Source organism: Lagopus leucura, unplaced genomic scaffold (genome assembly GCF_019238085.1).
Source record: "Lagopus leucura isolate 7727_CA_CO unplaced genomic scaffold, USGS_WTPT01 Super-Scaffold_100048, whole genome shotgun sequence".
Classification (NCBI taxonomy): domain Eukaryota; kingdom Metazoa; phylum Chordata; class Aves; order Galliformes; family Phasianidae; genus Lagopus; species Lagopus leucura.
In genome coordinates, this window is record NW_024962294.1 from 481,930 (window position 1) to 549,457 (window position 67,528).

General features: G+C 57.5%; 4 protein-coding genes across 11 annotated transcripts in view; 2 read left to right on the plus strand and 2 right to left on the minus strand.

Annotated features, from left to right (window-relative positions):
• NFYC (nuclear transcription factor Y subunit gamma) overlaps positions 1 to 18,384 on the minus strand; it is a 27,365-nt gene extending 8,981 nt beyond the window's left edge. For 3 of the 7 annotated variants that reach the window (XM_042885066.1, XM_042885065.1, XM_042885060.1), the window contains exons 1-4: positions 7,128 to 7,240; positions 4,060 to 4,131; positions 2,468 to 2,581; positions 562 to 657 (exon numbers count right to left, since the gene is read on the minus strand). In XM_042885066.1, coding sequence (XP_042741000.1) covers positions 562 to 657; positions 2,468 to 2,581; positions 4,060 to 4,131; positions 7,128 to 7,232 — 387 coding nt within the window. In that variant the 5' untranslated portion in view covers positions 7,233 to 7,240. Of the gene's footprint in view, positions 1 to 561; positions 658 to 2,467; positions 2,582 to 4,059; positions 4,132 to 7,127; positions 7,241 to 8,663; positions 8,791 to 16,639; positions 16,745 to 18,324 lie in introns of those variants that run through there. The other 4 variants (XM_042885067.1, XM_042885064.1, XM_042885062.1 and 1 more) reach the window with 4 other exon arrangements.
• A 2,358-nt stretch (positions 18,385 to 20,742) lies between these two features.
• Positions 20,743 to 34,316, plus strand: RIMS3 (regulating synaptic membrane exocytosis 3). 2 transcript variants are annotated; one of them, XM_042885069.1, is made up of 8 exons: positions 20,743 to 20,975; positions 27,272 to 27,517; positions 28,323 to 28,464; positions 28,547 to 28,659; positions 29,257 to 29,358; positions 29,439 to 29,578; positions 29,671 to 29,931; positions 30,624 to 34,316. In XM_042885069.1, the coding sequence occupies exons 2-7, from the start codon at positions 27,298 to 27,300 to the stop codon at positions 29,881 to 29,883; spliced, it is 930 nt and encodes a 309-aa protein (XP_042741003.1). In that variant the 5' UTR covers positions 20,743 to 20,975; positions 27,272 to 27,297; the 3' UTR covers positions 29,884 to 29,931; positions 30,624 to 34,316. The 2 variants fall into 2 exon arrangements, with proteins under 2 accessions (XP_042741003.1, XP_042741002.1); XM_042885068.1 differs by lacking the exon at positions 30,624 to 34,316 and having other exon boundaries at positions 29,671 to 30,511.
• Positions 34,317 to 34,713: 397 nt separating this feature from the next.
• On the minus strand, positions 34,714 to 46,854 carry SMAP2 (small ArfGAP2). The gene is made up of 10 exons (XM_042885059.1): positions 46,723 to 46,854; positions 39,857 to 39,990; positions 39,206 to 39,291; positions 38,669 to 38,747; positions 38,209 to 38,295; positions 37,720 to 37,801; positions 37,497 to 37,597; positions 37,222 to 37,387; positions 36,661 to 36,983; positions 34,714 to 35,798 (listed from the first exon to the last, which is right to left on the minus strand). Exons 1-10 carry the CDS (start codon positions 46,823 to 46,825, stop codon positions 35,673 to 35,675), a joined length of 1,287 nt encoding a protein of 428 aa, XP_042740993.1. The 5' UTR covers positions 46,826 to 46,854; the 3' UTR covers positions 34,714 to 35,672.
• Positions 46,855 to 48,130: 1,276 nt separating this feature from the next.
• Positions 48,131 to 57,763, plus strand: COL9A2 (collagen type IX alpha 2 chain). Its single transcript, XM_042885057.1, has 32 exons — positions 48,131 to 48,213; positions 50,016 to 50,090; positions 50,645 to 50,680; positions 50,773 to 50,835; positions 50,993 to 51,046; positions 51,135 to 51,170; positions 51,282 to 51,305; positions 51,419 to 51,472; positions 51,737 to 51,790; positions 51,900 to 51,947; positions 52,198 to 52,254; positions 52,482 to 52,535; positions 52,829 to 52,882; positions 53,493 to 53,546; positions 53,638 to 53,691; positions 53,762 to 53,815; positions 53,931 to 53,984; positions 54,104 to 54,157; positions 54,232 to 54,285; positions 54,386 to 54,430; positions 54,542 to 54,595; positions 54,874 to 54,927; positions 54,995 to 55,048; positions 55,172 to 55,243; positions 55,461 to 55,496; positions 55,841 to 55,885; positions 56,035 to 56,067; positions 56,182 to 56,328; positions 56,752 to 56,806; positions 56,910 to 57,098; positions 57,193 to 57,270; positions 57,558 to 57,763. The coding sequence occupies exons 1-32, from the start codon at positions 48,145 to 48,147 to the stop codon at positions 57,761 to 57,763; spliced, it is 2,070 nt and encodes a 689-aa protein (XP_042740991.1). The 5' UTR covers positions 48,131 to 48,144.
• Positions 57,764 to 67,528: the final 9,765 nt, after the last annotated feature.

The following is a 67,528-nucleotide window of genomic DNA, read 5'->3' on the forward strand; positions in this document are numbered from 1 at the left end:
CTGAGCTGCAGCCCCACCGCACTGCACTTTGGGCACCGTCTGGCACACGAGGGCAACAAGAGCTCCTGGAGCAACGTCTGCTGGCTTCCACGGGGCAGCAGCACCCAGGTGACTGCAGCAGCCTGCAGCTGTAAACATCCGACTGAAAGCTCCCGCTGACACCTCACAGCTTCCAGTCAAGGATGTTTACAGCAGCAACGACTGCCCTGAAGGACGCAGGAGGTGGCACTGCTGGGCAAAGCTGCCTGGGTTGCTTCATGGCAGCCAAAGGATGCAGAGTCAGCACAGTTTTGAACATTTTTAATAGTGGTAATGTTTGTTCTCAGAGCTGTTTAGAAATGTTTCTGTTGCTTCGGTAAGTGCCCGAGTCGGGCTTCTGTCATCACCCCTCTATTTGCACCAAAAACAATTGAGAATCTGAACACTATGAAGAAGAAACATGCACAAAGGGGCACAAACGTGTCTAAATCTGAGACTCTGTACTCGTTATCAGCTCCCTAACAATTAGAGTGAAACCACCCCACGGAAAGGACAGCCAACAGGGCAGCTGCTCTGTCTCACCTGACGCTTCGGAGGCTTCAGCTCATCTCTTGGGACGATGTCAATCAGAAAGTCAAATTGGTCAAACTTTGTAATTGCCATGGCAATGTCGTTCCTCTACAACAGCAACAAGAAAAAGCACTTTTCAGCTTTAGAAGCACGTTCTGTCACGAGATAAACAAAGCAGAGCTTTTTAATCAGGGGTGTTCATTACACTTCAGCTTTTACAGAACCTCCCCTAGGTGGAACCTACGCGTTTGGTGAGAAAAAGACACAGAATTACAGGGTCTTATTTGGGGCAGGGGAATCCTGAGAGATGTAGAGAGAACAAAATGCAGCCTGTAGAAGGGCTAAGAGAAAGCAGCAAGATTAAAACACAGAGTTAGCAAAGTGGCCAGAGGTATCAGAGAGAGGATGTGCAAGAGCCAGTGAGCTTCTAAGAAACACTGGCAAGGCAAACAGCTTCTCCAAGCTGCTTTCATGCATGTAAGGATAAAAAGTTTATCTAAAGAAACTTTTCTTTCGTATCTTCACCAAAAGAAGAAATCCAAACATGAGCATTAGGTCAAAGTGCTGCCGACCTGAACAGGGGCAGCCAGCAGAAGGCACCACTGCAGGGTTTGCTTAAGATCTCCAGCAACCCCACGATTAAAAAAAGTGAAAAAAGATTGAAAGTCTTAAAAAGAAAAAAATAAAACGCTCTGTGTCAGTTTAACATCCCAGCAAACCACCTTAAAAAGCAGGGCTGACTCAAGAAGCTCTTAAAAGCCTCGTTTTCATTAACGGAAGGTAAATTTGTAAAGCATTTCTATGAACAGGAGCTGGGAGAGCACTGCCTGCGCTGCCTGACGCGTGGTGACATTACGACCATCCATCCTCACATTTCAGCCTAGCTGACATTTCCAAACCCTGCGCTGCCTTGGCATTTAAGTGCAAACAATGATCATGCAGAAGGCACAAGAGAGACATTTCTGTTCCACGGGCAGCATATATTACATATATTACATATATTACAGCAGGATCTTCACCAGGAAGAAACCTTTGACTGAACAGATGTCTCTCCCATTTTGTTCTCCGTGCTGAGGGCTGGGCTCAATCCAATTTCCTCCCATAACTCAGACCTCTCCACTCTACATTTTTTCCCAAATAGTTGATAAGCAAAGACTGCATTCCTCCAGCTGCACTGCACTGCCCATGCGGAGAGCAGCTGTTCTACGATGGCAGCTGCTGGGGAAGGCAAAGTGCTCCTAAATTGAAACCTGGGTCAATTAAAGGTCCTGTACATTAGGATCAGGATCTAAGTGCAACTCTGAAATAACAGCTTGAAAGTTGTTAGCAGGACATGCCTGAGTCGACACTTGCTGCTTATGCAGCACCTCGTCCTTGCTCTGTGCATCAAATACATCCTTCCCACGGTAACTGCATTAAAATCCAGGTTAAGGAACTGGCACTGGCCTCAATTAGTGAGGATTCAGTGGTCAGACACCCAGCCAACAGGACGCCTTTGGGCTGGAATCACACTTGTCTGCCTGCCACTACGGCAATCCCTGCATCAGAGCGCGGGAGGAACCATTTTTGTTCTCATCTCTGGACCCCAGCTAACATCTACAAGCCTGCCTTAGGAGAATTACTGCTGAAAAACAAGACAGCCAGAAGTCCGACAGATACAGATATCCTAAGGGATTAGAGCAGGTCACCATTAGCAGACAGCTGCTGCTTTTTTTCTTTCTTTATATGGCTGTTGTTTGTTTTTAAAACCAAGTTAAGCAAAAAGCACTTAGGTAGCACAACCACAGTGGGCAACGCGCTTTGTACCCAGGTTCCTGGTGATAGAAGCCTCTGTTTACAAAGCATGCCTCCTATTATGAAAACAAAAGTTGGAAACAGTTTCTGAAGCTGCTGAAGGCCAGGTAGGAGCTGCTGTTACCTGCAGAGTCCTGCGCTTGTTGTCTTCTGTGTGGATCCAGGCTCGCAACGTCAGTTCTGTTATGAATATCTGAGCTGCCTTGGCGAACAACACAGGGGCCTCAGCACTAATCATCTGTAATTAAATGCACACATTTTTTGAAGTTACTATCAAGACTCCGATGCAGCAAAGTCAAGGCGACTGCGTAACGTTACTCAAATCTGAACGGCTGTGTTGCCTACCAGTGAAGTTTGGGGAATTTCCCCATCGGATCCCCGGTCTGACAGCCCAAAGAGCCTCCAGTCAGACGCAGTGCCAAGAGCACTGACCACAGGCAGTTTGTCGTCACAGCCTGCTGCACACACCTGGCCAGGTGCTGCCTCTTCGTGTCGGGTTGTGTTGAGCCAGCAGCTCTGAATTGCTGCAGCAGGCTGTACTCAGCTGTGGGCATCACCCAGCAGCTTCTGCTGGCAGCGCTGGGCACACGCAAGTGATACTGAACGAGAAGCTGAAGAGAGCCTGGCCCTTACTTTATAGTTGTAACACTAAGATAATCTGAAATGAATGCAGAAATTGCAAAGGAGGTTTGGAGACACAGATAAAGACCATGCGCCTCACCAGATTCCTTTCCCTTAAAAAGCATCTCGCTCAAGTTTTGCTCACGTTGAGCAGTTTCGTTATTAGCTGGCTTGGCATTAGTGCTGAATCCCCAGTGCAGGCTTCTTAAATAACACCAGAAGGAATGCCAAAGACTCTTTTCCCTCTTAAATCTCACCTTCCCTTCATTATCACAAAGCTGGCACTCACTCGCTTCAGACATAAATTGGGACCTGAGGGGGTTGGGTTCCTTGTGGCTGCAGCTGACAGAATAGCTCCCTTGGACAGGGAGACAACACACGCCTTTTTCTGACTCTCATTTAACATTTAAAGGCTGTCCTAGGAGAAGGATGGTGTCACATTGAGAATAAGAGTGCAAACCATTCTTTTCTCTCTTAGGAGAGCCACGTCTGAGGGCCTCTTCCTATTCAAACAAACAGGAGGGCTGGGGCAGCGCAAGACTCAACACGCGCTCCATTCTCCCCCCTTCCTTTTATGCCTCCAACCTTTCACCAGTTGACTTTATCAGATCCAAGTCAAAGATTCAGCTCAAGTATCACTACCAAACCAATGTTACCTACCTAAGTTACTACTTCTCCCCACTTTTCCACAGAACAGCACAGCACCTTTCAGTGCTGTCACTGCCCACGTGAACCTTCTACAGCTTTGTGAAAGGAAGAGTCAAGAAAAACAAGGAGACGTGAGAAAAGAAGGATCAGCACTAGGAAGAAAAAGCCAAGCAGCCAGGAAACACCCAGAGTTATGCAGCAGATTGGTGTTTAACAAAAGAAAGCAGAACTGAAAAAGTCTTCAGCAAAGATCCCAAGTGATCTTGCTTCCCCAGTTCAGTTTAATTACAGCAGGCCAGCTAACAGTGCATTCCAGTAATTGTTCTGTAAAGTACCTTAAAAATAATGATAAACAACGACAATAACAAGTAATGAATTGCAAGGAATTACAGCTACAGCATCCACCAAAAGGGTCATAAACACTTAAGACAGAAGCCATGAGGGTACCTTCACATCTTCATCCAGTTTCATTATCTTCTTAATCCGAGCCAGGGGCAGCTCCTGAACCCTGAAGTCTTTCTGCAGAGAGATCCACATTTGAGACAGAGGTAAGAAAATTAAAACAAATTGCTGCTGTTTGAAACTGAACCTGCTAAAACTCGACAGAAACAACTCCTTTTCTTTGAGGTGGGGCAGCTCCTCCTCAGATCTGAGCATCCCCAGCCGCCCTCCTGTACTTCACACAGCACAGCGGTACCTCAGCCCTCTGTCAGACACTTGCATTTACAGTTTCACCTCGAAGTTGAAGTCCTTCTGCAGAACAGAATGTTTCTAAAGTTATAAATAGATGCAGAAATGTGTATTTGAAGCAACTAATTCAATTAGGTGCCTTAGGACGGAGAAAGCAATGGAATTTGCAAGGACTCACTAGAGGAAATGAAGGCAAATAAGAGCTATATTGCCATAGGATGAAATCTCTGCCCTACCTGCACTTCCCTGCTCCCCAGTATCAGTTTTAGTGTCAAGAGCCCTGCAAAACCTTGTCTACTCCTGTATTTAAATGGATTCCTTGCCATTTTCCAGCAAAGGGAACTGCTGACTCAGAACAGGGTAAGGATGGCTTAGGAGGCAGCGAGGAGAGGAAGCCATCACTGCAGTGAATCACCCTCCCTGCTCACTGCTGGCAGCTGCTCAGCAACAGAGATGCACTGAGACGCCAACACAAAGCCCTGAGAAGATGCAAGGGGCGAGGGAAGCTGCGAGCTTCAGTGCAGCACTGCCTGCCCTCCTCTGCAGGTGCAGAAGAACAAGAAATCCACGCTGTGCAGCCAGCAGGGGCCCCTTCAAAGAGGGAGAAAGGTGAGGTTACATCCCTTGCACCAGGATGCAGAATCCCTGCGCACACAGGGCTTCTACAAAATGTCTTCTCCACAGAAATGGCACAAAAAGTAAAAGCAGACTCTTCTCTGTGGTAGGAGAGCACTGCCAGACACGGTAGTGAAACAAAAGAGGAAAAAAAAAAATACTGAAAATGCCATTTTCTACTAAAATAAAGTACAGAAGCTGTATGTGGGACAGCCAGCGCTCTGGCAGGGGGTGTGTGATCAATTTAGGTATGAAAATGATAGATATGTATTAGAACACAGCAAAACCTTTGCGTTCTCACTGTGGGGAGAATCTTGGACGTGGTACGTGCAGCAGGAGGGCAGAGGCCTGGTGTGGAAGGGCTGGGAGAGGGCAGCAGGCAGGAGCTGTGCTGAGCACACACACATCAGGGTGGCACTTCCCACCAGCCACCATCACGTAAACAAGTCGGGAGGTTGCTAGGGCATGAAAAAACATCCCAGAGATTTCCTTGAGTTTATTTTGTTAAGCTCATTCCTTTTTAAAGTGCCCCACGAGCTTCGGGCCTCAAGGAAAGATGACGACAAAATTCCTAATTGGTGAAACTCGTAACGGTGCTAATTATTTCACTTCCAAGAACAAGAGAAGTGCAAGCAGACACTTGCAGCTACAAGTGCACTGCACAAGGTGCAATGCTATTAAAACCTTCAGAGAGCAGAGACAGTGGGAGAAACCAGAGCAATTTAAAGAGCCTTTATTCCTTTAAGGCTGACAGGCAAATGTCACATAAATCAAAATCAATACGCAAGTACCACGGTGAAGGGAAGCGTGACCACTACTGGCTACTGCCCAGCACAACGAACTGTAGAACCAATTCTTCATCTTTTCTTTTTTCCAAATTAGGTCTCAATACTTTCCCAGGCCACTTCTAGCTCTCTGCGGAGCTGCAATGCTTGTTTCAGCCTCATTCTGCCTCCTGCTTCTCTGAGAGAAACCTACAGCCCCTTGTCCTGCAGGACGGAGGGCAGCCCAGTGATCCCAGCTCTCACAGAGCAGTTCCCTTTTTCCTCCCCTGCATTCCAGCCAGTGGCAGCACGTTGCAAATGCCCCAAAGCAGAGAGCTGTGCAAAGCAGGCCTCCATCACAGCTGCTCTCAGCTGCACAGCACACACAGGTGAGCTCTGAGCTTGCTTCCATCCACACGCATGGCAGCACAAGATGCACACGGGTGCCAGGGTTTGGTTGTGCTGGGAACGGCCGCGTTCAGATGTTCTGCACTTCATCCTTTTCCCTGCTCTCTCTGCTCCAGTGTCTCCAGTTAATTTCCAGCGACTTCCTACCTTGCCATGCGATAAATAGCTTCACAGAGCAGTTAAAAATTAAGCTGCCCGTATTTGATAAGCTGTGGAATAAACCCCTTTCATGTGGAGACAAAGACAAACTACAGCTCTTGAACACAAGAATTCAACGCAGTAAAAGAAGAAAGTAATTAATTCTAGTTATGCATACAAAATTCTACATCTGTTTCTTCAACCAACTGTCTGCATGCAGGCAGAAAAAAAAGCAGCTTATCTTCCAACTACTGGATTGGGGTTTTCACTTTGAACAGCCCGTCTTCAACTGGGGCTCTTTTGTTTTCACTTGCATTACAAGCTCAGGATGTGCCTGCAGGACTGCTGCATCACAGCCATCTCTCCATCTCTCTCCAAAAGCCAATTTTTATTATATGCCCTCGTTCCCAGGCACTTCTCTTCTGGGGATGGAAAAATAGAAGCTACTTAGTCCAATTCCTATTCTCAGCCTCTATGTGTTTTTTTTTTTTAAATGAAATGTCTTTAAATTAATAAGGCACGTGATAATGATGCACTTGGCATTCAAGTGATTTTCAAGACTTCAGGCTTGTCAAAGGAGGTGGTTCTGAAAGAGCATAATTGTTCTATACAGAAAATGAAATCCAAAAATTCATTCACAAAATTGCCACCGTCTGCCAATAGCCAGATGTTTGAATTTATAAAGGGGAAGGAGGGGGATTAAGAGTGCTCTTACATGGAAGTAACTCTTGTCACTTATTTCGTATTGCTGAAGCTGAGAAGCAGCAGAACAGCACGAGTTACCATCTGAAATCCCTCAACCTCCTGTTAGCTCAAAGCACCGAAGGCAGCTACACCTGAAGGCATTCTGAAATCCACCACGGGTTCTCTAGAAGCAATGTGAGCCACTGAGGCACTCACCACTGTGAGGTTGCGGATCTCCTCCATGACGCGGGGCCAGAAGGACTGCAGGCTCTGCTGGGCATCGCTGCTGCTGCCTGTGCCAAAGCTGCCATCTGTAGACATGCTGGAAACTGGAAGAAAGCAGAGCAAGCATCAGCAATGAGAAGGATGCAGGCATCCAGAGATCCCTTCCGAGTGCCAGGACTGCGGGAAAAGCCCAGCCTGGCCAACTGACAGGAGAAGTGCTGAGGTCCGCCAGGCCGCGGCTCAGCAGCCACGTGAAGATACTCATAACCTCTAAAAGTGGGGCTTTTTTGTGCTCGTGGTTTGTTTACTTTTCCAAAGATTGCAAAAAGAATACACACACAAAAAAGAGTTGAAAATAAAAGTGCTCTCCTCATTCCCTTGTTAGAGTTCTGCCTTCTCACAGGGACTTACAGAACACAACCAGTGCTCACAGCCCACACTGCGCTGTGCACCAACGGGAAAGTCATTTACACCAGTGCTTCTTACAGCCAACAACAGTGCAGAATACAGCAGCAAATCCCCTCAAGGTGAAGAGACAATGTCAAGGTCAGCCTGGTATTATTTCTAAAAAGCTTAATTAAACAAATTCTTCTGTGCCTGTTAGAAAGGTGTCACTGTGCACAGAGCTCACTATCTGGAAGCGCGGCAGGAGCCCAGCAGCACCGCAGAGCAGGCAGCCGTGCCCAGCAGGGTGCAGGACCTGATGTTCCCAGCACAGAAATGTTTGGGTGCACACCAAAGGAGTTGGTGAGCACCTCTTGAGTGAGCACAAGCACGGGGCCCTGTGTTAGTGATGCTAAACGCTCCTGGGGACACCCCAAGCAGCCCCGAGGTCCCCACAAGATGACAAGATGTACAAAGAATACACCTCTGAGCTTCTCCTCATACGCAGCAGCTGTGAAGAGAGCAATGGTGTTACAGCTTCCATAGGGAAACACCTCCAGAGCAGTGCTGTCATTACCGTAGCAGGGCAGAAGACAGCAGCCCACGTTCAGCTGGGACACGAATGGCGCAGCTCGTGTTGCTGCCAACCCTCAGGTCAAAGGCAGCACAGCCCCAATGCAGCACAGCAGCACCGAGTCCAGCACCTACAAGGCCAAAGCGAGGCCACGCCATGAAATCCTATGAGCAGATCAGGGAGAGGGGCACCTCCTGCAGGCTGCGCTCTTCAGGATCCTTTCCCTTTAACCACCCTGGGAAGGAGGAGCTGGGGGGAATTTTGACAGAGCACGGCAAGGAGGAGGGCACAAGACCACAGAGAAACAGGTGCTGAGACAGGAAGAACTGCAGGCAGGGCACCTATGGAAATCAGGGACTGACAAGCTGCTTGATGGCTCTTCAGCAATTGTTTGCATTATAATGCCATCCTCCTACAGACGAAGATATTTCAAGTATTTGTAAGAAAATACAGAGAGAAATATTCTAACGAAAATTTAACATTGGCCCTTGATTCCCCCCCATGATCTGCATTGTCAGATGCAGACAAAAAATAGCATAGATGCACAAACAGAAGCTAATCCTTTCTACCTGGCAATACTTCAACACTGGCACTGATGGGGTCTTTGCTGCAACTGGAGATGCCATTCATCCTGGTGCAGAATCATTTCTCAGGGCTGACTCAAAACCACAGATGTCTTGCTTTCAGCCTGCTTAAACACTGCACTGCAATGCAACAGAACCCTAAGAAGCAACAGGTTAAAAATGGAGCAAAGGGGAAGAAAGCTCTGGTAACAACACAGCGTTACATCAAGGGCAAATTAAGCATTAGGTATAGGCCTCTGTCACACTCATCCAAACTTGGAAGGAGGAGCTGGAAACGGTTTGCTTCAATCACCCAGAATGTAAAGGGTCCTCCTGAGGAAGGCAGAGAATTCCCACCTGCAGAGCACACACAGGACTGGTTTCAGAGCAGCAGTGAGGGACACCTGCTATGGAGAGTGACTGTGGAGGAGAAGTGAGAGGAGGCCTGTGAGCGGGGAGAAGAACTGCCCACAGCCTGGTTTCTTCAGAAAACTTGCAGAAGGAAATAATGGCAGAGTCTGAAATAAAAGCCTAAGCAGGTGAAAGCTAAGACATTATTCCAGTTCTTGGTTCCCACTAGGAGAGATACGTGAGGGACCTTGAATATGCCTGCAAGCATCACAGAGAAAACAGAAAAACCCAAACTTCCATGCAAACCCTCGGCGTTGGCTCCATGACACCAACTTTAACAACAGAACCATTCCTGCACCATTAGGTAAGCTCCTTCACCCGGGGGAACTGCATTCCTGTGATTTAAGAATGCCTGCTATCAGGAATAGCACCAGCAGAAAAAACACCGCGGGGCTGGAGATAAACCCCCCTGAGCCAGTGGGAAGGCAGCTCTGTGTGATCAGCATCTCACCCCGTTCATCTGCTTTGATATGCAGGGAGCTTCCACAGCTCCCTTCCACTTTGCTTCTCCCACCCCAGGACTTCCTCCTGTGGATCCCCACAAGCTCCAGGCTCTCCCACCTCATCCTGCTGCTGAATGAGGCTCAAACCCATCTCACATAACTCCATTAGGCACAAGCAAACAAATCCCAAAGCCTCCGAAGCACACACCAGGTAAGAAATGGGCACGTAGGAGTGGGCTGCATCCACCCTGACACCACGCATCCCCTCTGAACAGCCCCAGGGTGCCCCATGAAGGATAACATTCTGTTTCCAGACACAGGGAAAAGGAGGCCAAAATGCTGAGGCCTGGGCATAAAACGCCTGGAGGTGATTACAAAGCAGATTAGGCAGCACATCTCAAGAACTAAGGCAGCAACACTCTGCAATTAGAGCTTTTCTGCTCACCAGAGCAGAACACCTTTTGCAGACATTCAACTTAAAAAACCCTGTGGCAGCTGACAAGTGCTTAAGGACCTCAGTTCGTAGGACACAAAGCAGCCATGAAGACACTGCTGCTGTCTGTGGTTGCTTTGTTTTTAAATAGAGCCCCAGCAAGGATCTTTCTTTAATGCCTGGGAAGGGGAAGCAGCCAAATGAAGCCATCTCCCCCTGAATGCCTTGATGCACATTCAAGCAAGAAGTTGCTACTGGCAACACAAGCTGCAGAACAGCTGCAAACTAAACTCAGAGCTCTGATCTTGCAGTTCCACCTGGAGCTCCTCAGCTGGAAGAAGCAGCGATGCAGGGCAGGAGCTGGGGCACTGCCACAGGGCCAGGCACAAGGACAGCCTCCACCTCCCACCTGCAGCCCCAAGCAGGCCGTGCCCAGCAGCAGCTGAACAAACCAGGTGGGTGGAGAGCAGGTCTAAATGCAATTTATCCAAATATCTGAGGGGATATGCAAAGTAAGAGTGCCGGAGGGACGCACTGAGAAGCTGTGAGGCTCTCAGGGAAGGAGGAACCAGCTCCCACCGCCAGGCACCTGCTGCTGGGCAGAGCTGGCAGGTGCTTTGCATGGCACAGCGCTGCTCCCAGCCTGGCCCGACGACACAGAGCCCATTCTGCACAGCGCTCCATGGCAGCAGGGTTCCTTCCCAGCGCCTCCAGGATGCGGCTCAACCTGCAGTGAGATGGAGGCTGTAAAGAAACAAGGCAGAAGCACAGACAAGTGCTGTGCCTCAGCACCTCAGCACCCCCAGCTGCAGGTACAGACATATTTGTTTTAACTGAAAACTGCCATTGCACGTCCTCCCCCCGTCAGAGTCTATGGCCATTCCTCTGTGGAATTACCACCTCCACAGACAGGGCTTTGAAGAACCACCACCCAAAAAGCCACACGACTCTGTTGGTTTTACGCTTCCTATCACACAAACTCCTGAGAAGCCTAATTATTGGGAAGTGGTGCTACAGGAAAAAAAGCAGCACTGCGTTTCCTTTCATGTCACTACTTTTTGATACAGCAGAGAATAAAAACCAATGCCTCTGCACACAGCAAAACCCTGAAGTACGAAGAACGGATCCACAGAGCTGAAAAGCGAGCATCTGGAACAAACTCTGCTCTGACATTCAGCACTGCTCCCAGCGTGATGCTCTCACTGCAGTGCTGTTTTGGGAGCCTGTCCCTTGATTAAAAAGTAAGATGTGCACAGCCCACTTGCATATCTAAAGAATGAGCTCTGCGTAGCAAGAAGTGCCAGACACCTGATCCTGCCCAAATCAGGAGGAACAATCTAGCGACGCTGAACTAGTTTCACAAGAGGCACATACAGGTTTACACGAATCCAGTAACACATCTCTGTAAATGGTGGCACAGGAGGAGTCTTCAGTGTATGACAGCCACGTGCCAGCACCCCTGGGAGATCCTGCTCTCATTACGGCCATGAGGGCATCCAAGGGAGCAGCAGAACCCCAAACAGAGCATCAGTCCAGTCTGGAATGGGCTACACCAACCCTGAGACCGGGCAGCTCTGTGACGGCCGATGCTGAGCTGGCAGCACGCCTGCATGCTGCGAGGAGCTGCGCTGCTCTGCGTGCCATCGCACCCCGTGCGGCCTCACTTCAAAACAAACCTTTGGAAGTCGTGCCACTGAGATGCCTCAGCTCACCGCCCAGCTCCTCTGCTTTGAGAACCATTCAGGATAGCAGGTAATCTTTTAATTCCCATCCAAACCTTTCCTGAAATAAGGTGGTGTTTATTGCAATTCTAAGGAGACATTGTGTTTGTATGCAACTGTTTTGGAAGCAAGATCAGCCTTGAACAAAACCAACCAAACAAAAACCAAGCAGGAAGCACAGATAACAAGCAGGACGTTCCAGCCAGGAGCACAGCCAGGCTCCACGTGCTGCTCTGCACAAAGCATCCAGACACACGTGTACGTAAGTGCGAGTGATCAAAACACAGCAGCACAACTTCACTCCTTGCAGCACACTCTGGGTCTGCTCAGAGCTCCAACTGCACCAGAAAATAAACTTCAGGTGAGCTGAATGATCTGGTTGATACTCAGAAAGAGGCAAAGACAGCAGGGTCAGCACAGCAACGTTCAGCACGTGGCAGCACCAGCGACGCTGCTGTTAGCAAAGCGTAAGAACAACCTTTAACTGTGGGTAGCAATCACACATCAAGTCACAGCTAAAATGCAGGCCAAAATCATTTACCCAAGCGATGCAGGAACTCTTCTCCATTTCTGTAGAACAGCCCTGCAAAGCCTTGCAGGCAGTGGGAAAAGGCCATGCTCACAAACCTACAAAGATTCTCAAGTTCTGCTCTCGATGAAAACAAACTTTCAACCTCTTACGAGCAAATTCCAGAGGTTTCTGCATAACCACCATAATTCAAAACAAGCACTTCCTTCCAGTGTGCCATTATAAGAAGCTTCTGCAACCCTGTGGTTTATTTTTAACCTTTCCTTCTTGCAGCATTGCACACACAGCTGGTCCCGTCACCCCGTGATGTCGGCATGGAGGATCATCCAGGGCTGGATAAGGTGTACATTTGTAGATTTCTCATTTGGTTAAATGAAAATTGACCACAACAGACAGGGGTAGTGGAGCTGGACTGTTACCTGTGGAGGATACAGAGCACATCTTGCTGCAGGTTGGTAAGAAAAGGCTGCACAAACAAGTCAGAAAGGGCTGAGCTCGAGTTGCTCTTGTCTTGGGGCAGAAAAACAAACAAGATGACCTCTTCAGGTGCCTTCCAGCCCTTTCTTCTTGAACTATTTAGCAGTATATATTTTATCTTCAAAGCACTGTTTGAACATTAACTCCCTCGTACCTCTAATGCGTTACTTGTTTTCATTCCTGCCAGGCACAGCGTTTGATTTCAGCCCAAATCAGCCGCAACGCCCAGGAGAGGCTCCGGATCTGCATTTCTACCAGCACCCAACTCCTCAAACGCAGCTCCACTGGGACCCTGGCTGGGCCCTGCCACCAGGCACGCTGCCCACGTGCCCCATCTGCCCTGCACCAATCCCACTGTACTCCCAGCACAGCCCCTGCCACCTGCTTTGGGCAGGCTGGGGCTGGAGGAGCACGGCTGGACTCGAGGCCGTGCTGCAGCTCCTGCAGAGAGGAGGCAGAACATAGCATCCCGCTGGCTCCATTCACACAGGGCACAAACCGACCAGAGAGCTTCTCCTGATATGGAATTACAGCCCAGGTCTCACAGAAAAGCTTCGACGAGCTCCAGGCTGTCACTGGATCAAGAGCTGGCACATCCCACGCAGGCTGCGCAGGACAAGAGCCGCAGTGCCGTGCTGCCCTGGGCGCTCAGGATGGGAGCACTGCTGTGCCACGGCGCCTTGCTGACTTCTGTACAGAACACGGCGTGACCCAAAGGCAGCGGCCGTTGCAGGAGGTGGGACGGGGCAGCGTCAGGCTGCTGTCAGCTGGCTTCACTCCTTCAGGACATGAAGATAACAGCAATCACGCTCACACTTTGACTGCGGTCACCGCAGCGCACGAGCTCCCTGACAGCACTGCTAAAAGCCCAGCAGGGCCCACAGCCGCGCACGCAGATCCGCCAGGCCGGTATCACAGCCCCAGCACGGCACAGAACTGAGCTTCGGCTTGAGAGCTGCCTGCACCGAGTCCAAAACTGGGCTGCAAACCTTCAACCACCACGTGGAAAATAACGCCGGCGTAGTTCTCTTTTGGAAGGTAAAGCAAACAAAATAATCTGAATTGCTGTTTGCATTGGTTATTTTACTCCCCGTTCTTCTTTGAATGAAAGAGCACAAGGGTCACACTCGATATTTGGTATTTCAACAGTTAAACATCATTAAATCGTTGCTCATCTAGGGCAGTTATGCTCCAGTTTTAATGCAGCCTTAAGCGTTGCGTGTTTCTTTGCTCATCTGCTGCACTTTTAGGCTCAGTCACCACCGTCCTGCTGGAGAGGGAGGAGGGCAAGGCAGAAGGAAGGATTAAAAGCACACCTCAACCGCAGCAGACGCGTGAATGGCAAACAGGAGGTGCTCACAAACCCTTGTGACAGCTGTAAGCAGAGGGAAAGGCCGCCAGCTCTAAGCATTGCTTCTGAGCACTTTGCTGCTCCTGGTAGAGAAATGAAATGAACGCAGGGCTCTTAGGAGCTGCAGGGCTCTTTGTCCTACAGGGATTATCAGAACACTCCATGCTCTTATTTCCTTCTTCACTCCATTTCATTAATTAAATGAACAAATGGCATCCCACAGAAGTTAAAAGTAATCATTTTTATAACACGGGCTCACGCTTTTTGCCTCCCAAGGTCAGAAAACCTCACTTAAAGCACAACCTACAGTGCTCAATAGGCAGCAGAACGCTGTCATGAGGCCTTTTTTTTTTTTTAATGGTCTCCTGCTATAAACACCCAAATCTGCACCCTTGTGGGTCACCTTCAATGAATAAGGAAGACAGCTGAGGGTGACCCACTTTGACTCATCAAGCAGTGACCAAACAGGACAGCAAGCCATAGACAACAGGAGAAAATCCCCACAGCGAGATCTCAGCACGCAGGAATTCTTGGGTTCTGAGCAATACACAACAGGAGCTTCCTCAGCAGAACCCAACATGTGGTCACACAACAATGCCCCCACAGCGGTTCTTTGGCCACTCTGAAGCACAACAGCAAAACAAGGGAAGAGCTGAAGTTAACCGTACCGATCTGATTCACTTCCAGTGCAGGCAGCCCTACTAAGCTGCTTCCTGTACCCACACCACTGGAATACAGATGCCACGCTGCATTACATAAATACCAGATCCCAGGCCAATCCAAGGAACCCAACAATACAAACACCAGCACCAGCTCTGAAGGTGACCTCCTGCAGGCCCCCACCAGGCTCAACCCATAGGCAACAGCTTCCCACAACAACCCTGCGTCCTCTAAGCCTCCCCTGCTGGAGCTGCCAGCTGCGTTAGTACAAGAAACAGCCGTGGAAAAGTCCTCAGAGGAAACCTAGGGCCTGGTTTGTGGGCCTGCTCAAAGCAGGGGCCTTTGAGGCATGGAGAACACACCCCAAGCCCACAGAGCAGCACAGCTGGGACACGGGAACCTTCCCTCCATTCCACGGGTACCAGAAGGTCAGAGCGGGCAGAATGCGTACGCAAATCCCTTTTCTGTGCTGGAAGCTTCATGGCTTCTTTTTGCTGTTCTTCTGCCAGGAAGATCAAGCAGCACCTACTGCTATACATCCACGGCCCCCTGCAAGCTCAAGATCTGAAATACGACGAATGCTGGATGTAATGAAGGCTCTGGCTACCTCTCAAAATCATGGAGGAGTTGAATGCATCCAAAATACATGGAAAAAATCAGCTTAAAATGGCTCATGTCTACACGTAGAGGCCAGCAGTGACCTTGCTGGCAGCAACACCCAGATGCCCCACAGCCGCGTCAGGTGCTGCTGCTGCTCCACCAACGATCTGGGGCAGCCACTGGTACCAATAGGGGATGGTTTCCCTCTGCTCCTGTCTGACTTGAAACCACATGAAGCCACAGAAAGCTTGAGGAAAGGCTTCCCACCAGCTGTAATGGAATTAAAATACCCAGTGACACTCAGAGGCTGCAGCAACTCAAAAAGCACTCAGGTTGCAGCCAGAGCCCAGTGTGGTCTCTCAGTTACAGGTGGCATCAGCCAAGCTCAGGGAACGTACCCAGCTCTGACATCAGGTGCACAACATAATTACCTCCAGTTCTGAGAACAGCAATTCTGAAGCCAACAATTAGCAGCTGAAAAGCCCTGAAGTGGGCAAGGACGTGCCGGCAGCACCCAACATCCCGCTGCAGTGCAGGGTGAGGAATGCCTGCGATGTGCACTTCATGCTGAGCTGCACACCATTCCCCATGCCCTCGCTGCCCTGGGCGAGGGGAGCAGCTTCATTTTTCAACTCGCATTCTTTTTTTTTTCCCAGCCAAAGTGCCGTCAACAAACTTTGTCCTTCATTCCGGAGGCCGGGAGCCGCGGCATCTCAAGGTCACTACTGCTGATGTGGGGAGGCCTCACTCGGGCACTGGGCTGCAGCTCAGCACCGGCTCCAGGCCCAGGCTTGGTTCCCCCGGGGCTGCCTGCTCACCCGTGTCACTCTCAGCTCGCTGGCCGTGCCGTGTGCCCAGCGGCGCTCGGCCTCTCAGTGACCTTCAGTGTTGGGTGGCAAATGGGAGAGAAAACAAAAGGGCTGCGGGCAGAAGCCCGGGGGCAGCTGGGGGCCCAATGCCCACGGTGCCGTCGGGCCGCAGAGGCCAGGCGTCAGCGCCGGCTCCCGCATCCCCCTTCATCTCCCTCCCCCTTCCCCAGCCCTGCAGCTTGGCGGGCACCGGGGGAGGCGCTGCCATTTTGTGCCCCCCCTCGATCCACACTCCCGGTTGGCGGCGCGGCCCCGCGCACAGCTCAGCCCGGGATGACCCCTCCGTTCGCCCGCCCGCCGGACCCCCCGCCTCCCCGACGCCGGGGGCTCAGCCCAGGGCGTCGAGCCGCGCCCGCACCCGCAGCCCCGTCCGTCGTTGCAGAGGGGAGGCCCCGCACGGTGCCGGGCGGTGCCATCTCCGCGCTGTCACCGGGCCGCGGCCGCCCCCCGCCTAACCCGCGCGGCCCCCGCCAGCACCACCAACTCACCGGGCCGCGGAGGCTGGCCGCCGGGCGAGACGGGATGATGCCGCAGGACCGCGGCCCCCAGGCGTCCCGGGCCGGCCCGCCATTCCTTTGTCTTTGAGCTGACCCCTGCCTGCCGGGACTCCGCGTCCCCGCCGGACCGGGGCCCCGGCCCCTTTAACAGACGCCGCTCAGCCTACCCTGCTGCGCCCGCCCCGCCGCGCCCATTGGCTGAGCGCCGCCGGGGGGAGCCGCGGCCCCGCGCACTCATTGGCTGTCGCCGGCAGCTCGCCCCGGCCGTCCGCTTCCTGCTTTAAAGTTACCTTGAGAGGCAGCGCAGGGGTCAGAGCGGCGCCCGCCCGCGCCCCCCTCGGCGGCGCGGCCTTGCGCCCTCCTCTCCCGTTCGGCGACGCCTATTGGCCAGCTGACACGCGGAGGGGCCGCGCGGCGCCGCTGATTGGCCAGCGCGGCTATCGCTTCCAGCAACGCCCGCCTCCTCCTCCGGCGGCGAGTCACGGGGCGGCGCGGGAGGGCGGAGCGCAGAGCCGTTCCCTGGGCAGCGCGGGGCCGGGTTGGCGGGCAGCGCTGCGGGGCCGCCAGTCAGGGCACCCACCCGCCGCTCGGAAGCGGTGCAACATGTTTCAACATATGCAACATGTTGAAATCGCAACAAATAGAATGAAAGCGGAGGCTCTGCCCGACCTCTGCATCCCGCGGTCAGCGGTATCCGCTGCACCAAACCCAGCGGTCACACAGGGCCGTGCAATGCCAGCAGCATCACGACAGGCTGTGCCCGTTCGTCACCAATGCACAAGGGACAGCGTGCTGCGCACGGTTTTAGGCCAGCAATGGAATGAGGCTCAATGTAATAACAGCAGCTCTGACCAAAAACATAACCTCGTTTAAAGAAGGCGTGGATACACCTATCAAAAGACACGCGATGTTGCCACGGGCAACGGCAGTGCCTGCTGTCTGATGAGCCAGGTGTGTGTGCTGCGTCTAAGACCATGTTTGCAGTCTGCTCTGCAGAACCAGCTGGACCCCCATATCGGCTGCCTGCAGACAAAGCACCACGAGGAGGCAGACTGCAGACCAAGGGGCCACCGTCGCCGTTCATTCCCTGTGAGCGCTCTGAGCCTGCCGCTGCTCCACAGCCAGTAGATAGGGAACACTACGGCCTGAATGGAACCGAGCCGACCGCAACAGCTGTTGGCCCTGGGCCGCGCTTCTGTCCTTCTCTCAGGAACCGCTCAGGACTCAGCACAGAGCCGCGCACACAGCACAGTTCTGGCCGGCCCAGCCCCTCCTAAGGCGTGCGGAGCAAAAAAAAATAATAAAATAAACCAAAACAAGCGGGAATCGGTAACAACTGGTAACGGGACGCGGAACCGAGCTGTCCGCAGCAGGGCCCACACACAGGCACAGACTCGCCTAGGCCTCGCCGCCCCCACCCCGCGCTGCGCGGGGAAACGGTTGGGCTCCCCGTCCTCTCCCCGGTCCGCCTCTCAGCAGCCAATTAGCGCGCGGCTTCTTTCGCCCGCCTCCCTCCGCATGGGCCAATCAGCGCGCGCGGTGAGTCTGCGCCAATCGGAGTGGCGCCGCCGAAGAGGGGGGAGGGGGAGAATCCCTCGCACCGCCCCCGCCCCACGGCTCTCACTAGGCCGCCGCCTCCCCCCCGCCGTCGTCTAACCCGCCCTCCGCTCACTCACCGTACCGGTCGGCGCCGCGACCTCCGCCTCCTCCGCCCGGCGGCCGCGCTGCCTCCGGCCCGGCTGGCGGGAGGCGGGAGGGAGGGGGAGGGGTGCGTCCGGAGCAGAGCGCGCGCCCGGCGGCCGAGAAACAAGATGGCGGCGGACCCGTGAGGCGGCGGGGCGGAGGCCACGCCCCTTCCCCTTGGGCCGGTTCACCGCGCAGGCGCATGACCCGGGGCTGATCTCGCGAGATTTCGTCGGGGCGGGAGGCGGTGGGGCCGGGGCGGGAGCCAACGGGCGGGGCGTGGGGCGGGACCGAGAGCGGGGACGGCGGGTAGCGGCGGGGAGCAGCGGGGCCGGGCCGCAGGGAGCGGAGCGAGGGAGCTGTCCGGGCCTTGAGGGAGCAGCCAAGGCTTTGGCCTGGGCATGCGCTGGGCTCCTGCAGGCCCGAGGCCTCCAGGTGCGGCCTTGTCTACAGCCAGGCCCGGGGAGCTGTGTGCCCTGCGTGGGAGGAGGAGGAGTGCTGCAGCCTGACAGACAGACACACAGACAGACAGACGGGTGCATTTGTAGGAAACAGGACAGATCTCCTCTGCCACGTTCGTTGGGGTTTCAGAGCTAAGTTGCCCTTAAGACTGCTTGTTGGCACCAAAATGCAGCAAATCCCTGCAGTTTTATTGCAAGTCTTGCAGCTTTGCTGTTTGGGGACAATCGCGAGGCAGAGCAGCCAAAAGAAATAAGCGATGTGCCACAGCTTTTCCTTAAAAGTATACCCTCCCTCCCCCCAGCTCTCACTATTCCTAAGCTAATCTCCTTTTGCAGTGACTGGGAGCGATGATCTGCAAAGCAGCCCCTTGCTGAAATGACTCATTTCTAAATCAATTAGCCAGAACTGCTGCTGACTGCTGCCGGGCCCAGCTGCCCAACCAGCCAGCTGTTTCCCTGCTGAAGGAGGGCGTTCTGCACAGCATCCACCCCTTCTCCTGCTGAATCCCTTTGTGTGCCGTCGCCCTGTGCCCGTGATGCTCCGTTTCCTTCCCACCTGCTCTCAGCAGCAATGCATGCATTGTCTGGGGTGCTTCGGCTTCCCCAAGGATCGCAGCCATCTGCAGACACAGAGATCTCTTGTGTCAGCCTGCCCGAAACGCGGAGGAGCCAAGAAAAACAAACACAAACAAAAAAGCAAAACAAAAACCCAACAACAACCACAACAGCTTTTTTTCCGCTCTCTGGTTTATTGGTGCCTGTGTAATTTTCTTGTGGTGGTTTGTTGATTTCGCACTTACTGACATCTGCTACCTGCTCAACCAGGGCCTCCTGCGCCAGCAATGAGACCCAGAGGAGCTGTTCTGCACTGACTGCAGCCTCCAGCCGGCTTTCAGGAGGGCTGGGTTTGTTTGACGCTTATGGAAATTGGATGCTACAGCAGAGGTTGCACTCCTGGCCTTCCTCCCATCAGTCAGCCCTCTCCCATCCCACCTGGCTCCCGTTACAGCAGTCCTCTGCACTAATCCCAAACCAGCTGTTGCTTTGGGGCAAGCATCCCCAAGCAAAGAAACGCGTAGAAGAGAAAAATCTGGATGTGAATAATTGAGATCCGCCTGGACGCAGAGGCGTCGCCTCGTAGAGCTGGGAGGGAAGAAAGAAGCCATTTTGGGTCAGATGTGGGGCTCTGAGGTCCGGCAGGCTGCCTCCATTGGGTGCAGGAAGCCGCTGCAGCGAGCAGCTGAGCTCCCTGCGGGTGCAGGACCTGAGCCTGCTGCCCACAGCCCCTGCAACACCATAAAGCTGAGCCCCATTAATCTTCTTAAGTCGCCCTGACGGCAGTAATCACATTAAACAACTCCTTCCTCCGACACAGCACCAAAAAGCAAAGGAGAAGGTGGTGGGAAGCCGGCAAAGCTGAGCTCCTTAGTGAATTAAGGAGCTGCTTTCCACCATCGAGGCGTGCGTTTTGAGCACCTCTTCCCCACAAACAACGTGTTCCCAGAACTACGCTGACACCACAAAGCTGCAGACCCGCTTTGATGAAATTGCCTTTCCCCAAGAGACATTTCCAGCCGGTTTTTCTAAATATTACTCATAAAGGCCCCCTCCAGACAACCTCTCTCCCTCCCCGACTTTGTTTATATGCTTTGAATTCTGTTAGGAAACCGGCTCCCTACTTCAGCTCTGTTTTATCCAAGTTTCCATATTTAGTTCTTTCAGCTATTCCTGCTCCTTCCCCAGCCTTCCTGTGCCCGGCGCTGGGACCTGCCGTGTCCCTGCCGTGTCCCTGCTGTGTCCCTGCCGTGTCCCTGCTGTGTCCCTGCCGTCCCCTTCCCTTGCAGCACCCTGAGGGGATTTTCTCCCCACCCTCTCTGCCCCCCCAAATTGCACTTTGCTACCTGCAATCCCCAGCTCACTGCCTGGACCCCGTTGAGGCTTTGCCCGCCACCGGGACCCCCACGCCGTGCAGCGGGGAGCACAGGGCAATCTGAGCCTGCTGTTATTTGAGGGAGAGACAGAGTTAAAGTTGGTGAAGGAGGGTTTCCTCGTGGCACGTGGCTGCCATGTCAAAGGGTGCGCAGCCCGCGGAGGGAACGCAGGGAGAGCACTGCAGGAATTCACCATGAGCGAAAAGAGAAGCGGCTCCGGGGGACGTTAGTGTTTGTCTTTGGGGAGCCAAGGTGAGTCCAAGGGCAGCGTGGGACATCGCAGCCCCTCTGCTCCGACCTTCTCCCTCCTTCAGAAGGAACTGAGGCACAAAATGCACCCTGTTCCCTGGCAGGGCTGCGCTCAGGCACCAGGCAAAGCCCCCAAATTGGTCCCTGCTCAAGGGATGGCAGCTGATGATTTGGGGTCACCGCATCCCAGAGGGTTGTGTGTTCCCTCTGCCCCCACAGCATCCGCCACAGCCACCCGTAGGCTGACGGCTGCAGGCATGGCCGGAGGCTCTGGGGCTGCTTGGTGGGTGTGGAGCCTGCTGGGGGGCTCTGGGTGATGGGGAGCGAGGTGCAGCTGGGGGCTCTCGGTCTCGGTGCTGGTTCCTGGGGTTTGGATGGTGGAAGAAGGGCCAGCGGGACTCAGGGGTCCAACCAACAGACACAGGGTCTCCTGGCGGCTCTCAGGGTCTGTTTGCCAGGTACAGCGTCCTGCTGGCACCTCTTGGGGACTCCGATTGTTGGGTATGGGGTCGGGCTGGTGGCTTTTGGGGTGCGGGTGAGGTTCAGCTGGGAGCTCTTAAGGTCCGGATGGTGGAAGGAGGGTCAGCGTGGCAGCTCTTGGGCTCTGAGCGGTGGGCACAGGCTCGGTCCGGCCGATGAGCACGAGCCCCACACCGGCGCGGGCACGGCGGGCTCCCCCGGCCGCCCTCGGGCTGCCCCCAGCGGCTCCGCTCCCCGCGGCTCCTCCAGCCCCTCTCCGCCGCCGCCCGCTCCGTCGGGGCTCCCCCGCCCGCCGCTCCCAGCACCCGCCGGGGCCGAGGGGAGGAGCGGGCACGGGCGGCGGCGGCGGCGGCGGCAGCGGTGGGTGAGTGCCCGCGGGGCGCGGCGCTCCGGGACCCGGCGGGACCGCACCTGCCCCGAGCGTCGCGGGCGGCAGCGGGGCCGGGGGGGGGGCGGCGCGACTGGGGGATGCTCGGGGAAGGGAGGGAGCCCCGAAGCGCGGGGGCTGCCCGGATCGGGGGCTCCGGGTCGGGCGCTGCTGGAATCGAGCACCGGAGCTCTGAACCGGCGGGGCAGCGCTTCCCAGAGCGGCTCGGGACCGGGAGCGCTGTCCCTCTGCCATCCGTCATCCCCGCTGAAAGCCCGTTGACGTCAACCCCGTCCCGTGCCAGCCTGGCCCCGCCGCGGGGGGACACGGGGGCAGCGAGCGGCCGAGGGGGGGGGGGGGGGGCCCCTGCCTGGAGAGGGGGAGGGGGTTCACATCGCAGCCCCCAACCCGCAGAATGCCGGCGCTCACCTCACCTCTCGCTGGTGTTGTGTCCATCGGTCCTGCTCTGCTCCGTCCGTCGGTCCTGCTGTGCCATGCCCATCAGTTGCACTGTGTTGTGTCCATCGGTCCTGCTGTGCCGTGTCTGTCAGTCCTGCTGTGCCCTCTGTGCGCACACAGCCAGGTGCTGAGGGTGGTCCTGCAGGGAAACCCCTCACAGGTTTGCTAAGGAGGAGTGAAACGGTGCTGCAGGGTGGGCAGGGGCCCCACTGGGGCTCTGTGTTAGGAGGAAGCCATGGGCGTCACTCCGGCCCTGCAGCACGGACCGGAGCCGGGCGGTGCTGCTCAGGAGCAGTGGCTGCTCTCACATCTCAGTGCAGTCCCCAGGGGTGGTGGTGTGGGGTTGTGGGGTGGGCGCCCACATTGTTCCTCACCCCACACACACACAGCGTTCCCCAGGACCCGGCGCTATGGGGTGGGCCAACGTCCGTCCCCACGGTGCTGCGGCGCATGGGGTTTGGTGACGGCTGCAGGGAAGCACAAATTGCGAGCAGGGCCCTCAGCCCCGAGCCAAAGGGCACGGCAGGATGCAGGCCGCAGCCCCGGGGCTGTGCTGGGTGTTTCCTTCCTGCATTGTGGTGACCGTGGGGTCCTGCGGCTCCCCACGTGCTGAGGACACGGCTGAGGTTTGGAGTGCAGAGCACACAGCCTCAGGCTGGGCTGCTGCCCCGAGCTTCTCCCCTCCATCCCCAGCACTGTGCCCGTTTCCTCCTGCACCAGAGCCTCTCTCAAACCAGCTCTTCTGCTGCACTCCCCCATCTCCCCATGCTCTGTGCCCTCTCTGCCATCCATTTGCTGCCCCAGCTCACGCCCTGACTCACAGCTCTCTCTCCGGCCCCGTTTCAGGCCCATCCCCGAAGCACCGCCTGCATTGTGCAATGCCTCCATCCTTCCTCATGCGTCCCAAATCAGGGACAACCACCCCCCTGCTCCATCCCTGTGCTGTCGCTTCTGATCCCACTTGAGCTGAGCTCAGTCCTGCTGTGCCACAGCCGTGTGGGAGCATCTTGGTGATGCACAGCGCAATTTCAGCTTATGAAAGCACCAAACCCTCCTGCTTGTTAGGAGCTGAGCCGCACGCCACCATCTCCTTGCATCCATTTCAATGCTCTCCAAGATGTTGTGTCACAGCATCTCTAATAGCAGGGAAACAGGCTCACGTTGGCACCATTGTAGTGATTTAGAGCAGGATTGACAGCGTGGCTGATGTGCTGCACGGCTGCCTTCCCCACTTGGGGGTCCCACACGGGTCGCTGTGCCATGGGGCTGTGTGGGGGCAGGGGGTGCCCCAGAGCCCCTCACCTTTTGCAGGGGGACCCCTGGAGCTGGGGGCACCGCTTGCTGTTTGCACACGTGTTGGCTGTGGGGTGATGGAGCGAGGAGGGGACATGGGTGCATGGCAGTGTCCCCAACGAGGCTCCCACGTCGGGGTGGGTGGGGGCTGAGGCAGTGCTGGGTGCTGCTGTGGGCAGCTCTGTGCTCCCGCGCTCTCCTGGCATCGCTCCGGCTCACAGAAGTCTTCCCAAAGCAAGTTTTTCTGCTGATCCCTTCAGAAGCGGTGCTGTAATTGTGCAGCCTTAGCATCTAAAGAAAAAAACACCAACAACTTTTCTGCAAACGCTGCACCTGACCTGCTGGGCTGTGGGCAGCGCGGGCGCAGCCAGGAGGGACCCCGTGCTGCCATGTGGGGCTGTGCTCAGCGCTCAGGGCTGCACACGGAGCTGGGGGGGGTCCAAGTGCCCGTCCCGGAGCTGCCCCTGTCATCCCAGCACGTTGCACTCGAGCATCGCAGGGCAGAAATCAGCGGGGGCTTTGATTCCCACCTGAGGGGTCTTCGCAGCTCGCATAGGGTGCAGCCTCGAAAGGCGCAGCGCTGGCGGCTCATTTGGAAAAGGAAGGGGAAGGGGGGGCTGCTGGGGGCTGGCTGCCAGGGGAAGGAAATGGGATGATCTCCGCCAGGGCAGGAGCGCTGCTGGGAGCGGCAGAAGCAGAGCGAGCGCAGCCCTTCCCCTGGAGGAAGCGGCTCCATGAAATATTGATGGGATTCGCGCAGCGCTGAGCGCTGTGAGCTGCATTGCGGAGCTCCGGGCCGGGCGGCGCGAAGGCGGAAAGCGGAGGGGATGGGAAACGCCGTCAGCAAGCGGCCCTTCCGTGCGCATCGGTACCGGCCCCACTGCCGACCCCGCGGGGAGAATCTCTGTGGGGGGAGCTCCGTAAGCGGGGCAGCCCCATAAGCAACGGCCATGTGGGGATCACGGCCCCAAGAGGGGCTCGAGACCGAGCACGGAGCGGTGGGGCTGCCCGATGCGGTCCGTAGAGCGTCGCTGCCCCCCACCGCAGCCCCGCCGGGCGGCTTTGGGTCCTCTGATTCCTCCACGTTGCCGTGGAAACGATGGGATTCAGCGCAGATCTGACTTAACCGCGTGGCAGACGTCAAACAGGGACAGGGGGAGAGGGACGGCGGCTGGGGGGGGGGGGGGGGGGGGGGGCGAGCGTGGGGGGCAGAGGTGGGTGCTGCCACCCATCGACAGACCGGCTGTGGGGAGGTGCTGCTCACAGCTCCCCATCCCAGAGCCGCTGCCGGCCCCTGCTGGGAGCACCGTGGCACCGGGGGGCTGCGGGTGAGCTGTGCGTCGGGGCTGGGGAAGAAAACCCCGCAGCCAAAGCGTGATGTGTGCACGGCAGGACTAAAGGATGCTCCCATATGGGACCGCCACCTCCAGGTCCCTGCTGTCCTCACCTGGGCTGCATTGCGCTGGTTTCCGGCTCAGGTGCACCGAGTGACGCCCCTTGCTGGGCAGCTGAGCTGAGCTGAGCAATCACCTATCAAACCCGAAGCATTTAATTACAATTAAGTACTTTTAGGGGAAATCGAGCCTTGCTTTCTCTCAGTGCAAGAAGGAGAGCATGCTGGTGAGCTGTGACCTCGCAGCAGCACCCCCAGCAGGTGGGCTTTTCCCTAAAAGCATGGGCTGAGTGCCCCCACCTGCTGTTGTGGCTCCCCCCCCCCTGCAGCCCCAGAGCGCGGGGAGCCCCCCTGCATGGGGACAACCAGGGCCACCCTCTGTGCCCTCCGTCCAGGGGAAGGGCTGCCATGGGGCACTCATTTATCACCTCCTCTCCCCCCGTCCTGCTCTCCCCGCCCATCATCAGGGGCTGCTCCCCACTTGTGTGGGGCACCACTCAGCTCCTCCCTCCCCCCGGAGCCCTTGGCAAAGCATCATCCCAATTTTCCTGTTGTTGTTGTTACAATTATCGCTGTTGTGGTGGTGGGATGTTTGGGGTCGGGCTCTCTCACAGCCCCGGGTAGCACCATGCAGGGTCACCGGGATGCTGGGGCTCCGTTGTCACCCTGGTCCTTCAAATGCCTGTGACCCTCTGAGCTTCCTCATCCCCCTTTTCCCAGCTCAGTTTCCCCAGTGGGTCCGGGGTGCCCACTGCATTCCATCGCATCCCACGTCATCCCATCCATCCCGTATCCCATTGCATCTTTCTGTATCGTGTCCCACCACGTCCCACCCCGTCCCCCCGCATCCCACCCCAGCCCTTTGCACCTCCTGCTGCACGTCGCACCCCGCCGCACATCACCCGCATCCCATCGTAACCTCCTGCAGCCCCCCGGATCCCAGCTCATCTCATTACATCCCACCGCATCCCCTCGAATCCCACCTCACCCCACCGCATCTCCCGCTGCCCCCTTTCCTTGGCACCGCCCCACATTCCCCCACTCCCCCCCGGACCACCGCTGCGTGCCCCCGCTCGCTCAGGGCTGGGAGGAGAACTGGGTCAGCCATGTCACCATGGAGATGCTGAAGCAGCGCCGGCACAACGCCGCTCTCCAGAAACCCGTGCAGCGTGCCCGGGCTGCCACCCTCCTCCCATAGAGGGGCCGGGGGCTGCGTGCCGGGCGGGGGGGCCGCGGGGCGCTGCTCTCAGGTAAGGGAGCTCTTGCTATTTGGGGGGGTGCGTGCAGGGTGGGCGCGGAACGCGGCGCGGAGCTCGTGTCGGGGCCGTCGCACAGCAGTGCAGGGACGCCACGGCCGCGGCGTCGCTCCGGGCCCATCGGGGCTGTGGGTCGGAGCCGTGGGGCACGGAGCGGAGGGGCTGCGGCTGTCAGAATCGCAGTGCTTTGCCACGGGGAGGAGATGAGATGCAGAGGGTGGGCAAAGGGGTGCGGCGTGCGGGCCGGGCTGCGGGAGTGCAGCAAATCCCTCCTCCCTCCGGGGTGGGATCCCTAGTGAAACCATGCTATTGCCACGGCGCTGTCATCATGTCGTCTGCTCCCAGCAAAGCTCCGTGCCGAGTGGGGAGCACAGCGCTGGGAGCCCTTTGTGCACCGTTTTGGGGCGCGTTGGGTCCTGCAGGGTCACTGTGCTCAGGGACGGCTGGGGGGAAACTGAGGCGGGGAGCAGCGTGCACAGAGTTGGGTGAGCATTTGGGCTCCCTTCCTCACGGCCAGAGGCTGCCGTGCCCCAAAGCTTGGCTAAAACTGAGTGCTGTGCCGGGGTGCTGCTGGGCGACATCGGCGCCGTGGGGATCCGTGTCCCCTCTGCATCTCCTTCGTGATGCTCCATGCCCTGCGCTGCCCCACTGGCAGCTGCCACTTCTCCTCTGCGTTTGTGGCTGCGTCTCTTGAAAGAGAAATATTTTTCCGGGCGCTGCCTCCATCCATTATCCTAAAGTGGCTTCACTTGGCCCGCAGTTCATCATTCACCTCTGCCTGGAAGATGGATGCCTCCCATCCCGCCGCGCTTTAAATATTCATGGGGAAGGGAAGCAGTGAGGGCTGGAAACCCAGCGTGGTGCTGAGTGTGGGGCACGGCCAGCAGGCGGGGATCGGGGTGGGCACAGCCACAGCCGTGGTGGGGTTTGGGCTGTCGGGCTGGCGGTGATGCAGCCACAAGGCACGCAGCCACCTCGGGGTGCCCCGAATATCCAGCTGAGCACCTGTGGGCAGCGCAGTGCCCCCCAACCTGCCCCGCTGTCCCTGCAGCTGATCCCACCCCGCGACGCCTCACCATGTTCAACGGGGACGCCGGCCCATCGGCGGGCAGGAATGTGGTGCGCAGCTCCAGCATCAGCGGGGAGATGTACGGCGTGGAGAAGAGCGCGCGGGGCAGCGCCGACTCCGTCAGCATCACGGCCAGCAAGAAGCGGCGCTCCAGCCTGGGAGCCAAGATGGTGGCCATCGTGGGGCTGTCGCAGTGGAGCAGGAGCACGCTGCAGCTCAACCAGAGCGGTGAGCACGGCCGGGTCCCTGTTGCTTTGCAATGGGCACCTGCACCACTCTGGTTAAAACACCCCGAAAAATTGATGTGTGGAAAGGGCCAGTCGAGTGATCTCTGGCTGTGGGAAATATTGAAGTGCTTCAAGAAGCTTTGCAGAAGGCGAAGGAGGGAGAAAGGCTCAGTTTAGTGCTTTGGTTATGGCTCAGTTTAGTGGCCTTGCTGGCGTTCCATCAGTCAGAACGCTCTCCATAATGAGAGGTGCCCACCTGGAGCCCTGCAGCCCCACACATCCCAGACGTTCCAGAAGGGACGTCGTTATCACAGAACTGAGGGGTGCCAGGGCCAGGCAGGAGTGCTCCCAGCGATGGGGCTGCACCTCCTCAGCCCATCCCCGATCCTCTGTGGCTGCAGCAGAGCAATGCGTGGTTCCCTCTCAGGGCTCCTGCAGCACTGCCACGGCCTTCCCTGCTCACCTTAACAGACCCCGGCGAGCTGGCAGGTTCCTACAAGCAATGCCAGTGGTGATTGTGGCATCCTGCCCGCTCTGGCAGAGGCAGCGCAGTGCAGGGATCGGCCTGGTGGCACCGGGCAGCGGTGGGGGTTGGGGGCATCTCCTCCCCTGGGCGCCCACCTCCCTGCGCCATCTGCCACCGCTGGGGACACACAGCAGCAGTGGGGCGCCAGCACAGCGGCTCCCGGGGATGGCAACAGGGACGGCTCAGCCATAGACAGAGCGGGGTCAGTGGGACCTGGAGGTGTTGATACAGGGTTGGGATGGTGGCTCCACCACCTCACACCCCACACCTTGGCTTCCAGAGGGCGGCCCCAAAAAGCTGCGCAGCAACATCCGCCGGAGCACTGAGACCGGCATCGCGGTGGAGCTGAGGACCAGGGTGACCCGGCAGGGCAGCCGTGAGTCCACCGACGGCAGCACCAACAGCAACAGCTCCGACGGCACGTAAGGACCGCTGGCACACGCGCGCTGTGGAGGCTGGGGGCACCCGGGGCCCCGTCGGCATCTCTTGCTCCATCCCACACAGGTTCATCTTCCCCACCGCACGGCTGGGAGCCGAAAGTCAGTTCAGTGACTTCCTGGACGGGTTGGGCCCAGGGCAGCTGGTGGGACGGCAGACTTTGGCCACCCCCCCGATGGGTGAGTGCTGGGGGTCTGCGCTGCGCCGTGCAGCGGGGCTGTGTGGGACGGCAGGAGCTGGGGCTGTGTGTGGCTCAGCTGAGGGAAGGGGACGTCCCTGATCAGGGCACAGGGCTGGAGCATCTCCGGGGGGGGGGGGGACGCAGCAGCTCTGGCTTCCCCTGAGATCCTTCCTGCTCCCCACAATGTAGGGCAGCCCCAAATCTCTGGCTTTTGCAGTAGATGTGTGTTGAGAATGCGCAGGTTCATTCCTTGCTGTAAAGCCCCACTGGGATGCCAGCATATCTTTTCCCTGTCCCCTGGCTCTGCCAGGGCCACCAGGAAGTGAGCAACAGGGCCACAGGTTGTGCATAGGGGCGCTTCTGGCAGCATGCTGAGTGCAGCAGCAGGGGGCACGGTTCAGTGGGCATGGCAGGGTGGGTCGATGGTTTGACTTGGTGATCTTAGCTGTCTATTCCAACCTTAACGACTCTCTGACTGGGGCTGCCAACCCTGGAGGTGGCTTTTCCCAACGGCTGGGGACCAGCCCAGCTCACAGCCGGCAGGAGGCGGGTGCTGGGAGGATGCTGAGTGCAGTGCATCCCTTCCCCTGCCCAGGTGATGTCCACATGGGCATGGCGGACCGCAGCGGGCAGCTGGAGGTGGAGGTGATCCAGGCACGGGGCCTCATCCCAAAGATGGGCTCCAAATGCATCCCAGGTAGGTGGGCTGCGGAGGGACGGCGCTGCGCCGGGACGCCGCCAGGAGCTGCTCTGAGTCAGCGCTTCTCCCCACTGCAGCCACCTACGTGAAGGTTTACCTGCTGGAAAACGGCGTCTGCCTGGCCAAGAAAAAGACCAAAGCGGTGAAGAAGACCTGCGACCCCTCGTACCAGCAGGCGCTGCTCTTCGAGGAGAGCCCCCAGGGCAAAGTCCTGCAGGTGAACCCCCCGACAGCCCCTGGGGTTGGGATGGAGCAGGGGCCCGGCGTCCCCTGAGGGCATCCCCCCCTGATGCCACCTCTGCCCCACAGGTGATCGTGTGGGGCGACTACGGGCGCATGGACAGCAAGTGCTTCATGGGCATGGCTCAGATCGTCCTGGAGGAGCTCGACCTCTCCAGCACCGTGGCGGGCTGGTACAAACTCTTCCCCACCTCCTCTCTGGCCGACTCCAGCATCGGGCCGCTGGCACGCCGCCTCTCCCAGTCCTCTCTGGAGAGCTCCACCAGTCCCTCCTGCCCATAGCCGGGCAGGGAGAGCCATCCCGACCCCCAGGACTGTCTGTGGATGGCTGTAAATATCCCATCCTTTTTTTCTTTTTTTTTTTTTTTTTAATTTTAAAGATCTCCTTCCCAACATCCCCTGCTCCCGGCGCGCTCCTCCCATGCTGGGAGCACGGAGACGCCGTTCCCTTCTTTCCATCTCGCTCCTTGCCCTGAGAGGAACGGGGAGTAACGAGAGACTCGGCAGAAGAATCCAACTCAGCACTACTTTTCGTTCCAAGGAATGTAGCATCTTCTCTTATGTAGCTCGCCACGTGCTAACGACACAATCACTGCAATACCCGAGAGGCTCCGGAGCAGAGCGGGCGCAGCCCGTTGGTTTCCCCACGCCGACCCCGCGGCACCGGTGCACTTTTTCCTTTCTTTCGGTAGCGTTTTGCCTGTGACATTGCCAAAGCGACAGCGCACCGCGGCGCCCCCCATCCCCTCCATGCGGGGGGGAACATCTCAACAGCAGCTCCTGCTGCGCTGGAAGTGGGGTGACGGAGAGGAGCCGAGCGAAGGACGCAGCGCTCGGTGGTGACGACGAGCGTTTGGGTGTTTGTTCGTTTTCTGTTCGTGTGTTCAGGTCGTTTGTTCTTCAAGCAGCATTCCGGTGCTCCCCTCCCCCCCGGGCGGCCCCCCCCCCCCGGGGATCGGTTCTTGTAGCAACACCGAGAATGGCGGAAGCTTCTTTTGTTTTGTTTTGTTTTGTTTTTGAAGGTGCCTAAATGAAATTTGCTGACAATACTCAGGGGAGACACCACTAGCGACTCTGCTTTCTTCGCGGAATACACTGAGCACGAGGACTGTCCCGAAGGATCGGTGTCCAACAGGGAGGAAAAAAAGAGAAAAAGATTAAAAAAAAAAAAGAGAGAGAAACCAAACCACGACACCAAGAGAGGAGGAACGGGGGATCCCCGCCGCCCCCACGGCTCTGCCTTCCGGGTCGTGGCACGCAGGCAGAGCGGAGGGCGCAGAACAGACCCTCAGTTTGATGTGATTCGCTTTACCAACTCGACTCCAGTGGGAAAAAGGAGGAGGAGGAGCTCTGTCAGCACTGCTCAGCACTGCGCTCTGCCATGGGCGCACAGCACCGTGCAGCCCCTGCGTTCTGCTCCACCTGAGAGCCCAGCACCAGGAACCCGGCAGCCCCGGCTCACTTCTTATTGCTCCTAACGGCATCGCGGTGCAGGCAGGAGGAGAGCAAACGGCTCCCAGCAGCACCGCCTGCCTTGCTGCAAACGCTGCGGGCGTGGGAGCGATTCCTGCAGCCGAGGCTGTGCTCACATCCCCGCGTCCACCCCGTTCATCTCCAACCGTGGGAGCCCTGTGCCAGCCCTGCACCCGGCCCCACGCAGCACCCAGCACCCAGCACTGCCTGCAGTGCAGCACAGCGACGGCCCTGCACTCTGAGCTGCAGCTGCGTGCTGGGGAATGCTCATTGCACAGGGCATTCCTTGCACGCTGCAAGGAGCAGAGGATGGCTGATCGGACCCTGGGAGGTCACTGCATCTCCCCTCCTCCAGGAAAGCAGATCCAGGCCCGTCTCCTTCCCAAATATGTTCCTCTAGAAAAGAAATGAGCATCAGACAGAAGGGGCTCGGTGCTCTGGACCCTGCCTGGCGCTCCCAGCATCCACGTGTGACGCAGAGGATCTCACTGCAGCACAGCTCACAGAGGGGCAGGAGCCAGGGCTCCTCGCTGAGCAGTGAGGATGGATGTTACCCCAACCAGCCTTGGAGTCCTGGGGCAGCACGAGCAGTGAGCAGCTCAGCACATCAGCTCCTGTGCAGAAGCAGTGCTGGCCCTGCGCTCCTGGAGCACCTTCCCTTCCTTACCAGTTGACTCAGATGCTTCTCCCTGCACTGAGGGGAACAGAGGGTTCCCTAAGGGGGTGCATCTGCTGGAAAACAGCTTGAAGGCCAAGGAGCAGTGGCCAGGCAGCAGTGGCCAGGTGCCGTTCTTCATGGCTACACCCAAAGTCTCACTGTGCTTCGCATCAGAGATGGGTACAGCTCCGAGCAGCTCGCCCTGCTGGCCTCCAGGCTGCCGTGCCTCAAGACAGAGCTCTAAGAGCCAGGTTTGCATCCCACGCTGCAGCGACGGCCTTTGACGCAGCTGTTTCAGTGGGAAGTCGTCCTCCTCTACCACATGGATGCACACAGGCGGTGGAAAGGCCCTGCTTACACCTCGGGTCTGGATAGGAAGGTTGGAATCCCGCAGATGTGATGGCCTGCAGGAGAGCAGCAGCAGGCGGGCAGCGCAGCAGGGCATGGAGCAGTGGGTCAGAGGGGCGGCAGCGCTGCTCCCCAGCCCTGGCTCCCCTGTGCTGATCCTCACGCTGTGAAGATTTCGGTTTCGAATGCAGACTTGAGAAAAACATACAGCAAAGGGCACGAGGTTGTCCTGCTGTCCGAGGAACCGCCGCACTGTTACAGCCAACCCTGAGCCAGGACTGAGCACAGCAGCACCCGGAGCCACCGGGGCAGCAGCTGCCCAGGAGTGGGGTCAGGACGCAGCTCTGCTGATTGGGATACCTCATTCTTTTGTTTTGGTTTGTTTTTTTTTTCCCTCCCTTCTCTCCCTTTCCTGTTTTCCCCTCTCTTTTAAGACCCAGACCTTTGTGCACTTTGCCACATTCAGGTTCTTTTTTTGTTGTAATTGTGCAATGAAGAGCAATTCTTGGGGGCGGGTGCTGGTGCGTGTGTGTGCTTCCCCTGCTCTGTGCCACTCTGATGGCCAAGGAGCAAAACGAAGGGATGGCACACGGGGCTGCAGAGTCTGTTCTGCTCCTGCACCCCAAAGCTGCCCCATAACCCAACCTGGGGGCGATGCAGCCCTCAGAAGGGCAGGCAAGGAAGCTGTAGGAAGCTGGGGACGATGCACAGTGCACTGTCCCCACTCGCTGAGGCTTCACCTGCACAGGGATGGCTGCGGAGCACAGAACCCCACGGTTCCCTCCTGCCTTCTGGGCCCCTTGAATGTATGTTCGCACTTTGAAGTTGGTGGCCTTGTTTTCTGAAAAGGGCTCAATCTTTCCATGCAGTCAAATCGAACTCACCTTCCCCATCGCACCGTTCTTCACCCCACCTCCAAACCCAATCGACGAGCAGCTCGGCTGGACAAAGCACTGCCAGGGCTGCGGGATCTGTCATTAATCTCAGCAGTTTGTACCTTTGGAACGACACCAGACCCGTCTGGCTGGGAAACAGCCATAAGGGGAGCAGCAGCTCAGACTGAGGTTTGTCCTGAAACACAGCAACAGGAGAACAGCAGCACTTTGAGCACAGACAAAGCAGCGCCTGAAGCGCTCACCTGCCACAAAGCTCTGAATTCAGACTCCCAAACCTCAAGATAGGAAGAATTTTACCTTCAACCTCTTCACACGCAATCAATGCCTTTTGAACTTCATTGCCAACCCCCGGAGGAGCAGAGCAATGGCAGCGTGTGCTGCAGACACCCGGCCAGGAGGAGCCCCCAGCCTCTGCTCCCAGCAGCACAGCGCAGCTCCAGCACTGGAACACGGCCTGCAAACCGTGCTGCATCCCCAGCAAACTGCATGGAGGAAGAATTTGGAAGCCGTCAGAATTCGTGAGCCACAAATTGCTGCTGGCTTTGCTTTCTGTCCCCATTTCCCCCAGGAGCGAAGCTCACGTCTGCTGTGTGCATCCCACGCCTGATGGAGCTCCTCTGCCAGCACAGCACGGAGCAAAACCTGCCTGCCTTCACCCATGCGCTCACAGACTTTGCTTTGATGACAGATCCCCAAGTTCAACAACGCCACCTGCAAACAGCGGCACAGAGGGGGGGCAGGGGGCTGCGCTGCGCCCCGGCTCCGCATTCAAGACAAGGGGAGGATGGGCTTCGATGGATCCTTGAGGTGATAAGATTTAAGAGGGAAAAAACAAAAAAAAAAACACACAAAAAAAAGCAAATGGCAATTTTTTTACTTGTGTTCTGTAATGTTTTATATGTGCGTGGTCTTTCTTAATGTAAAACTCTTGTATTTTTGTGGTTTATATGCAGCAGGACTGATGGCTGTGAGGGTGCACGCTATTTTGTAAGATACTCCTAAGCCAGTTTTCCCCAGGAGGAACAAACTGACTCAGTACTCACATTTTCATTGGCTTGTACCTGCATGTACAGTACGGGGCAGCAAGTGAAGATGATTAAAGCCAGCTTGAAAACCCCTCTGTGCCTGAGTCGAGCGTCACAAAGCGCCCAGCCACCAAGCAGGGGCGCAGCCTAACAGCGTCCCCCTATAGGGCAGATTGATGGGGAGGAGGAAGAAATGCTCTCTTCTGAGGGACGCCCTGAAAAAGAACAGTTTTTTAGTGAAGGACAGAAAGAAGCAGAGCAGCGCATTAAGCATCACAGCAGCATCAGCTCCAGGCCAGGCAGTTCGCTGCAGCCTTCCTGCGCTTTGTTCTCTGCAGGCCCCCCAGCCCAACCTGCTCTCACCACCACCTGGGAGCTCCAAGCCTCCCAGCAGACTGCAGTAGGAAGGCTTGATTTGGAAGGGACCCTGCAGGATCACCAAGTTCCAACCCCCTGCCATCAGCCGCCAGCTGCTGCAGCTCTCCCCGCAGCAGGAATGCAGCATCGCAGCCCACGGCTGCAGGTTTCTGTTGTGTACAGAGCTGTCAACTGACCTGAACTCACCCTGCTCAGCTCAGCGCTGCCCCCCCCCCCGGCTCCCAGCACTCCTCCGTGCCCAGCCCTGCTCACAGCCCTGCTCACAGCCCTGCTCACAGGGCACAGAGGCTGCCTGCATCCACCGCAGCGCTGCTGTAGGAACAGACAGGGCAGCGAGGTTTCACCGCAGTGTTTTATTGGGGGATTTACATACAGACAGGGAGGCGCAGCCCGCACAGCTCGGGCTCCTTGCTGACGAGTTGAAGCTGTGGTGTTCTACCGAAGATGAGAAAAGAAATCTGATCCACCCACTCTTGTGCCTGGATTAAAATGGCTGAAGCTAGCAGGGATGGGTACCGGGAATACAGGGGAACAAAACAAAATATGAAACAAGTATAAATTAGGATGTCGTTTAAAAGTGTAAGAAAACTTGCGGCGGGCTCTCAGCCCTCGATAAGTTAACTCTCCGTTAGTTAAAAGTTAAATACATCAATACCACAGATCAGACAGAAAAGCCACTCCGAAGTGCAAGTTTCACATTCTGACAGCTTGCCCCCACACTGCGCGAGAATCCTGCTTGCTCACGGGGGGAGGGAGGGGGTCTCTGAACGCCTTTGGTTCCAACGAGGGTTGGCGAGCCAAGCACAGCTCCAAACTCCGCTCGAGGGAAGAGGTAGCAAGGCTTGCTTGCCCCTGGGCTTGGGCTAAAATCCAGCGCCTCAGCACCAAACACGGATCCCACCCTCTGCCAACTGAAACCCCAACTAATACTGGAGCTTTGAGTGGTTCTTAAGAGGCCTGAAGTCGCGGGCAGTAAGGAGGACAGGTCGCCCCGTTCCTCGGTCACACCTCTGCTAAGATCCCAGGACGTTTCGTGCTACCCAGAAGCGTTAGTGGAGGTTTGTGCAAGGAGGGGGTCCACCCCAAAGTGTGCATTGACTGTGCTAAATAGAGGGGAGCTCATGTTCTGGTCACCCAGGTCGCACCGTGTCTGACAGTGACGAGGCAGAGGTGGGTCTCAGTTATGGAAAGAGGCTGGGGCCGGGCAGCCAGCCTGAAAGAAAAACCCTGAATGTCTCATGGAGCAGTTTTGAAAAACGGAACAGAAGGCAAAAATGGTCACAACGCGCGGGATCATTTCCACAGCTGAGTGCTGAGGGACTGATTGCTGCCCTGGGCACCTCCTCCACCCATGGACTGTCCGTATCCCATCACACCGTTGGCTCCATAGAAGTTCATCCCAGCCATCTGCTGGGTCATCTGCAAAAGGGAGGACAGAGAAGTCACCAGGCCGAAGGTGCCAGCCTGCATGCATGCCTCCCAGCACATCAGCCTTCAGCAAGACTTCGTAAAGAGTTACAGCAAACAGAGGCTTAAATGAGACAGTACAGCTTCATTGAAAGCTACCCCGAAGGCTGGGCTCCACTATCACCAGCCCAGCAGTTAGACTTACAGAAGCAGACTCTCCTCATTCTCAAGCACGCGACTTTTTCATCTTATTACAGAAGCTGTGCCATTGCAGAATCACGGCGTGCTATTATCTGACCTTTCAGCAGCAGCACACAGCATGAATCAGCAGCCAGCAGAGCTAGCTGCGCTCCCCTCTGTCTCTCAGCAGCACCTCCTGCCTATTTTCATTCCTCAAACCAGCCCATGAGCCCCCAGCCTTCAGCTCAGTGCAGACTGACGCTGCTGGACGGACACACAGCGCCCAGGTAATGTGAAGTTCTGGCTTGGACACAGGACACTGCAGCTCTCTGCCTACAGCTCGCCATTCCGAGCAGCCAGGTGCTTCCACCTCTCCTTGGACCTCTCCACAAAGCCCTGAGCTGCTGCTTTCCCACCTGGATGCACGAGGATATCACCTTGGAGCTGATATCTCCTCAGGCGCCTGCCCACCTATGGAGCTGAGAAATTTCAATGCCAGCTGATGCGACGCTGACTTTTTGTTCTCCACCCCGAGAGCCCTGAATGTGTTACTGCTTTGTGACCCCTGCATGGCAGCAGTGCCACTGTGCCTCACTGCCCCAGAACACAGGCTACGAGAGCACAGAAGTCACAGGTTGGATTCAACCACGCTCCTCCTCCGTCCACCCTCAGGTCAGCAGGAGCCACCCCTCACCTGAGCGATGTTCCACTGGAGCTGCTGTGCTGGCTGCACGCCGTAGACAGGCTGGGGGACCGCTGCCATGCCAGCTACGTAACCGGCCTGCTGTGCAGCCATCATCCCATTGGGGACACCGATGACAGCGGCCTGCACGTTGCCCACGTATCCAGCAGGGATGGCCATGGGGGTCACCATCCCCGCAGCCCCAGGCTGGGCCATCACACCCACCGACGGGGCCATCATGCCTCCCATCACGCTGCTGGAGGGGGGGACTCCCGGGAAGCCCGTGTACGCCGCTGCAGGATACGCCATCTGAGCCGGGGCCATGAACATCGCTCCTGAAAACAGGCAGGGAAGCGACGAAGGGAAGGAGGGCTGTGTTGGCTGTCAGGGTGGGAATGCCGACCTTCAAATCCGACTGCAACGCTCGCTCGGCTGCGAGTCCAGGCTGAGCAGCTCATCGTGCTCCTCAGCAGCACTCGAGCACCAGCCACCCTCCCACAGCTCTGCCTGACAGCCATCAGGGCGGCCCACCCACTCAGCATCAGTGTGCTGCTCTATTCTGAGACCTGTTACCTTGCGCAGGCAGCTGAGGTGTCTGAGAGCCGTACAGGGAGAGGATGGAGTCCTTAGAGAGCTGCTTCTTGCCCGCTTCCTCCCCTTTGCCTCCTGGCTCGGGGAAGAGATTCAGGTTTTCAGGAACAGAACCGGCACTTCCAGATGTAGGCATAGAGCCGGAGACCTGAGAGGGACGCAGCACAGGTGCAGCAGCATCCAGCACAAGGGACAACAGATGGCATCCCCTCCGCTCCTGCACCCCTCTTTGGGGAGCACTGACGCTCCCTGCTTACCTTCCTGGAGTCAGAGTTCAATCCCACTGATGCAAAGAGATCCAGGTCCTTCTCCAGGCTGCAGGGCCGGCCGTTGGTGAGGGCGCTCGGCACAGGAGCATCTGGGAGAGACAAGGAGGTGACAGACAGGGAAGGGAACCACTAGAAGTTGATGGAGTTCAGGAGACCAAGCACTGCACCGAGGGTCACTGCAGAGAGCACAGCCAGGCTGGGGGCCTCTTACCAAGTCCTAGCAAGTCTATGATGGGCTCAGTGGATTTGGGAGGACTTTTCCTAGATTGCTGTGTTTCTTCTTTCTTCTGAGGCTGGGGAAAGAACAGCAGAAGTCTGGCTCAAGTCATCTTTTAGCTCTGATACACAGGAGGCTTTAATGAGATCAAACCCTTGAACATCCCTACCCCCCACTAGACAGAGCAAGCATTACAAAGTTTTTTGTCCCATTGCATCAATACGAATATGCACGCTTTAAACCAGAGAGAAATAACAGCCTGAGCCTGAAAGCCAAGCAGGGAATAGCTGGATTCCAATCTGCCCTGTGCTGCAAAGCAGAGCACATCTGTTCAGTATCTGCCTGAGTGGTGGAAAACAAGCTACTGCCATTAGTGTGACTCAAAGCATCCACTGCTATGACTGAGGCCTGAAAAAATGCTTCCATATGAAGCTGCATTGCCTCTGAGAGCAGCCTACAAGCGACCCGTGGCCATAGGCTTACCATCTTCACCTTCTCAAAGATGATAGGTTCCAGCTTTCTTTCTGATACTGGCTCGTTACTCTTCTTCCATTTGTCATCCTTTTCTTTCTGTAGAGGAAAACTCTGATGTGAGGGTCAAAGCTCACACCATCACACGGTGAAAATATGGACCAGGCTTTATTTGCTGCTGTTAACCTAAAGGGCCCCCATCTTTCGCCCACTATTCAGACTCCTGATGAGCCACCAAGGCAGCAGCACAGACCAACACCTGAAGTCAGTTCTGCTCTAAGCACAGAGTTGCACAAACGACCTTCAGAGGTTCCTTCAGTGCTCCTCTGCACACCGACTGAACCCGGCTGGCCTCGCAGAGGACATCAGTCACTGACACAGGAAACATTCAGACCTATTTTCATGCACTCACCTCTTACTCATGAGACAAACCCACACTTAGCTTCATGCCCACAGGTGCTGAGGGACTCACCCTGAACACGTTGATGTCGATGCTCCGGTCCATGTATTTCTTCTTCTCGTACTTATCACGAATGAAGCCTTCCACAGCTCTGCAAGCAGCTTGTTAAAGGCAAACAGCTCAGGAATGGAAGATGTGCATCGCACTGTGTGACACGTGGATACAAGGTACAAGCTGTAACTAAACTAATGACTGCCTAACGAGCATTTCCAGCAGCAACTTAAAATAATATAGTCATAGTTCCAACTACTTTAGCTACTCAATTTTGCACCTCTGGGCTATTCCAAGCACGACAGTGCTGTAACAGGTACATCCAATAAGGAAAAGGACACTTCCTATTTCTCCTTTGATACATATTTACTTTGACCATTGCTCAAGAGCACACGTGCCATCAGTGCAAGAGACAGCGGTCACAGACGGATCCTCTCCGTGCAATCCAGGAGCTCCTGCCCACAGCTGATGCCCAGACATGAGAAGCAGAGCCTCCCAGGCAGGGAGGGCAGCAATGGGACGAGCTGGACAGCCCCCCCAGCAGCAAAGAAAGGATGCTGATCCGTCTGAGGTCGCCTGAAGTTCTCGGGCAGGAAGGCTTCGTAAAGACGATTTGCTTTTCCGTTCCCCATCTCCTGCATGCACTGCAATTCAAAAGAATCCTGACATAGTTTTGCAGACATGGAAGCTCGTACATCAGCACTGCTGGCTGCCAAGTGAGAATCCACCCGTGGCAGCCAGAAGACGCAAGCAGGCTTCTCAAGTCTGCTCTGCACACAGCAGCCCCTCTTCAGGCTTTTGCTGCAGCCTCCAGGCTGGGAACCCCCCTGCACAGCACTCTGACCCCTGCAGAGCCGGCCAGCCCTGAGTGCTGCATCGCACTCTCAATGCTAAGGCAAAATAAACAGCACCTTAGCAACCGAGCTCACATCCAAAGTTCAGGATTTGTCCTCTAGAAACCTCGAGGAAAGGAGGTGGGCAGCAGCTAACGACAGCAGCTGCCTTTGGCAGATGGACAGGAGCTGGCAGTGCTTGTCTGTGCTCTCTGGTGTTTGCTGAGGATGCCGTTAGGACATTTCCTCTTCCAACCGAACCAGGCCTGATAACTCGATCCCCTTCCCATCTCCTTGGTCTCTCTGAAGACCCTATTGCTCCTTCCCAGCTCACAGCACCACCAACACGGCGACCCACCTGCCTCCCCTGCCTCACCTGGATTTGTTCCTGCGTCCACTGGTCGAGGTTGACAGACTTCACCCTGGATATGTGGACGCCCAGGTTCCTGTGGATGCCAGCACAACGAATGCAGATGAAGATGCCGATGTTCCAGGATGCCCATCGTGGCCCTGTGAAGAGATGTGTGCGTTCACAGCACACAGCCAAGTGGCTGAGAAACTGCACCCAACCAACCAGGACTGAAGAACCCAGGGCAGAGCTTCGAACAGGACAAGTTCAGAGTGCTGAGAGATCACCTCCCTGTTCTTATTGATAGAAGCAGTATTTTATTGACTCCCTCTTGCACTGTAACAGCTCTGCACAAGAGAAGTTCAAAGAGGAAGAGGTAATAAAGCAGGCATCCCATCACCCTGAGCCTACAAATCCCAACCTCCTTCTGCTTAACCCACCGTGGCACAGTGGGCTTCTGCTCCAGCAACAGAAACCTTCCCACCACTCTGTGGTTACCTGAGGATGGGCTCCAGAATACTCACAGCTGCTCTAAAAAAGCAGCACATAGTGTTCAACACACGGGATGGTGCAGCTGAGGAAGGAGAACAGCACCCAGCCCCATAGCTGTAACCAGAGCAGATGTGACGGGAGGCAAAGAGCCCCCCAACCTCCCCCACCTGCTCAGGAACCAGCCAGCACTGCTCCACGTGTCTCCTTGCTGCTGCACTGACCAGCACAAACCATCCACACCCCTCTATAGGAGCTACAGGCATTGCTGCAAAGGGGGGACTCTGCCTCAAAGCAAGCGATGCTGCGGTGCAAGGAGGGAAGAGGAGGAGGAAGTGGCTTTTCAAAACCCTCAAAAAGCAGCACTGCATTTCACAGCCATCCAGCTCTGGGTGGGCACGGGTTGGATGGGGCTGAGCAAAGTCACTGCCCTGCCCAGAAAAGCTCCCAGCTCATCTTCACTGCTCCTGAGCACCACGATGTGAGGGCCTGGCATTAGGATTAAGCACGAGATTCAAGGTTAGATTTAACTGCAGATATATTTAGCTTTCATAGGGCTAAAAGGATTAATAGTCAGCTAGATACCCCATCAGGGCTGCAGTAATCAGCTCAGCTCCGTCACATGGGCCACCTCCCACCCGGTGTGCTCTGTGCCTGCTGGTTGCAGTGCAGGACCTGGAGCAGCCAGGGCTGAGTGCTGGGCTGCAGCTGCAGCAGTTTGGGGTGGTGGGGCCACCCTGAGGGCCAGCAGGACGGTGGGCAGCTCTGAGAGCTGGGGCTGTGCTCACCATCACCCAGTGATGCTGTGGCCATGCAGGGATCAGACACGAGTGCCGTGCCTGGGAATGGGGCTGGTTGTGTCTTCAGCCTGGTTATGCAGCCCTATAAACCTCCTCAGCCCACCTACCCAGCCTTGACGCTGTGGCAAACCCCCAGAGGAGCAGGATGCACGGCTGCCCTGCCATCCCAGGCTTCACGCCGTTCTCAGCACCCCAGGGCTGGGTGCAGGCTGTGCAGATGTCAACAGGCCTCCCGTTTCCCCTTTCAAGGCCACAACGAAGGAACCCACTCTGGAAATCCCACAGGGGGGGCAGCCGTGTGAGGGCAGAGCCCAGTTCAGCCACCCCCCAGTTTCACATCCTATTTTCAACATCGCTGATGCACACAAGGCCCCAGTTGAAAGCATTTAGAGAGGCAACTTCAGTCGCGTGCTGCAGCATCAAACCTGCACAAAATGCAGCTGAGGACCGCAGTGGAGTTGGGGCTCCTGGCACTGCTGCCTCCTCCTGCAGCCTCGGGGCCCCACGGCGCTCACTGAGAGCAGAGAGCAGCAGAGCTCAGTGCACACACTTGGCTTCAGCCACCAGAGAGAAAGCAGCCCTGCATGAACACACTGACTGCTGTAAGGGCAGTTCCCTTTGGGCAGGCACCCTTGCAGCTCTCAGATGGCTTTAGAGCTTCAGTCCCAAATGAAACTCGCTTTCTGTATGCAAAGCTAAGTCCTCTGCACTGCCAGCCAGCAGCAGGTAGGCCAGCTTGATGCTGCAGCCCTTCTGTTTCAGTATCACATCTAATTTTAGCATCCATGGAAGCAAAGCAAGTCCCATGGCACCAAGCAGCGCTGGGCATCGCTTGTTCAGCTCTGAGCAATCAGCTCATGCCTCCAACACCACAAATCCTTCCTGGAGCAGGAAAACCATCTGCAGGTGAACGAAGGATTAAAGAAAAAAAAAAAAGGGCAATTTTGAGTTAAACAGGCTACAAATCAGCCCAGAGCTCAGCCACCTCCAGCACAGCAGCCGTGTGAGATGGGAACCCCTCTGGGTACAGCCCTGCCCTGCTGGGCTGCAGCTCTGTTGCAGAGGGCTGAACGCAGCTCTGTGTGCGGAGCTCTGCTATGCAGGCAGTGCCCCCAGCAGCCAACTGCACGGCCTGCTTTATATCCAGCACGTCCAAACAAAGGCTGCACAGCGAGCTGCCCACACCAGCAATGCCTGCAGGACCAACCCCTCGACCAGCCCTGCTGCCAAGGCTCCCAGGTCCCCTTAAACCCAAGCTCAGCCTGGCCATTCTGCTTCACACAGCCCCTTGCTGGAAGTTCATAGCCTCAAGTGACTTGAACCCAGGAATCTGCAGCGGATTCGCAGCTCGCCCTTTACTCAGGCATTCCATTTTGGCTCCAGCTGCTCCTGCAAGTTTTCTCCACTAATAACCCTGCAGAAGGCATTTAAAAATAAAACAGAAATTGGCTGCAAAGCCACCGCTCTGCTGAGAAGGGGGGGGGGGGGGGGGGTCGAGGAAAAATAGATGCTTTGACAGGCAGGAAGGAGAGCACAGGGCTACCCAGAGCCTGGTGAAATCTTCCCAGTGCAATGCAAAGCAATGTCTGACCTGCAGGTCCCTGCCTGGGGCAGTGCAGAAGCGCAGAGGAGCCCAGCTGGAGCTGGAAAGGCGCTGCTGCAGCCCCCGAGCCCAGCAACCAGTGCAGTGTGCTGGATGCAGGGATGGGGAAATGCTCCTCAAAGAAGGGAGACCCAGCACTGAGACGTCCTTCCCCGTGAGCCTTCTGCAGCACTTGGGTGTCACTCCAACTTGGAACCAAAGGGGGGAACAGCCAAGCACCCGGCAGCTTCCTTCCACCCGTGCCTTCCTCATTCTGGAAGGAGATTGCTTGACAACTTACTGAAATTCATTCCGTTCATAGAAAAGCGATGACAAAGAGCTGCATTGCAAAACAGCTTCCTCTGCTCTCGAGTGCAGATGTCTGTTCTGCAGCTCAGCACTTATTTAGGGGGAAAACAAGGCGAGTTCTGCTTGCAAGAGGACAGCACAGTTAACCTCAGTGTCAGGATCCCTCGGTCATGGCAGGCAGCCACTGACACTGCTGGGCGTTCGTCTGGCTCTGCTGGACAGACAGCTGCAGTGCTTACAGGTCTGTGAGCTGCTTTGGGGCAGCAACGTTTGTCCCTTCAGGACGTGCTTTGAAAGCAACAGCTTCACCAATCCATGCAAGACAACTTTAACCAGCACCGATGGCAACCGAGCCTGAGGATGGAGCTGAGGTTCTGGTTGTATCTGGAGCTACAAGAAGCTGCTCCTTGCTCTCAGTCCCCAGAAAGGATGAAATATTCCTAACAAGGGGGCAGAACAGAGCCAGGATGGGACTGCGTGCTGACAACAGAGCTGTGATGGCCCAAAGGCAGCAAGGGTGAAGGCAGCTCTGCAGGTGGAGTTCCAGGGCAGCTGCTCACAAAGCTCCATCTCCTCTGCCCCACATTTCTTGGGACGCACGCAGCAATCGCTGCTCTGGGCCAACCTGAAGGAGACCAAAGCTATTCTCGACTTGAGCTGGTTTTGATAACCTACTTGTATACTGAAAGGCAAATCACCTCAAAGCTGCAGAGGCGCGAGCTCCTGAAGGCCTTACATAACTCAGCTGGCAGTTACTATAGGAACAAACTTCCAAAGTTGCAGCTATGATGGGGAAAAAAATCACATGGCATTTTTGGACCTCCGATTTACACCCGTTGCTACACAGCCACTCACCACAGACCCAGCTGGTAGAGAACAGCAGCATGAAAATAGACACGGCTTGCTAAGATGCCCTCCGCTCAGAGGATTATCTTTGTGACTCAGCTCTGCGTGCCTCCTAACAGAGAACTTCCAGGAGCTCTTTCCTAATCACAAACCAATCACTGCCTGGCTTTCTGAAGCCCGTTGCAGGTGAACAGAACTCATCACCACCCGCAGCTCTGCTCTCCCATCACAGTTGGTTTCAAGGTGCTCCTCTGCTAAAGCCATCTGAAGAGAACATCTGTGATTCAATAGCCTGCTGATGGAGGACCTGAGTCACAGCAGGACTTGCTGGGTATCTGCAACGTGTTTTATGTTCACACTCACTGACCCAGCTGCCCTTTGCTGGAGGTCCCAGCTCCCTGATGGTCCCATCACAGCTCCTCATCCTGCTCTTCCCGTTTTCCCCCACAGCTTCCATTCCCATCCCATATTTGACCACCTCCTTGTGGGCCTCGAAGTCCCATCCCTCCTCTAGGTACAACCACTCAAACCATCAGATCAGGGCTCAGGCTGTGTTTGGCCACAAATCCATCAAATCACTGCAGTTATGAGGAGAGGGAGATCTGGGCACGGCACCACAGCTCCCCTAAGAGAAAGGGAGGCTGAAGGGGCGACAGACAGAGCTGGCATGGCAGGGCAGCCTGCATGGCCGGGTGAGCATCCCTCACTGGGGCTGCCTGTGCAGGAACCGACCGTCCCAGGTGTGAGAGGGAGAGGAGAGCAGAGAGGAACGGTTTGGGAGAAGGAGAGAATCAAACAGCATTAGCTCAGTGTTGTACAGGACCAGCACATAGATTCAGAGTCAGAAACACAGAGAAGAACCCAGCTCACCCAAGTGTTACTCAACACAAGGCAGTTCCTGGTTACTGCAAGGCACTCAGGTCACGTCCCATCTCTGGATTGCACCACATCCCTCCTGCAGCCACATCACTGCCCGGCCCCAGGCTCACCCTCACGTTCATCTCACACACGTGGCACAAAGCCCTCAGGAGGCTCCGTATCAACGTGCCGACAGAAGGGATGCCACCCTCCAAAGGCTTGCGCCTCTCGTAAGGCATTACGCTCAAGCATCACAGGGCAGCAAAGGCCTTCAAGTTATGGGGATGATGGTAACTCAGCCCCTCCAGCTTTAAGGCAGACACTCAGCCAGGCTGTGCCAAGGCTCCACGCTTCTGATCAGGGCTACAGGGATCCTGAGAGTGCTCAGAGCAGCACATGAAAACACACCTGCCTGATTCTGCTCAGATCATCCTCTGTTCCCACAGTCAGCGCCAACAGGAGCTTTGCAATGCAAAGAGGAAGCAGCATCTGTCCCCACTTCCTCCAAACCAAGGGCCTCTAACCACACCACGCTGTTTGTTGCTGCAGAAGCAGAACCTCCCTGTGCTCATTTCCCATTTTCCTTGCCTTCATTTCACCTCCAACAACTCACACACGGGCAGCTTGGAGGAGCCCATAGGGATGCTCCTGGGAGCCAAACTCAAACAACAACACAAGGAGGGTCTGTGGGGGTACATGCAGTTATGGCACCGTGGGTATTGAAACCTCTACATATATAGCTCTCTGTATAGAGGTAGGAAAAAAATACAGTAATGAAACCCAGCAAGAAGTTAGGTCATTGGGAACACGCATAATGGAAGTGTGGGTGGCATCTGAGCAGGCTCTGCTGTGTGTCATGCGAGCTCTGAAACGCTCAGATCAGGCAGCAAATCACTACGAGATGCAGGAAGCTCAGCACAGCAGCACAGCCAGGGCTCACAGTAAGCGCTTCCCCAGGCACTGAGCGAGCTGCAGGGCTCCTATCCTGCCTTCCCTGCAGTGAGGCTCAAGCAGAATCCCAGTGACAAAGCGAGGAGCAGCAGCAGAGCACAGAGTGCACAGAGCACCAGGGCATTGGGGAACAACCTTGCTGGGAAGGCCCCAGTGCAACAGCAGCCCATTTCCCCAGGCAGGTCCCAGGTGCTTTCCCAGCCACGAGCAGCTCCCAGCTTTGGTGGTAATGTTTAGTGAGTGATACCCTGCACACCAGGAGAGGCTGCATCACCATACCAAAGCCGGACAGGAGTTGATAAGAGGATCTGTTCCCACACTGTGTGCGTTGCCTCATGCCTCGCAAGCCGTGATAAGAGCTGTGTGTGCCCTTGGGCCAGCATGAGAGCCAAGAGATAAGGGACACACAGCAAGGGGCAGGCTGCTCGCTGCCAGCACTCCCACCTCCAACCGATACGGAGCAGCACAGCCAGGTGTGGGGCTGCCGAAGCCCAGCAGAGCCCAGTGCTGCGGGGACACCGACTTTTGGGGTTCTCTCCAGGCAGCACACAGAGCCTGATGGGAAGCAGAAGGGCCGCCGGCTCACCTTCCAGCAGGGCTCTGCAGCTGTTAGAGGACACTGCAGCAAGCAGACACACACCTCCAGCTCCTTACAGCCCGTAAGGAGCCCGCAAAGCCCCAAACCCTTCGAGCCGCTCAGTGAGTGGGATTTCCAGTCGGCATCGCTTTGACCCTTTCGGGAAGCAAAGCGCTGCACAGCAGGAGCAGAGCAGCTCCCACCGCCCAGCCCTGCCCACCCGCCCCTGCTTTAGGGATTTTTTTGGTGTGTGTTGGGGGGGGGGAGAGAAAAGGATTTTTCCTTTTTTCTTCTTCCCTCCTTTTTTTCCTCCTCCTCTTTTTCTCTTCTGTTCCTGAGGCGCTGCTCTCTTCATAAATCATCCCTCCTTTTCTCTTCTGCTTTTCCCCTCCCCGCTCCCTTCACCCCCTCACGACGCCCCGATCCCCGCCACCCGGCAGCACCGCACGGCCCGGTGCGGCGCGGCCGTCGATGCCGTTACCTTTGGCCTGGCAGTCGGCGCAGTATTTGTTCTCCTCCTCGCTCAGCAGGCCGCCCAGCACCGCCTGGTACCGCTCCACATCGCGCACCGATTTCCCCGTCATGGCGCGGCCGCCGCTGCCCGCCCGCGGGTCACGGCGCCGCCGTCCCGGGCACCCGCCGCTTCCTGCTTCCGGTCGGCGTTGTGGGCGGGGCGACGAGGAGAGAAGCCAATAGGAGGCGGCGGAGGAGCCTTAAGACCGCCCCTCGTTACGTCACTCTCGTTGATTCGCTGAAGTGCGTCAGAGCCAATGGCGGGGCGGTGGCGGGGGAGGCATGAATGGGCAGTCACGTGGTGCGCTGGGAGCATCGCGCGGCGGAGTTGTGGGGGTGCAGCGATGGGGGGGCGGTTGGGATTTTGGGGGCTGCTGGGGGTGGAGGAGGTGTGGGGAGTGCGTGGGGGGCTGTGATGGGTCGGGGGGGTTGGTTGGGGGTTGCATAGGGGGTTCTTGTTGGGGGGGCTGGGTGGTTGGGGAGGGTGCTGGGGGTGCAGGAGGTCTGGGGGTCTGGAGGGGTGCAGAGGAGCTCGGGAGCGGTCGGCTGGGGGTGCGTGGGGTGCAAAGTGTCTGGGGTCTGTATGGAGGGGGGTCTGTATGGAGGGGTGAACACCGTGTGTCAGTGTGGAGTCATCCGGAGTTGCACAGTGCTTCCGAAGTGCCCCTCGTGTCCCACAGAGGCAATTTCAACCCGTCCCTCCTGCCCTCAATGTGCCGCGGTCGCGAGCGGAGATGTCCCCTCGGCTTTGTGAATGGGGGGGGGGGGGGGGTCCCAGTGCGGGTGCCTCGGAACCAGGGTTCGGGTTCGGAAACGCCAGAGTTTGGGGCACAAACGGAGACGGATCCAGCGCCCGTTTCCTCCAAGCCCCGCTGCTCCGGGGGCTGCTGCCGGCCCCGACCCCCCCCCCCCCCCGGGGAATCGTCCCCCGCGGGGCCCGCTGCGGGGGGGCCCCGGGAGGAGGAGGAGATGCGGCGGCGATGAATCATCCGCGCACCTCCGGGAGGCAGCGAGGCCGGGGGGGCGGCCGTGGGGTGGGACCCGGCGGGGTCCTCAACTCCCCCCTCCCAGAGCCTCCTAACCTCCCCGGGTTCCATGCTGGGACCTGCTGGGGGCTGAGCCCAGCGCAGGACCTCGCAGTGCAGTAGCGGTCCGACAGCCTCCACCTGCATCCCCACCGTTCCCATCTCGCAGCCCCTCGCTCCCATCAAAGCCCCTTTGTGCCACCCGGCCCCAAAATAGCAGCACGCTCACCTGCGGGGGGGGTGGCAGCCAGCGCCTGCCCTCGTCCCCTGCTGCTCCATATTAATCAGCCCCTTCCTCCTCCCCCTCCTCCTCCTCCTCCTGCCGATCCCTCCGCACTCCGTCGTTCGCAGCCCCGCTCCCGGCCATGGCTCACCGCGGCCCCGCGCTCTGCCTGCTGCTCCTGCACGCTGCCTGCCTCTGCCTGGCCCAGCTCGTGAGTGCTGCGGGTGGGGGTCCCGATGCCCCCCGGTGCTGATTTACCTCTGGGAGCTCCAGCCTGCCAGCTGGCTGCTCCCTGCGACCCCCCCCCTCCCTGTCCCCCTCGGGCCCCCAGCGCCGCTCCCACCTCTGCACCCAAAACTCCTCCGGTCCGTGGGATGGGGATTGGGATGGGGCTGGCAGTGGGGCTCAGACTTTGGGGTCCCAGCTCTGATTTTGAGGCTCCACCATTGGGATTGCAGCTCTGAATTCACACCTCCCACTTTGGGAGCTACACAGTTTTGACTCTGGGGCTCCAACTGTGGGATTACAGCTCTGATTTTGGAAGCATGTCTCCAATTCTGGGGCTCCAACTTTGGCACTCACATTTTGAGATTGCAGCTCCAACTTCGGGGCTCCAAACTTTGGGATCGTAGCTGTGATTTTGGAGCTCCGACTCTGGGAGCACAGCTCCAACTTCGGGGCTCAGATTTTGGAAGCACATCTCTGACTTTGGGGCTCCAGCTTTGGGATTGCATCTCTGGCTTTGGGACTTGTTAGCCAACCTTTCCATCTTCCCATTGGGGCAGAAGGGGGGGATTTCTCCACGCTCCCCCTTCCCTGCAGCCTCAGGACCTTTGCTTCCCATCGCCGGGGTAAAAGAGGATTTGCTTTGCTTTGCTGGGATGCTCTGCAGAGCCGGGCTGTGGGGGCTCAGCCCTTCCATGGGGGCTGCTCGGGGGGGCTGGGGGGCAAACTTACCCAAAGCATGAATTCGAGAGAAATGCAGGGATTGTTTCCCTTGGCTGCACTGCGCTGAGCAGAGAAAGGCTCTCACTGCCCCACGGTGACCCACATCAGATTTGTGGCACAGAAGAAAACCTCTGAGAAGTGTCCCCATGGGCTGAGGGGGGGGGGGGGGGGGGGCCGGGCCGCCCAAAAACCCCCCCCGGGGCCCCGGGGGGCGGCGCGGGGGGCGGGGGGAGGGGGGAGCCCTTGGAATAAGGGGCCATTTGGAACCAGATGGAACTTACTGATAACGTTTTGAGGGGCTGCGCTCTGCTGCCATGTGTGGGGCATGGGGGGGCACACGCTCACTCCCAGCCCAGACTGTGGGGTGAACTGAGGTGTTCAGTGAACCGACCTCCAAAACCTCCCATCCTCAGACATCACATTCAAAAATGAAGAAGCCTTGCAGGCGGCTGGGCTGCGGCTGCCAACCCCCCACTGCCAGGAACAGCGCAGCTCCGGGGGCAGCAGCTCCTGTTCCCCGCGACGCCCCGTTCCGATAACAGAGATTTCTTTGCAAAGTGGCTCCTGTAAAAACCTCAGAGCTGGAGGAAGGCAGGCAGAGTGGGGGCTCCCCCAGCAGCTCCTGAATGGTGCTTTTGTGTGGAGCAGCAGCAAGACACCGCAGTCCTGCATGTGGCCCGGCAGCGTGCCAGCACGGCCCACCTAGAAATGGGGCACTGCAGCCCAGCCGTGCTTCTGGAAATGCCACTGCACCCCAAATGGCCGGGGGGGGGGGGGAACCCTACAAGTGCTGCCCTCGCCCTGCTGAGCTCCCGCTTCAAATAGGGGCCGGATTCCCCAGCAATGGGTGGGGGTGGTTGTGCCACGGGTGGGGGGCAGTGCCCCAAATTGCCATGTTTCTCCATTCATACCTTCGCTGAGGGCACTCAGGGAGGCTCTCTTGGGGTGCCCGCTCTGTCCCAGTGCTCCAGAGCTACGTTCCCCGCAATGTACCCTGAACCCTGAGCATCTCCTGGGGTCTGGCTGCATCCTCCTGACCCCCATCCCCTCCCTCTCTCCCCATAGCGGGGGCCACCAGGAGAGCCCGGCCCACGAGGGCCCCCAGGTCCGCCAGGAGTGCCGGGAGCGGATGGCATTGATGTGAGTGCGTGGCGGCGGGGAAGCAGCCGGGAGGGGATGCCGCAGCACAAAGGGGACATTGTGTGGGGCGGAGGTGCGATGCCGCGTGGTTCCTGCCCTGCGCTGCTCCGGAGAGAGGAGCGCGGCCCCTGCAGGGCGTCCCAGGCTTTGCGTGTGGCAGCGGTGGGCGCGGGGTCGGGGACCCTCGGAACAGCTGGGGATGAGGGGCCTGGAGGACTTGGTGGGGACAGAGCGGCAGCGCGTGGTGCTCAGGTGGTGCGGGATGCTCGGTGCTGCAGGCGTGGATCCTGGGGGGCAGCAGGACCCCCGCTGGGTGCCTGCGGAGCACTGGTGTGGCCAAGGGCTGTGCTGAGTGGGGACAGAGCCTGAACGGAGGGATGTGCAATCTAGCTGAGTGCCTGCCTGCCTGCCGTGCCCCAGGCTCCTCTCCAGCCCCAAGCGTTTCTTTGGTGCTATTTACACCCCGTCCTACAGCTGCAGCAGGGTTCGCTCTCCTCATCCTGAGCACTGGCAGGGTGACGGTCCCCATTTGTAACCTTCCTCCCTCCCCACAGGGTGACAAAGGCTCTCCCGGAGCCCCCGGCTCCCCGGTGAGTACGTGTCCTTCTGCACTCCCCGATGTTTCCCCTCTTTGGGAGGAGCTCCTTTTAATTCTCCCCCACCCAACTCTTCTCTTTTAAAGGGTGCCAAAGGGGAGCCCGGAGCCCCGGGTCCGGATGGGCCCCCAGGGAAGCCAGGCTTAGACGTGAGTACCAGCCTTTGTGGTGAGCCATAGGCACAAAGAGGAGCCCCCCCTCGGCCCCTCGTGGTGGAAGCAGTGATAATTCAGTGGCCGAAGAAGCACTTGGGGCTGGAGGAGGTGGGCACAGCACACACCGATCTCCTGCTCTCTCCTTTTGCAGGGTCTTACAGGTGCCAAAGGGGAGCCAGGGCCCACGGGGGGGGCAGGAGTGAAGGTGAGTGTGGGGACGGCCCCCCCCCCCCCCCCCCCCCCCCCACCTCTCCTGCTGTGTTTCACCTCTGACTGTCCTTTCTGTCCCTCAGGGTCAACCCGGACTGCCAGGGCCACCGGGGCTCCCAGTGAGTATCTGCCTCGGTGGTGGCACGGCATCGCCCTGCTCGCAGCAGTGATGCTGGCAGGTTTGGGGGGCTGCAGCCTGGGGGCTCACTGTGTCTCTCTCCTTGCTGCAGGGCCCCTCGCTGCCAGGACCACCTGTAAGTGCCTGTGGGGATGGGGCACGCCACCTCAGCTCGGATCTGTGCACCCCCAAATGGGGGGCTCGGGGCTCAGCCCCTCTCCCTCACTCAATGTCTCACCTCTCTGTAAGGGGCTGCCAGGCCAGGTCGGACTGCCCGGGGAGATCGGAGTGCCAGGACCCAAGGTGAGGGGGCAGGAGGGGGTGCTCCCAGCCCTGGCATCTGCCTCTCACAGGCTCCTGGATCAACAGGGGAAACTCCATCGTGTGTGTGGGCATCCCTACAGCAGGGGGGGCTGTGCTACTGCAGCAGAGTCCCTTCATGCTGCCCCCCCATCCCATGGCTGGGGGATGCCTCCATTCCCAGGGTGACCCTGTGCCTCGTTGCCCCTCTTTGTGCCAGCTTTGGCAGCTCCTAAATCCCCCCTCTTTGGGGTTGTTTTCTCCTAGGGCGATCCTGGACCCGATGGCCCACGGGGCCCCCCAGGTCCCCCAGGAAAACCCGTGAGTATCTGCCCAGAGGGAGCCCCAACCTCTCTGCTGGTGCAGGAGCCACAGTTACACCCTGTGTGTGTATCAGCACCGTGGATGCTGATGGGCTCCTTCCCTACAGGGCCCCCCAGGACACATCCAAGGAGTGGAGGGAAGCGCAGATTTCTTGGTGAGAGCAGCCATTCCCTTGCCCCTCTGTCAGGCTTTATGGGCAGCTGGGAGAGCCAGCTCAAATGCAGTGACCTCTGTAATTTGGTAAATGGGGTTGGGGGAGCAGGATCCCAAAGCACAATGGTAGGTTCCCATTTAGCCCAGCCTGGATGCTACTGACATCAGCTTGTCCTTCACACAGTGGGCATGGCTTTTCTGCATGCCTGCATCCTTCCCCAACTCATTCCACACTTGTTCTTCCCCACCAGTGCCCGACCAACTGCCCACCAGGTCCCAAGGGCCCCCAGGGACTGCAGGGACTGAAGGTGAGGATGCTCTCCTGCCCCCTGACATTCTGTGCTTCTGTCCCTCGCATCGCTGTGGGAGATGGGAGAAGGGATCTTCTCCGGTTGGAAACAGCTCCAGATTGCTGCCCAGTGTTGGGGGGATGCGTGCATGTGGGGCTGGCTGTGGGGTGCTGCCAGCTGGCACTGAGGGATGTGGCACAGCGATGCTGTGCTGTGTGTTCTCACCCCTTCCTTCTTGCTCTTAGGGACACAGAGGTCGGCCCGGCGCCTTGGGGGAGCCTGGCCAGCAGGGCAAACAGGTGAGTGGGGTCAGCCCTGCTGGGACAGTGGGGTGGCTTGGGGAGCTGGGGCTGAGGGTGGGGGCACTGGGGAGAAAAAGGGGGAAGGCAGGAAAGAGGTCAGTTGGAGGGAAAGAATATCAGGGCTGGGAGGAGAAGAGCGGGCGGTGGTTTTCCTGTGGAGGATGAAGCTCTGTGCTCCCCCAGGAACGTGGCCCCATCCCTATTGCTATTCCTTTCACCATCCCTGTTCCCATCCCCATCTCCATCCCATCCCCAATCCCACGCCTGCTGCTCACCTCTCTGTTCCCCAGGGCCCCAAGGGTGACGTCGGTGTCTCCGGAGAGCAAGGTGTCCCAGGCCCTCCAGTAACGTATTTATGTCTCTTTGCTGCTCTTATCCCCGAATGCTGGGGTTGTGCATGGCCACAAATATGGGGGGCACGATGCTGACCTGCCCTCCCTGCTCACTGCGACCGGGGCAAAACCATCATCCGCTCCGTGTCTTTCTCCATGCCACCGTGGGGGGGTCACAAAGCGCAGCCTGGGGGGACCTCGGCGGTGGCACCGCGTGGTTGAAGGCTGACTCTCCGAGCCGGATAAACCCCCGGCCCCCGCTGAGCCCCCGGTGTCACGGATGGGGCCGTGGAGCCCGGCTCCCTGCTGGGCTGTGGGGATTAAGCTGTGTGAGATCACCGAACGCTTTGAAGATGCAGAGCAATTACCGGGCTGAGCCCGACGGGGGCGGGAAGGGGCAGAAGCCCTCGGTGGGGGAAGCAGTGCCCGTCTGGGGCTGTTGCTGTTATCGAACCGACAGCTGGAAAGGGGCCTGCTGGGATCAGGAGCTGGACGCTTAGCGGTGGCAGAAGTGGCTGATTTGCAGTGTCAGCTTTTGCTTTAATTGTGGGCACCCCCCTCCCCTCCCCCCGGGTGCTGCCAGGTCGGTCCCCAAGCTCAGTGGCTCTGCTTCCTTCCTCAGGGGCCGCAGGGCCAGCGGGGGTATCCAGGGATGGCAGGACCCAAAGGCGAGACGGTAAGTGCTGGTGGGACACGGGGGGCACCCCCAGATGGGGTCCCTCTGATGGGGCTGGGATAGGAGGAATCACCCCCCGTTCTCTTTGCAGGGTCCTACTGGCTACAAGGGGATGGTGGGGACCATTGGCGCGGCCGGGAGGCCGGTGAGTGTCCCCAGCTGTCCCTGGCAGGTGTCTCCATGTGCCGCTGCTCAGCCATGTTTCTCTCCTGCAGGGCAGGGAAGGCCCTAAGGGACCTCCAGGGGAGCCAGGAGAGAAGGGAGAGCTGGTAGGAGACCCACAGCCCTTTACCCTGGCAGCCACCTGGGTGCTGCTGCCCTCTCCGTGCTCCATGCCATGCGCTGGGAGCACTGAATAAAGCCCTCTTGTCCCTCCTGCTGCAGGGCGGCCGCGGCATCAGGGGCCCCCAGGGAGACATCGGCCCCAAAGGGGAGAATGTGAGTACATCCTGCCCGAGCCCAGCATGGGGAGCAGCCTCTGCCCTCCCTCAGAGCATCATGCACAGCTCCTGGCTGCCCTTGGAGGTGTCAGCCCTGACTGCTTTCCCCTTCTGCAGGGTCTGCCTGGCATTGATGGCAAGGATGGCACACCGGGCATCCCAGGTGTGAAGGTGAGGAACTGACATGCAGTGTTCTCCTTCCTGTGCCTTTCTCAGTTCTTCTGACCTGTACTTTTTCCATGCAGGGCTCTGCAGGACAGCCTGGCCGCCCGGGGCCCCCGGGACATCGTGGACAAGCTGTGAGTATGAGGGCAAAGAGCCCCACTGCAGACGTGACCCCAGGGCAGGGGGCTGCCTCCTGCACCATGCGTGGGGTCTGACCCAGCTCTGTTCCTGCAGGGTTTGCCGGGCCAGCCAGGAAGTAAAGGTGGCCCAGGGGACAAGGTGGGTGTGGGGCTGAGCCCTCAGCCTTGGCCCCTCCAACCCCCCCCATCCATACCACATCCCTGTGGGGCACAAGGACCTGTCCCTGAGTGCCTGCATCTCCATTCACAGGGTGAGGTGGGACCTCGGGGGCAGCAAGGCATCACCGGAGCCCCGGGGCTGATGGTGAGTGCAGCACCTTCCCCCCCTTGCTCCCCAAATTTTGCTGCCACAAACTCCTCCATCACCCACGGGATGCAGCTCTGTTTGCAGCATCACTGCTGCAAAGCTCGAACCTCCCCGTGCTCTGCAGCCAGCATCCACCCCTTCCTGCGTGCCACCCCGGCCACGTGCCCCTCTGCAGCATCCCCAGGAAGGATGAAGGGTTGTGGGGGCACATGGCCATCTGGAGGCAGCTCCTTCCCCAGCACCATTAACACTGCTTGGGATGTTTTCCCCCCTAGGGTGAACCCGGCCCCCGGGGTGAGCAGGGACCGCAGGGCGTCCCTGGGCTGAAGGTGAGTAGGGGGCACAGGGGGGGCTGCAGCCATGCTGGGCACTGCCCTGACTGCGCTTCCTCCCCAGGGTGACCGGGGGGAACGTGGCCCCGTTGGAGCCCCCGGTGAGCAGGGCAGAGCGGTGAGTGTGCAGGGAGACCCTCTGTGCCCCAGGAAGGGGCAGGAGCTGCCCTGACTCGGAGATTTGGGGACCTTTTTGAGGGTGTTCCTATGGGCTCTTCCCATTCACTACTTTGATTTCCAGGGGCCCAAAGGTGAACAGGGCCCCCCAGGGATCCCAGGACCCCAAGGCTTGCCAGGAGTCAAAGGAGACAAGGTGAGAACTGCTGCGGGAGGCAGAGGAGCAGCCATCTCCTTGGGGTTCTGGCATATCCCTGCAGACGTGGGCAACGCAGCAGCTGCTGTAGGGGGGTGGCCTTGGATGGCAGTGCAGAGGGGGTCAGGGTGGGGGTCTATGGGGAGTTGTGAGCTGAGGTTTTGATGCACATCAGACGTGCCTGTGGCTGGCTGACCCCTTCCTCCCCTTTCTCCAGGGCTCCCCAGGGAAGACTGGCCCCAAAGGCAGCATTGTGAGTATCCCTGCATGCTGGGGATGGGGAGCTGCATGCTGGGCAAGGACTGACCCCTGTATTCAGCACCCACCCTGGGGGGCTGACACCCACTGCCCCCTTACTCCCTCAACAAAACCCTGCAGCGCCCAGGCTGGGGTTGGAGCTGCAGGATGACTTTGTCCCCATGTATTCCCTCTCCTGCTGCAAGGACCTGATGGGGGACCAAGGGGCAACAGATGCAACTTGCCAGCCCCATGGGCACCCCCTGCCTGGGCACCCCGAGTTGTTGCATAGAGGAGCAGCAGCTGGAACGCAGCAGGGTGCAGGCAGCAATCTCACTGCTCCTGTCCTCTTTTCTCTAGGGAGACCCCGGTGTCCACGGCCTCGCAGGGGTGAAGGGTGAGAAGGTAGGGCCCTGCAGTAGGGCTGTGCTCCTGGGGCTGAGCACCGCTGCACTGCACCCCACCATCTGGGAAGGGGCACAGCTGCCTCCCCCCGCAGCACAGCCTCATTTCTTCTGCCTCCCCATCACCTTTCTCGTGTCCTCCATCCCCAGGGTGAATCGGGTGAGCCAGGACCAAAGGGACAGGTGAGAGACGAGGGGCTGGCAGCGTGTCCCCAAACCCCACTGCTGCTCTGCAGGACCCTCCCTTGGACCCCCTACATGAGCTCACCCCCTGACACCTCTCTCCTTTCCCTACAGCAAGGCATTCAGGGTGAGCTCGGCTTCCCTGGGCCCTCTGGGGACGCAGGCTCACCCGGTGTGAGGGGCTACCCAGGTCCCCCCGGCCCACGGGGGCTGCTGGGGGAGCGTGGTGTGCCAGGAATGCCGGGGCAGCGCGGCCTTGCAGTGAGTACCAACAATCCCAACACAGCATCCATTCGTGATGATCCACATGCATTGCACCTTGCTCCTTAGCTGACCGGCTGGGGGGGGGGTTGAGCTGGACGTGGGACCCCACCGATGTGGAAGGCAGCAGCTCTTTTCCTTGCTGAGTAAAGCAGCAGGTTGAGCTCAAAAGTGCTTCCCTGTGTCCTGCTGGGGACTGGGATTTTTCCATGTGAGCCTGATGTTAGGGTTGCAAAACGGGGCTGCAGAAAACTGAGCAGGTCACAAACTGACCTGAGCTCCTGCGCCTGGAATAAAGAGAAAAGAAGGGTGGGGAATGGCACAGGTTGCAGGGATGTGCTCTGGGCTGGGACTGAGCCAGGAGGAGCCCTGCTGGTGCAGAGCAGGGGAGGAAGGTGCAATCCCTCCTCTTGTTGCCCTCAGGGACGGGATGCCGGTGACCAGCACATCATTGACGTGGTGCTGAAGATGATGCAAGGTGAGGGGGTGACCAGCACCCACTGCACGAGCACCCAGTGTGTGGGACCCCACTGGCCGTGCTGCCCCATCCCGTCCCACACCGGCCCCTCTCTGCCCTACAGAGCAGCTGGCGGAGGTGGCCGTCAGCGCCAAGAGAGCCGCCCTGGGGGGAGTCGGTGCCATGGGCCCCCCTGGACCCCCAGGGCCTCCGGGGCCACCTGGGGAGCAAGGCCCCCACGGACCCATGGGAGCTCGAGGTGTTCCTGGCCTCCTGGGTGCCGCCGGGCAGATCGGCAACATCGGACCCAAAGGTGGGCAGCGTGGGCATCTGTCCTTCGGGGCAAAAAGCAAAGGCTCCTCTGGAGGCTCTCGTGAACCCTTCTCTCTCTGTTTTGTTCCCTGCAGGGAAGCGTGGGGAGAAGGGTGAGCGGGGAGACACCGGCCGTGGGCACCCGGGGATGCCGGGTCCTCCAGGGATCCCAGGTAAACCCCCAGTGTGTGCTGACCATCGCCCCCCTTCCCCATTCACTGCACTTCTCTCCCATCCATTGCTCTGCCCTTGATGGCCATCATGCCCCGTCCCCACGCAATGGACGGCACTTCTGCTCTATCCTGGCCAACCAGACCATGTTCACCCTGCACCTCTCTTCCCACCCCGTGGTGCCACTCGTGCGCAGCTGGAAATTCCCCCTCTCCCCCCCAATACCTCCGGCATTCAGAGCAGAGCATCCCCAGGGCCAACTGCTCACAGCTTCCCGCATCCCTTCCAGGTCTCCCTGGCATCCCTGGCCACGCGCTGGATGGCAAGGATGGGGAGCGGGGCCCACCTGGCGTCCCAGGAGATGCTGGGCGCCCTGGGTCCCCCGGCCCTGCAGGGCTGCCGGGTTTCTGTGATCCAGCTGCCTGCCTGGGGGCTTCTGCCTACGCCTCGGCACGGCTGACGGAGCCAGGCGCCGTCAAAGGACCGCTGTACTGACCACACAGCCAGCAAACACTGCAAACCCATGGGAAGGCACCTCCACGACACGCAGGAGGGACCCGGGGCACAGCGGCGTGGGGTAGGACAGAGGGACCTCCATCCCCTCCCCGTCCCACAGAAATAAAGCGGCTCTGATCCAACCCCTCTGGCGGCGCTCCGTCCTTTGGGGGCCGGAGGGGCTGTCGCTGATTTCCCTCTCCTGTTTTATTTTCATTTTCTTTTTGAAATGACAACAAAACGGTGGTTGGACTATTTAAGATGTGCCGGTGCTTTGGTGGCTGCTGGGCGCTCGCACAGATGTAAATCTTTGTAAAATAGGATTTGTTTTTATGAACCACACCGCGGAAATCGCCAGCTCTTTACAAACGAAACCAATGCAGACAATAAAGCTGAGACGGATCGTTACCCAACGGAACCCACTTCAGTTCTTTGAGGTTCCTCCTCTCTCCCACCAATCCCAGTGGTGGCTCAGGCACCCCAGACCCAGCAGCAGGATGGATCTGTGACCCGTTAATGAGGGTCAGACTCCTGTTGCTGCAGATGAGTGCCCCGTTGCTGCAGGGTGGAGGTGCTGCAGCTGGGAGATGCTGCTTGTAGGGCTGCATGCTGTGCTCAGAGCATCCGCAGACGTTGCTTTGCTGCAGGTTCTGTGCTGCCATGCAGCTGGGTGTGCACAGAAGCAATGGGACAGGGATGGGGAACGTCAGCCCCATCAGCTCTGACCCACGGCTGCGCTCCCCAGGCAGCTGCTCCCAGCTCTGCGGCCTCATGAGCTGGCAAGGCCAGCCCTGGGAGATTAAGATGAGGTTTTAATTACAGCACCGAGGAAGCAGCTGCCTGATCTCTTGCTCTTTTTTCCCCCACCTGCTCCTGCCCGAGCTTCACAGCCCCGATCCCCTGCGTGCCTTTCCCCGTTGCCTCCAAAGGCAGGCAGATCCATTCCTGGGGTGCTTCAGGAGCCCCCTGGCTGCCCGTGTTTGCTTTTTATTCTTGGATCATAGTTTGATTTCCCCCCCCCCCCCTCCTCTTGAGGTTGTCTTGGAGGTGCGTGCTGCACACAGACACAGGGCTGGGTGGACCAGGCAAGCAGTGCCCAGAGCAAACAGATGGGCCTTGTCCAAGAAAACGGCCCAAATTTGGATATCAGCTGTGCAGGAACAGCACCCTTCCAAGACACAACTCAGGGAATGACCTTTGTTAAGAACCCATTCATTTACATGCAAGTGGGGACCCTGGTTGCGATAGCAAAGCTGGGAAACTCGTTGGAGACCAAACTACAGCTTTGTAGGCGAACACAGGAATAGGAGGGGCTGAAATGGGAGTAGGGCAGCGGGGGGCGGGTGGGGAGGTGGGGATGCAGCCCAGGCTGAGCCCCGTTGGTAAGAAGGGCAGCTCTGGGCTGAGGGTCTGCATGTCGGGTGCTCAGGGCTCCCCTGGCCTTGCCATGCATCCATCCGTGGGGATGAGGCTGAGCCACTGCCCTCAGCCCTCACTGGCGTTTGGACCCCAGCCCCATGTCCCACCCCTCCAGGCTCTGCTGGCTGTGTGGTCACTGAGCACAGAGCCCTCCTCCGCGGGGGTCCCACAGCATCACATGGCGGAGGGGAAGGAACGTGCTGACAAAAGGCTGATTTAATTACTAGAATTGTTCTGATTACAGCCTGCAAACACTGTTATCTTGTAATTATTGCCAAGAACATGCCATTAGTACATGATTAAACACAACGTCTTGTGGGCTGCTGGCTGATTGTCTGATGCCTTATGAACTTAATTACTTCACGCTGGCAGGGAGAGAGGGGAAAGATGGAGCACAAGGACGGAGCCTGGGGACCCACAGCCCTTCCAGGGCCTCTCCCTGCTCTGCTGGGTGCCCTCTGCACTGAGCTCACCCTCAGCAGCACACAAGCATAGGGCTCCAGCTCCATCCCACAGCCTCCGGTCAGCAAAGATCAAAAGCTGAGCTGCACTCACCGCACAGGACAGGTTGGGAAGGTGGCACAGGAGCTCTTCTTCCTTACAGGAAAAATCCAGAAGCTTTCAGCCTTGGGGTCCCTTCGAGCACTTCTCACACACTGTCACCCTGCCCACTCGACAAGGGCACACAAACTGATCCTGACGTCTCATTAGCAGGATTAATTCTCGACCTCATTCTCCTCTCAACTGAGACATTGGTGCTGCTCCATGCCACTGCACTGAGCCCTGCTCCCTCCACTGGGGCTGAGCAAGCAGCAGAGGCTGGGCAGCACACTTCCCTCCTCCCCATCAAACCCCGTCCCCCATAGAACCCCTCTCCCTTGCAGAGAGCACATGGCTGTTAAGCAGGAATGGGCAGAAGAGTGTCAGCTGTGTGCATGATAGCAGAGCAGCCCTAGCTGTGTGCTGATGAGAGCTGCCCTACAGGTGCTGCTGGGGAACTGTGGGCCCCACTGGTTGCTTTCAGGCTGGGATGCTCCATGCTTGCTCCCTAAAAGCAGCTCTGCTGGGATCTGTCACGCTTGGGCACTGTCAGACCCAGGCCTGAAACGAACAGAGCAACTCTTTGCAGGAGTTCATGACAGCCCTGCATTTCTCACCGCTCTCCAGAACTGGCACTGTGTCACACGCTGCCAGGTGAGGGGCTGTGTTGGCTGGGCTGGAGGAATCCCAGTGGAAAAAAGCATTGGGATCATCTCAGCTGTGCCCAATAAACCCCCATCCCCCCCCCGTGCCCACTGAGAGGTGATGCATTGGCACACATTGCCCAGGGAGTGGTGGGGTCAGCATCCCTGGTGCTGCTGGGGGCTGTGAGGGGTGGCTCTGGAGGAGGGATGGTGGGCACTGAGCGCCTGCCTGCTGCCCTGGGATCCTCACACAGCAGCTCTGGCTGTGGGCAGCCCCCCCAAGTCACCCCATGCTCCCAATGGCACTGACCCCACGTGCATTGGGCACTGCTGTGCTTGGGGGCTGTTTGGGGCCTGGAATCTGCGCTCAGCTCTTTCCCTGTTCCTCATTAATCCCATCTTTCCATTCCTGTGGAGATGGGTTTAATGAAGGTAATTACGATGTTCCTGCAGCTCAGGCTGCAAACAGTGCCAGCGATTCCCTGTTCCTTCTTGCAACAGCAGCTCTGAGAGCACCAAGAAATGCAGCCACATTCCCACTGCAACAACAGACACCCATCCGACCTCAGTGCTTCTATGATCCTGTGATCCCTGCAGTTCATATCCTGGAGGAATCCATCACCCCCCATTTGTTCTCCTGCAGCTCCGGCAACTTTTCCACACAGCACCACGCACAGCCCACATCCACAACCACATCCCTGCTGATGGAAATCCCATCTCCTTGCTCTTGGGGCCGGGTGGGAATGCTGTGTGCCCTTCTGGGAAGGGGAGGAGGATGTTTTTAGGACGCTTGCAGCTTGCTGGCGCCTTCTGTTTGCTCTCTTTTCCCTCCCTACCCCACAGCTCTCAAAGTTTCCAACAAGGACGTGACCAACACAGCACTTTCATTTGAGATGCTGCAGCTGGAGGGCTATGAGGGGCCATGGGGGGTCATGAGGGGTTATAAGAGGCTATGAGGAGCTATGAGGGGCCATGGGGGGTTATAAGGGGCCTTGGGGGGCCATGAGGGTCCGCGTGGTGCCGTTCCCGGCCGCAGTCTCCGCTCCGCCGCCAGATGGCGCCAAAGCCCCGCGATCCCGGCCTCAGAGCTCCGTAGGCGCAGCGTTGCGTCGCCCGGCGCTGAGCTCCGCGGACCCCCGGAGGGGTTCAAACCCCGTTCCGATGCGGATGAATCCCGAAATCCATGCAGACACCCGAAATGAGCGTGTTTGGAACCCTGGGCACCGGGCACAGAGGGTCTTTCGTACATCCCCACGTGCACCGTGTGTGTCTGCTACCTCCATAGATACGGGAACTCAGCCGCTGCAGGCTGCGCTTCCCTCTGTGGCACAGATGAACTCGGCGTCCCGGGTCCGTTTGGTCCCACGAGGAAAACACGGCTGTTCCCACAGATAGCACAAGCCAATGCACGTGGGCTCAGCCCCCAAACGGATGCGAGCAGATCGGTGCTGTGAGCACCACGAAGGGAGCACAGCCCCCCGTGGAGAAAGATGAGCTTCCGAAAGAAAAACAACAAAACACCAAACACTGTTTAAAAAACAAAATAGAAAGAAAAAGAAAAATTAAGCAAAGAAACACTGAAGAATTGAGGTTCTCTAATGACTGGGAGGGACATCGGCTGCTGCTTCTGAAGGGCTCTGAGCTGCCGGAGGAACCCGAGCACCTCCAGCATGGAAGCCGGGATGCTGGGCTCCTCCCGCCCCGCTCCATCCCTGCTGCAGGTTGGCCCAGGGTTAGAAACAGCGGGAGAAAACCTCGGCCAGCGTCCGATGGGAGAAGGGAAAAGCAGCCCGGAAGGACGCGGAGCTGCGGCTCCCCCAAATCGCTGCCAACAGCACCGGATGGGGGGTTTAATGCTCTTTTAAAGGTAGCTTTACGAAGGGAACAGCCATTCCCTGTTTATGCATCGTGCTGATGTCTTCTAATGCCTGCTGTTAATCAGCCCCAGAGCCGGGGCTCAGCAGGTGCTGGAAGGGCTGATCCTGGGGGGTGCAGCGTGGCTGGGTTTTCACCACCAATCGCAGACCCAGAGGGTCGTTAAGGGTGGAAAAGACCTCCAACATCTCCAACCCCGACCCGTCCCTGGCCAACCAGACCGATCCCAGCCTGCACACGGCTGCACCCCGCTGCTGCTCCTGCTCACAGCCAGCGTTGCCCAGCGCCACCTCCCTGCGTCTGCGTGGCGGCGATGGTGTCCCCATGGCACTGATGCAGCCTTGGGGCTGCGTCCCCTCCCCATCCTGGCTTCACCTCTTCTTTCAGTGCTGTGAGGAGTTTAAAAGCTTCTTTCTCTGACCTGCATGTGGCTGCCGGGCTCTTTTAGGTGCACACGTTTTCAGGAGTTGCTTTCAATTGGTGACAAATTTGCTGGCTGGACGACGAGGTTGCATTTAGGGAAGCTGTCTGCTGAGCTCCTGCAATTACAAGGCTGCTGCAAAGTGACTGCTGTTTGCTACAGAAATGTTTTCGAGGCGCTCAAATGGTGGCAGAAGCAGGAAAAAAATCAATAGCTGCAATCCCATTGGCTTGGTGTTACCAATGAGCCATGCTTTGAGCAGCAAAAGCTTCCCTAACAGAAGATCACTTTGTAAAGCAAAGGCTTTCAGGCAACCAGGAACAGTTCTGGTGTGCTCAGGGTTGGGTCAGAGCACAAAGCTCTGCACAGTTCTGAGCCTTTGGAAAGCAAACCTGGAGCTCCATGCAGCTTCCATGTGTGGGAGGCCCCGTCCTGCAGTGCTGGTGGGCAGAAATCCAATGGTGTTTGGTGCAAAGGGCCCCTGTGCATCCCCTCCCCATTGCTCAGGAGCTGCTGGCTGGGGGGCACAGCGCCCATAAGACCTCAGTTTGTCTCTTTTTCCTGGTGCAGAAGAGCAGGAACTGAAGGAATGATAACAGCTGCCATCCGTTGCTGGGTGCAATTCTCTCCTCCAGCACTGCTGCTGCTGGGGAAAGGGATGCTGGGGCCGTGCATGCAGCCAACCTCTGCTTTGGGGACTCTGCAAGGGTCAGGGTGCTTCCTGCTGCATTTTACGGGCTGGCACTTGGCACACACAGGGATGTTGGTATTGATCCCAGTCTGCTTTCATCTCACTGGCCTTCCCTTCCTACGTCAGCAAGAAGGCATCAGACCTTCATGCTATTGAAATAAGTGCTCCAACTCCATGCAAACATTGGCCTCACGCAGGCTGCAGGGTGCACACCAGCACTGCGTGCAGCCCACGTGCACAGCCCTGACCCACAAGCTGTGGGGCACAGCCCCACTCCTCCTGCCCAGCTTCCCTCCCCATCCACCCCCTGCATTGCACGGGTGCCCCAAACAGGCGGCTGTTTATCACAGGGTAATGCTTGCTGCTTAACAATGGCACGAGGATATTACAGGAGCTGTGCAGAGCTCATCCATCACCTAAATTACATTTCTGACCATGACGGTGCCACGCGTGTTGGGAGCCGAGGCGGCAGGAGATGGAAACGTTGCAGATCTCTGCCATCACCTCTCATTTTCCAGCAACAAGCAGCGGGGATGGGTGGCTGTGGGGAGAGCATTGGGTGTCCCAGAGCCACCCAGGTGGGCTGCAGCACCCCCAGCACCGAGCGCCTGCGAGATGGGGCGCCCAACCCAGCAGCAGACAGGGGGAAAAGAGCAGCAGTGCGGTGCTCAGAGCTCCTCTGCCTCCACTTCACCTGCCATCGACCCGCTGCCCTCGGGAAGGTGCCAACACACCCCTCCAATTTCAAGGCTCAATTCAATAACCCTGCTGACGTGAGCTGAAATCCATTCGCGGGAGGGAGAGGCCAAGGAGTGCGGTGTGGGTGAAGGATTTCTAAGAAGCCGCAGCGCTGTGGTTGGCAGTAAGAGGAGGTGGATGCCTGAAGGGGCAAAGGGAGCAGTATTTCCTGAGAGTATTTCTCGGGCCTCTCACCCTCTTTCCACCCCCACCCCCGTCCCTCCATCCCTATGCTGAAGGCCTTTTGCACAGCCGCATTTACTGCACCAGAGGAGGAGCAGAAAACCACAGCTGGGAGCAAACAGGGGCTCCCTGCATTCGGCGCAGTGCTGCGCTCACCGGCGTTTCCCAGGGGGGTTTTGTGCCTCTTTCTGACTTCAGCACACGTTGCCTCGGGGATGTGGATGGGCTCCCCTCAGGAGCTTTGGCTTTGGGGGGATTTTGATTTATATTATGGAAGTTCTAATTAAAACCATCTCGTGATGGCAGCAGGGCTGAGCCCACTGTGGGGCAGCAGAGATGCGTTGCGCTCCTTCCTGGGGCCATTCAGCCCTCATCTCATCTGGGGAGATGCCCCAGCATTGGTGGGTTTGGGAAACTCATCCTACATTGGCCTAACAACGACTTAGCTGTGGACTAAGTGTTAGCACATGAAAATCTCTCATTAAGAAGCAAAACGTGGATGCTAATAGGCAGCCAGACCCTGAGCTGGGAGTGAGTGGATACACAGAGGATTTCCAGAGACCTCTCAGTGTTCTCCTTTCGATGATGGGCAAAGCAGAGCACAGGAACTGGGAAACACATGGAGCTGCTGCTCTGTCTGAGCCTCTGAGCACAGCTGGGCTGTGATGGGACCACATCCCTCTGAGCTCCGTGCTGCTGTGGTTCCTGCATTGCCAGGCTCGTTGCTGTGTCCCTGTTGAGTAATTCAATCCCATTGACCTGACAGAAAACAAAATGGGGAAAAAAAAAACCCTGCTATTCTGCTGTTTTTTTTCTTTTTAATGTTCTCTTTCCCAGGGAGGGCGATGGCACATTTACTTTTAGTGGTCACCATAAAATGCTTTCTGAAATCCGCCCTCCCTGGGGCTCAGCACTGAGCTCTCCACAGCTGTGTGCTGCCCATGCAGCTTCCTCCTCCTCCTCCTCCTCCTCCTCCTCCTCCTCTTCCTCCTCTCAGCCCCACTCCAGGCTCACTGTGGGGCTCCCAGCCCATGGCAGAAGCTGTAAAAGAGCAACGAACACTGCAGGTGACGTAAATGTCTGTGATAGAAACAGGGAGCAGAAGGCTGGAAAACAACCTGGTGAAGCCCTGAACCCATCCCAGCATTGTGCTGTTGGTCAGCAAAGCAACGGGGATGGGGGTCTGGCAGCCCTGCTTTGCTCCTGGATTTTGGGATGGGAAGGATGACTGCAACAGCCGCAGAGCCCAGGGCTGGGTTGGGAATTGCCTTTGGAAGCACTGAGGAGGAGATGCACTGCAATGATTCCCCACTTCTTGCTTGCTCTGCCCTGCAGCCATCGCTGCAGCTCGGCCCGTTCCCAATGCTTCCAACCACGGCAGCACAGCTGGGGGGGACAGTAAGTGAGATTGCTGAGCTCTGCGGTGCTGCTGTCCTGTGGGGAGAGGAGAGCAGAGCCCAGGGCTGTGGGTGCAGGTGGAGGCCGGTGGGTGGGACGCAGCAGCAGCTCTGTGCCACCCTATGGCACAACCCAGAACAGTGCTGCAGGATCCAGAGCGAGGAGAGCAAAGTTAGGAAGCATCAGCAAGACAAGGAAGTGATGCACAGCCCAATTCAATGGACTCAGCGGTTCCCCTCCTCGTTAAAGGCACGTTAACAAAATATCCCCCAGGATTAATGGGGGAATGGAAGCTGAACCTCTGTGCAGGGGTTTGGGGACCGCCTCCACCTGCAGAAAGGTCCTATGTGAGCACACACATCATGAATGCAATCATCTGAGCTACCTGTAAGCATCCAGCAGATCGCCTGGACAAACAGCCCACGGCTCTGTGTGGCAGTGCCTGCTTCTCACCCAGCATTGGTCACTGGTAGGTGACAGAACCTTCCAGAGGCTTTGGTAATAGGACAGCAGATGCTGCTGATTCCTGCCCAGCGGTCTGCATGGCCCTCACCGGAGCTGAATTACTTTCATAAAGGCCATGAGCGATGGCTAAGAAAAGAAATAGTGTTGTTGGTGAGCTCACGTGGGCAGCCCAAAAGCCTGCACCCCATTAAAATGAAAGAGGGCTGTGCATCACCAACCGCAGCCCCATGGCACCTCAGAGGAAGCACATGAAACCTTAGGGGCTCTTCATCTCATTTTCTGTAGGAAACAACAGGCAGGGGGGAAAAAAGAAAAGGCAAAAAAAAGAAGACACACGATTAATTAACCCGCATGCAAAATGACTTTTCCTTTCTCTTGTTTTTAATTGTGCATGCAGGTCTTCCTCTCGCCAGCTCACACGTTTGCATAATGCATGATTCGTAGGGATTGCTTTGTTTGGGGAGGAGTGACCCCGAATGTGAGTTGGTGCCCCACACCTCAGGCAGGGCCTGGGACCTCTGGGAGGAACTGGGACCCAGAGCAGCACGGCTGCGTGTTGGGGATGGGCCAATGCTGGGGGGCTCCTCTCCTGTTCGTGGGAAAACTGGTTTTGGGGAAGGAAGGACAGAAATCTCCTGCTGCTGCGCTCCGGGGTTCTGCAGTCTCTGGGCAACACGAGGAAGAGCTGATTATAAAACCTGAGCGGTGATTTTGTCTTTAGTCATTTCTTTGCAGTCACCTGCTGCTTTATCACCTGGGATTGCCAGGCTTTGTGTAAACAGAAATGAATCCTGGTGCTGCTGCTGGAGGCAGCTGCTGTGGTTTCTCTCTGTAATGCCATGCACTGAGGCGTGGGGCTGCCTTGTGCCTGCACTGCACGGCCGGGACCCAAAGGCAGCAGTGGGGCAGCAGCACCCCAGGGCCCCCCTGCTTCCTCCAAGAGGAGGATCCTGGATGATGGGGCCTCTCAGGATGTGCTGACCATTAAAGCCTGCAAGCAGTGAAACTGAACCAAGCAGAGCCGACAGATGCCATTAGGATAACTCAGCAGAGAAAATCAGGGCAATCGGTGTGAAATCGATGCCTCTGTTCCTGCTGGATGGATTCCCAAAGCGTGGGGAGCCCCGAGCACAGCTCCATGCGCTGCTCTGGGAAATGCATGGCACCTGTGGGTACCACGTTACACTGGGCAGGGTGCAGGGGGAGATCGCCATGGAGCCACCAGGTGATAGATAGCAGCTCCTTCATTCCCCTCCTTGACCACAGACCATAACATCTGTTCAGAAGAGGCACCTCCTGCTCTTCTGCCAGCAAACCCCAAACCGAACGCAGAAAGCTCCGTGCGAACCCACAGCCCAGAGGTGATTCCCAGCCGTTTCTTTTTTGCAAAA

Excerpts from the sequence above, each read along its gene's own strand:
- SMAP2 (XM_042885059.1), bottom strand. The coding sequence starts at position 46,825 with ATGACGGGGAAATCGGTGCGCGATGTGGAGCGGTACCAGGCGGTGCTG. Across the intron at positions 37,802-38,208 it reads TCTTTGAGAAGGTGAAGATG|CCTCAGAAGAAAGAAGAAAC; the intron begins GTAAGCCTATGG and ends TTCTTTCCCCAG. Across the intron at positions 37,598-37,719 it reads CATAGACTTGCTAGGACTTG|ATGCTCCTGTGCCGAGCGCC; the intron begins GTAAGAGGCCCC and ends TGTCTCTCCCAG.
- COL9A2 (XM_042885057.1), top strand. The coding sequence starts at position 48,145 with ATGGCTCACCGCGGCCCCGCGCTCTGCCTGCTGCTCCTGCACGCTGCC. Across the intron at positions 50,091-50,644 it reads CGGGAGCGGATGGCATTGAT|GGTGACAAAGGCTCTCCCGG; the intron begins GTGAGTGCGTGG and ends CCCTCCCCACAG. Across the intron at positions 54,596-54,873 it reads CCGGAGCCCCGGGGCTGATG|GGTGAACCCGGCCCCCGGGG; the intron begins GTGAGTGCAGCA and ends TTTCCCCCCTAG.
- RIMS3 (XM_042885069.1), top strand. The coding sequence starts at position 27,298 with ATGTTCAACGGGGACGCCGGCCCATCGGCGGGCAGGAATGTGGTGCGC. Across the intron at positions 27,518-28,322 it reads GCTGCAGCTCAACCAGAGCG|AGGGCGGCCCCAAAAAGCTG; the intron begins GTGAGCACGGCC and ends CTTGGCTTCCAG. Across the intron at positions 29,579-29,670 it reads CCCAGGGCAAAGTCCTGCAG|GTGATCGTGTGGGGCGACTA; the intron begins GTGAACCCCCCG and ends TCTGCCCCACAG.